Source organism: Lygodium microphyllum, chromosome 8 (genome assembly GCF_053477565.2).
Source record: "Lygodium microphyllum isolate KBCC chromosome 8, Lygodium_microphyllum_v1.1.10, whole genome shotgun sequence".
NCBI lineage: Eukaryota > Viridiplantae > Streptophyta > Polypodiopsida > Schizaeales > Lygodiaceae > Lygodium > Lygodium microphyllum.
Window position 1 is genome coordinate 161,385,366 of NC_141142.1, and position 72,089 is coordinate 161,457,454.

Sequence of the window (72,089 nt, forward strand, 5' to 3'; positions counted from 1 at the left end):
GTTTGGGAGTTGACCATGCAATGGATGTTTGCTCCTTCAGTAGATCCGTCAGAGGTGCTACAATCAAAGCATAATTTTTTATGAAGACCCTATACCATCCTGTCAATCCAAGAAAACTGTGTATTTCTTTGACAGTTGTTGGTATTGGCCATTCTAGCACATCTTTGACTTTGGTTGGGTCCACTGAGATTCCTTCCGCTGATACGATGAATCCCAGATATTCAATCTGACATTTAAAGAATCCACATTTCTTCATCTTAGCATACAGCTTGTGTGACCTCATTGTCTCAAGGACAATCCAAAGTTGGGGTTCATGATCTTCCTCCTGTTTGGAATAGACTAAAGTGTCGTCGAAGAAGACAAGTACGAAGTCGTCAAGATATGGCCTAAAGATATCCTACATTAACCTGTTGAAGATGGCAGGCACATTCATAAGCCCGAATGATATAACTAGGAACTCAAAGTGTCCATATCTTGTGTTGAAGGCTGTCTTTGGGATATCTTCTTCCTTGATTCTTATCTAATAGTAACCAGACCTGAGATCAATCTTGGAAAAGATCTTCGCACCCTGAACATAATCAAAAAGTTCATCTATTCTAGGAATAGGGTACTTGTTCTTGACATTTGATTGATTCAACCCTTTGTAATCAATACACAGTCAAAGCGTTCCATCTTTCTGTTTCTGGAACAGTACTGGAGCTCCCCATGGTGAACTGCTAGGACGGATATAGCCCTGATCTAGCAGTTGCTTGAGTTGTTCCTTTAGCTCAATTGCTTCCGGTATGGACATTCTATAGGGTCTCTTTGCAATTGGCGCAGCTCTTGGCACTAGCTTGATCTCATGATTCACTTCTCTTTGAGGTGGGAGTTCTGTTAACTCTTCAGAAAATACGTCCATGTATTTCTTTAGCCATGAAGGTCCTTCAGTAGACTCCTGCTTCTGATCTAGCTTATTGAGCTTAATTAAGTAGACAGGTAGTTCCTTTCTGACTCCCTTTATAATCCGAGATGCTTTGGCCAATTTAATTTTTGGCACTCCAGCCTCACCTTGAGTTGTGACTAGATCCCCTTCAGAGTTCCAAAAGGAAATTTGGCCCTTTCCACAATGAATGTGGGCGCCATTAGGCTTAAGCCAATCCATTCCGAGTAGACACTCATGGATACCTAAGTTCATGACTCTGAATTTGATCGAAGTCGTCTTTCCTCCCAGAAAGAATTCCACCTTAGTAGTTTGCCTGGTACAAGTGACCTCACGACCATTTGCCAATTCCACAAGCAAGATAGGTGCTTCTATTGTGGCTATTCCTAATCTTCTTGCACAAGCTGGTAAGATAAAGGAATGTGTACTACCACAATCAATCAAGGTCTTGAAACCTTTACCTTGATAGTCCAACAGTTTCTGAATCACCGAGAACTGGCGATTCGGGCCTTTCATGTGTAGAGCGGCATGGATTGTTGCCCTTTCAAACTCTGCTTCCATGGTCGGATCTTCTTCTTCTTCGCACATTTCCCTATTGGCAACGCAGGCGGTTCTTCCTCTACCTCGGGTAGCGGCTCCCTGGCCACGGCCCGTTCCTTGGAAAGGTGCTTGGCGATGTCCCCCTCTAAGCTTGGGACATTGCCTCTTGAAATGTCCTGGCTCGTTGCAGTGGAAAAAACGGAAGTTCCGGCCATTGCTTTGGGTAGGGACAAAGCTGTTGGCATTATTAGTCCTTGCTTTCTTTCTTTGTCCCCAATTCTGGCCTTGAACTCTCTTCATTTGAGGCCTATATGCTCCTTTGTTCGTGTCATTATAAGACCAAGTTTTGTTACCTCTTGGCCTAACCTGCACCTCTTGAATTATAGGCGCAGCTCGAATCAATGCGTCCTGTAGATCTGATGGGCGTATAGATTCGAGACGGGTATTCACTAGTGGATTTAAACCAGTATAAAATTTTGACACCTGCTGTGTCATGTCCATTTGTGCTGCATACTTGAGACGAATTTAGAGTAGTATGCGTCAAGAGTGAGTCCCAGTTGTTTCAGCTCGTAAAACTCGTTCATTTTTTGCGTGCGATACGCAAGTAGTAAGTATCTTCCTTGCACGACTTTCTTCAGTTTTTCCCAGGTAACGGATCCTTCTGCGGTCTCTTGATCTCTGCATCATTGCTTCCACCAAAGCCTGGCTTCGCCGATGAGCTTCAACTTGGCGAGTATAGCCTGGTTGGCGGGTGCAGTACCGACTGCTTCAAAGTAATCCTCCACGGCTTCAATCCAAATTTCAGCATCCGCTTGGACGGATCTGCCTTTCCTGTCAAATTCAGGCGGCTTAATCTGCTTGAGAAGAAACTTCTTCTCCTGGATTACAACAGTACTTGATGTAGGAGGTGAACTGGGAATCTGTACAACCTAGGGTTGTACCTGGATAAAGGTTCTTAACGTTATTACTCGTTTATCGTTATGATTTATATTTCATCTCCATTTCAGCTATCAATCAAGCAATCTAGCCACTTAACTTTTTATCACTTCTCATAGACAAACAGACATTGATAAAAAGAAGTCTCATTCCATTTATATGGGTCTAGCCCTTTCGGAGTACAACATCTCTTGGTATGGCAAAGCAGCTGTTACATTTAGTTCGGGGAGAATAGTGTTGTATTACATTTATCCACGGGAACTGGATAATAGTATGGTTTCGGGTCATGGATCTTTAGGAATCGGTAAATCATTGGAAGATTAGGGTATCCTTTCCTTTGGAACCCATTCTTCTCATAGCGCCCCAACACCTTGATCTTGTTGGCGAGGATTACACGGGTCACTTCCTCATATACATATGAGTTCAGCTCAACCCTCCGACCTCGAATATGTAAAGTTGAGTTTACGTGAGCCTCCACAAAAATGAACAGCTTCATGATCTTCAGGTCTTCCAACCACTTGATCCTCTTTAGGTTGGTTTGAAGATATGCAAACCGGTGGGCAGCTATATAGTAGATTCCTGAGGCACCCGTCCATCTTCGTTCCACGTACAAAGGCAATGGATTATAGATATGATCTAGGATATTCATCATCTCAACCCTTTGTCGATAATCTGGGAAATGCATCGCAGTCATAAACATGACTCGGAACACTAAGAACCTGTTCCATGCTTCGTAATTCTGCAAGACAGCATCGAAAGTAAAGAAATGTTCGGAACAGCAACATTTTCTTTACTTCATCTTATTAAGGTTTTTTTTAAAAACAAATCCTTTGTTGGTTCGCTCTGATACCAACTGAAACCTGTCCACTTGTTTCCTTTAAGACACGTCTTAGCAATCCATCTGAAAGCAGATCTAGAAATCTCCGCCTGGCACTCCCATGGAATGTTATGGGGTTTGCAGTCTAGGACTTCCCATGTCTGCCACCTAGCGGAAGTATTCTGGCCGTTCCCACTTAGGACCGACCTGAATCAGGGTTTTCCCTAATGTTCATTTTCTAAATGGCAACTAGCGTCGAACCCCAAGCGAACTACTTTACGCAGAAATGCCAGGGCCGAAGCGGATTTACGATGCACTTGGTTCAAGGACAATGGGAAATGAGAGGGATGCAAGCTCGAGAGGGAAGCTCGACCTCTCTTCCATAAGGCATAGTCCCATTCTGTTCCCCTAAAACAGCATCAATCGAAATTACTATAACCTAGACTCGTGGTCAGTGCCCTTGTTGTTCGTGTCTTCTCAAACGATCTTCTTGCTGTACTTCATGATTTGGAAAAGTTCCCGGCCAACCAGGACTACTCATCCGTAGGACGGACCCATGGCCACATCCTCCACACTTTCCTCAGGTTGTTTTAGTTGTCTAATTACCTACCACATTTAGTTGGACATGCATCAATCAGCTTCCTTAATTAGCCGGTTAGGCACCGGTTCCTTCACGTAATCATAGCACTTGACATAGAAAAGCAATGTCAAACAAGTTCCTTTTCAACAAGGTATCATATTTATTTTTGAAATACATAAAGTCCAGCCTATAGGCTTATCCATAATCCGCCCGAAGGCTATCCAGCAATCCACAGGGATTACTAATCCAAGATTCCGCCCGTAGACTAGTATATGGGCCTCGAGATCCAATCTCGAGTCACGTTGGTCTCTTGTGCAGGGCCCGGATGGCAAGGGATTTACGGCCAGAGCCCCCGTGGCACCCAAGTGTCCTCTTGCTCCAAGTAGCGCTCAACGGAGAGACCTCTTGCAGCGGGTTCGGTCCACCTTCCCGGCGCGGTTAACAACCCCCTTGGTTAGAGTCAGGCAGGCAGTCGGGGGTAATTGAGGCTGCATCTCCCTTCAGGCCTTCAACCTGAAGCATTAGATATCTTTTCATCCTTTAATTCCTTGAGCAAACAAATAAAACAGTACTCTATACATCTGTTACAAGCACAATCATTTCCATTGGTCGTTATTTTTGGCCAATTACTAAGGAGTGAATCCTTCTTTTTGAATGCATTCAGCATTCAATCCGGGTTCAATTGCGACTTGCCAAGATTCCCAAGTGTTTGTGTGTTAACCGTTATATCCTTGGGTTAGGACCATACCCTATTCACCCAACTTAACCAATACCTTTAAGTTCTATTAGTAGTAAATATGTTATTCCAATTTACTAATTGATCTTTTTCTTCCAAGCAAATATCTAATCCCCGTATCTCGGTCACTTTACCCAAGAAAGGTACTATATCAGGACGATTTTTCATCCTCATGCAAGATAAACTTGCGTAAGAATCTGCCAATCTCATTCGAGGAATTTGGCCATTCCCTTGTGATCAAATCACAAGATCATGCGACTCTGCAACTTATTGCACGAGTGTCGCATCTAATCCATGGGACTATTTTACCCATCAAACGGCGTATTCTAATCACGGGTCATGATGAGATAAGGAACAGGGTTAGGGTGTCTTCATAACAATCCACTCCTGATTGCACTAGGCCGACATTGTCAGTCCTAAGGTTCCAAATCCAAATATTTTGTCCTTTTAGCAAGCGATCCCTAGGGTAAAAACCCTAGATCGTCTCTTGCAAGTACGTCCTATTGTCCCTACATTCTGTGGATGTGGGTAAGTCTTTAGGTATAAGAGTTTCAGCTTTGGCAATAAGAGTGATTAGATCACGTCCTCAAAGTGCTAAATCCCAGTTAGCACTTGGGATATGTTGCATCGCTTTAACCATTCTTGAACGAGTCCCTCGCGGTCTAGGTGTTTAGGTTAAACCAATTTACTTGTCTATTCTTGAAGATATTTACGATACCATTTTCGTAACCACATGATTCATTGCCTATGTATGAGTAGATTTACAAACCCTACTTTTCTGGTTAAAATCAAAGCATATGCTAAGCTACGGCATAACTTCTATTGATTCTTCTAGAACATGCATTCAAGATTCATGCTACTAAGCGTTAGGGTTTTATGTGAACCATGCAACCTTCTTCTAACTTCTTTTCTAAATGAGATAGTCGTACGCTGAATGAGTATTACACAACCTTTCGTAACTTTTTACGTAGTTTGATTGAGATTTAAGCCAATTGACTAGAGTTTAATCTACTTCACGCAGCTTAAGAACCATTTCCATGCCTTGCAAATTCCTACAGATGTTTAGCAACTTCTTATAATGAATCATTTCGAAGGAAAGATGCCTAATAATGCAATATGCAATTTATTCTTTCCATGCCTAATTGAAGTGTACCATAATAATTTCGACTTTATAAAGAAGATCTTTAGTTGATCTAAATTCGTTACTTTGTGATGCATAAAAACCACTTGCTAGGAATGCATAGAGATCTTATGCTCTTTTTTTAATTCATTTATTTGAAAAATATAAATGACCAATTCTTTGATCGTAAGCTATTTAGCCAAAGTATTTCAATCGAAAAAGTGCATCCTAATTTCATAAATGATCCATGCACAATTTTAAAATATTACGATGTAAATCAAAATTAGGAAGAAAACCTGGACTTGTGGTGAAATGTCCACATGGATGTTAGGAGATGATCCTCCTGCGGTTGCGCCTTGTGCTTTTTTAGGAGCCATCGCATATTCAACCTTCCCGCCTTGGCCGCAGACTTATGTTCTTGGGCCGTCTCCTTTCCACGTGAAACTCACTTTGTGATTCGACTTCCTTGATCGATTCCACTGTCTTTCAAAATTGAGCTTTAGAAGGCCTTAAAACTGCCTCCTCGAAGTAGGGAATGGATTTAAAAGACTTGAAATGGAAAGCTTTTAAAAGGAAACCGGTGTTGTAAAAAGGATTTGTGAAATTGCTAGGGAAAGGCCTTTAAAACCCAGCCTAGTGGGCTCAAGGGAAAAAATTTTAATTCTCGAGGATGCAAGGGAAAGGCCTTAATTCCGAGGGTGAAAAGACCGCTTTGTAGGGCCAATGAAAAAGGGATTTTAATCTTAGCTATTGCGGATCCACAAGAAGGGGCAAATAGAACCCGGCTATGGTGTTTTTTTGGGGAAACCAAGGGCCGAAAGGGTTTAATTTTCGAGGGATATAAGGGAAGAAAAAGGCCTTAAACTCCAAGGGAAAGGGGGTGTAAAAGATCGCTTTGGAAAGGCAAATAAAAGGGGATTTTAAAAGATCCCAGGGATTAAATGGCAATAGGAAAGGGGGTTAGGTGGGAATTTCAAGGGAATGGATGCTAAAATCCCAGGGGGGAGGGTGGTTGTAGAACCCACTTGGAAGAGCTTATGGAAGCCCACAAGAAGGGGGGCTTCCTAAGGGGGCTTTAGAAGCTTCCCAAGAAGCTTCTAAAGATTCTGGGGGTCGTGATTTTGACAGGTGGAGGAGAGGAGATGCTTTAGTGGCGGCCTTGTTGGCGGACTGATGGTAGCGGCGGCATGCTGGCCCTCTCCACGATCTCCTTCAATATCACGATGGCAACTTCCTCTCGTCCGGCGGCATCGATTCTCATCCCTCTCTCCTTCTCAGTCACAGTGTTACGCTCTCTCTTCCAACTCTCCCTCTCTCATACGGCTGCGTCTGATTATCACAGCCTCTTCCTCCCTTCAGCTCACCCCTCACAAGGTTTTTATAGGCTAGGGAAAGGGACCTCCCTTCCCCCCATGCGGCCTAATGCATGGGTATTCACCCGCCATGGCTTCCAGCTCGTGATGCTTAGTCATAGCGCCTCCCTCCCTCTCCTCCAACACGACTATCGGCTGGGGGAAAGAGGGGATAATTCCAAAAACATTGGCCATAAATCCAAAATTTATCCTCATGACCTCCTCCCAAGAGGAGGTTCATACGAGGGTATGCGGGTTTCTTTAAACCTTTGGTCCCGTTTCTGCCAATGAAGATTTGTACAATTCCACCGTCTGTATATTCAATATCAGCATCATCATTGCATGAGACTCATGCGTGCACGTAATATTCTCCAGCATAAATATTACACCACAAAATATGGTAGATTTACCTGTAAATTGAGCTACAGAATCTCTGCTCTACCTTGTGATAAGTGTTGCAACAACAATTGATCCTTAAGTTAGAACTAGCATCAAACCCTATTGTAAATATAGTAGAAAAGGGATAATGTAGAGAGGAAGAACGAGAGAGTGTGTGAGTATGTGGGAGAGAGAAAGAAATGATCACCTATCCAATCTTGCCCAAATTGATCTCTGCAAAAGACAATAACAAGAGTTAGTATTTACGTGAAGGTATACTAAAAAAACAATAGAAAAGAAGAGACATAGAGAGAGAAATAGAGAGGGGAGAGAGATAAGCACTTATGCAATGTCATCCAAAATGATCTCTGCAATAAAACAACAGCATGGGTTAGAACTGACATCATGTTGTATTGAAAAGATAGCAGTAAAAAAAAACCAAACAGAGAGAGAGAGAGAGAGAGATTAACACCTTTGTCTCTTGCTCCAAATAAACTCTGCAAGAAAACAACAATTAAACCAACATCAAATTCGATCGAAATCACAACATAAAAGAGAAACAACACATAGAGAGAGGGGGGAAAGAAACGAGAGAGAGAGAGAGAGAGAGAGAGAGAGAGAGATGAGCACCTCTGCCTCCTATCCAAAACACCCTCTGCAATAAAATGACAATAACAATAAGAAACGACATCAAATCCTATTGAAATAATAGCAAACAAGAGAAAATACAAAGAGAGATGGGCACCTCTATTTTACCCAAAATCGGAAGCTACACGGAGAAGAAAGTGCAGAGGTAAGCAGAATGCTCAAAACCCTAATTACACTCACCGTGGAGCTTCAATGGAGACGAAAATTTAACAGTATAGAGAAGAGAATAAAAGTGGTATGTTGCTCAACTTTTGGGTCAAACTGATTGCATGAGAGGGAAAAAAACCGAAATTGAAAATTCTCCAAAAAAAGGGGAAAAAGATAAGGTGAGAGAAACTTAAATTTTGTGTACTATTCATTCTTCCTTTTTTAAAATCCCCCACTATCCCTTTTTTTAATAAAAAACCCAAGATTTGGAGAGAGAAGATTCACCCTCCATGGATGTCAACATCTAGCCTTCCTATTGGACAATCCAAAAGGCTCATATCATAAACTATATTATTTTTAAGGGCCCATTTGTGAGTTCATTTTTTTCCTAATGTATGTTAGCAAGCAATGCAAACATGCACGTTTGTGTCAATGGAGTACTCTTGGACCTTTTCCAAGTAAGGAGGGGGGTATGGTAGGGCTAGCCACTATGTCCCTTGTTGTTCACAGCACCCACTAATCCATTAATTTGTCTAAGTGGATGGCCAATGAAGGTCAAATAGAAGGTGTAAAAGAATAAAGGGAGAAAAATTGTGAGGCAAGGATTGGCATATGATCTATTGTTGATGGTTAAAGCTAGGAGGATCAAGTTGAAAATGGTCGTCTATATACTCAAGATTTATGAAATAGCTACACAATTTAAAGTTTACTTGCATAAGTCCTACCAACTAAATGTTATTGAGGAATGCCATAAGGAGCTAGGATGGTTTGAAAGGATGGTCAATATCTAAGGGAATGTGTGTAGATACCTCAAAATTTTTATGGGTGGGATTAAGTTATGCATTGAAGGAAAGCTTAATGATGGACAAAGCTAAGGATGAAGATTATTGTTTGGAAATGTTAGCCACTCCAAGTGAGGTTAAATAACTCAAACTATTTTTCTTTTAATGCTCAATTTTGTCTTTCAATCTTATGATAGAACCAATCTATGCAAAGAGATTGGGACTCCATTTTAGGCAATTTTATTTGGGGCAATCAAGGCACTATCAAGATACATGGGTCCTATTAGCATGGAATGTTTTAAAAAATGATTGGATTTAAGAGTGGATCAAGAAATGGGTGCACTTTACACCAATCTACTTGTAAGATAAGTAGATCAGGAAGTAACTATGTGGAAACTCACCAAGATTTCTAAGCTTTTGTGGAAATAAATGGCTAGCAAACTGGCTTGGTAATCAATGCCATAATATATAGACAGGGTTCTCTAGTTGGCCTTCTCTCCGGCCTTCTCTCCGACTGGGTGAAAGAAGCATGAGACATGACCTTAAAAACCATATGGGAAAGTAGTTACTATGCGTGGAAAGATTAGAGACTAGATTAAAGAATTTGTAAGCACTGAAATAGCTTCCCTTTTAAGACAAGGTATTCATAATGATGGTGTAATGAATAAAGTTGAGAGGAGAGAGGAGAATGAGCTGAAGAGAGAGTAAGAGAGAAGGAAGAAAAGAAAGAAAGATTAGACGTGGAGAGAGAAGGATAGAAAAGAGGGGAGAAGCGAGAAGGAAGCCATGGAAGCTCAAGATGAAGGTGAAGAGCATGTTCTTGATAATAACTTGGTGCACAGATCGGATGTCGTATGTGTGCGTAGTGAGAGTCCGAAAGTCTCTAAGAACAAAAGAACTCTACTTTTGCACAAAAAACAAGGAAGAAAGCTTGCACGACATAAAGCAAGAGACTAATTGGGTACAATTTTCCCCCATGCCTTGTGTGAGCACTCCACAAAGCATGTATTTTATATTTTATTGATCTTCAAGCTTAAAAAATAGCCCAATTTACAATTAGCACACTTTAGCTTTTGTGTTTGCTTTTGTACCACTAAAGAATTAAAGCTATTGGGCGCCCAAGAAGTCAGGTGGTACCCAAATACAATGTCCAATACAAATATTTAAATCGAGTGCCTATGCACATACAAAAGTAATAAATAAATATCAAGCACTTTAATAAATAAGCGCGCCAAAATATTGGCCCCATGCCTAAGATGCGCGCCCATAAAAAATTGATAATAATTTGAATACACGCTATCCTCCAATGCTTCCCAATACCACCGCTGCTTGCTCTACACATCAACTGAAGCATTCATAATTGTTAGAAAAATAATACAATTAAACCGACAAAAGTGAATACCTAGCAATCTTCAGCTACAAAATAAATAAATTGGTTAGAACTCAATTTATTACGAGTGTGCACTCTAAACTCATAAACATTTATTAATTTAAATATGTATTTTGCAGAATCACCCACTATGGAATCACCCACTTACACATTAAATTAACAAGACGCCCGAAAAGGATAGGCATCCCCATCGACTTTTTGCACAAAGAATCCACCTTCTGTATGAGCCCCTATAATAAAATTTTACGGAATCCACCGCAAAACCTCACGAAATCCACCGTGGAATGCTAGCATCATACCCTTGGGGTGGGATAGCAATTGTCCTCAATTGCTATTAGCTCAATGTGGAGCTAACAGTGTGGGAAAAGCACTTAGGTCTCTACCGTGCATCCATTGGGCCTCTTCAACAGGATGATTTTTAAACTTAACCAAATATCTAGAATATCTACTGTCAGTTTTAGTGGTCATAAAGTCAGTATCTATAATAGTTTCAAGCTCAAGAATTTCAGTTTCTTCGTCTAGCAAAGGAGGGTTTTCATTGACAGGGTGTATAGGTAGTTGTCCTCTAAAAGGTCGTAATAAACTGATATGAAAGGTGTTGTGGATTTTCCAATGTTGTGGTAATTCTAGTTTAAATGCATTGTCATTGATTTTGTGTATGATCTTGAATGGTCCATAAAATCTAGGTGCTAATTTTACAACGGGGTGTTTATCTATACTTTGTAATCTTCGCTTTTCAATTCGTAACCAAACATAATCATCGACTTTAAAACTCATAGCTTTTCTTTTCTTGTTTGCTTGTTTTGTGTATGATTGCTGGCCTTTGGCAATCATATCTTTAACTTCATAAAAATAGTAGCATGCATATTAGCAATATCATACAGCAGTTTGAATTTTGTTTGACAATGATATAACAGGTGTAGGCAATCGATATCCACAAATAATTTCAAATGGTGCTTTCTTTGTAGCTGTATGTGGTGTGTTATTATATGCAAACTGAAGTAAATATAGATATGTATCCCATGTGTGTAGTTTTGAAATTATGTAGACACGCAAAAGATCTAAAATGGTATTGTTAGTAGCTTCTGTTTGATCATTTGTTTCACGATGAAATGCAGAAGAAAAATCAATTTTTATTCCTAAGTTAGCAAACAAAGTAATCCAAAAATTATTGCAGAATCTAGAATCACGATAAAAAATAATAACTTTTGGTAAACCATGGCTAGTGAAAACAGTTTTCAAGAACAATTGAACAGCTTGAGATGCAGTTAAAGTTTTCTTGCATGGAATAAAATATGCTTGTTTGCTAAACCTATCTACAATAGTCCAAATCATATCATGATTAGCTTTAGTATTAGGTAAACCAGTGATAAAATCCATTGAAATCTGTTTCCATTGTCGTGATGGAATGAATAATGGCATTAGTAAACCATATTGTTTACCATGGTGTCTTTTAACTCTTTGACAAATTAGGCATTCAGATACAAAATTAGAGACATCAGTGTCCATGTGTAGCTAATAAAAATCTTCAATCAAAGTACACAAAGTAGATATAATTCCTTTATGATCTTGGTATGGGGGACAATGAATTTCATGCAAAACAAATGACCGAAATGGAATAATCACACATAATCTTTTTTCATAAAACATAAATCCATTAGTGTAAGACAATGAATCAATAGGAATCCAATTATTTGCAACTAGTTTATTCTAATCAGCTTGAAAAGTAGGATCTTGGTGATAAGTATCTTTCATAGGGATAAGGGAATCAAATGATATCACAAAAATATTGTGAATTGTCGGTTGGAGATATTATCATAATCTAGAGGCAAACTTTTAACAAAACACAAATGCATACATCTTCATCAATTCTCCCTGCAAGCTCGATTAAGATATTTTTCATGTAATTCGGATGTTTTGCAAGATATGTGTTAGGTTTCATATCCTGTCTAAGAAATTCCAATAAAATACCATACTTTGAAGACTTTGACTGTGTACCAAATAGAGTATCCAATCTTTTCCAAGTATCATGGGATGTGTCACATGTATCCACATGGTGGATATAGTTGTCATCTAGCTCATGCTTTGTCATGGCTTCATCCTTGTGATCACCATCATGAATTCAGATCCCATTAAATAATGTTTCCATTGATGTAAGGCTTGTACTACGGCTAGCAATTCCTTGTCATAGGTAGAATACTTAAGTTCAGTTGGTTTGAGTTTGCAGCTAGAGTAGGCTATGGGATGAGAATCTTGCATAAGGACTGCTCATATTCCAGATCCACTAGCGTTAGTAACTACTAAGAAAAATGGTCTATTGAATTGTTGTAGAAAGAGAAAACATAGTTTGAGCACTCGTAAGGTTACATTAGAGGCCAGTGTAGAGTAGAAATGCTATCTCTCTTGGGTTTCAACTAGCAAACAATACACAAAATTTCTTAAACCTTGAAAGTATTATTCTTTCTTAATTTTAAATCGTATTCATATGTAAGATAGAGTCTCACATGAGCAATTTCATGTCTATGATCTTAATGATTGGTTTGATTGCTTTTTGCACTACAACTCCAAGATATAGATTGGTTTAATTGGATTTTCCATGCCAAAATTTATCTTCTAATTCTCTTTGCATCCTTACTCATCTACTATGTTTATGTAGCGATATATATATATATATTAGTATATGTATATATACATATACACATAAGGAATAATCACTCACATGTTGTTTATATTGTAATGTCACCTTTGATGAGTGAGCCCTCAAGATTTTTCCGTGCATGAACCCCCCTTAATTTTAGAAGGGGTTAACCCTCAGTGGGGGGGGGGGGGGGAACTCATGAACATATATGTGCATTACATGGATTTATCATAAGGGATTTTTCAAATATCATTTTCATACATTTTTTATACACAAAAGGGAGCAATATAAAGGGATTATTTACAAACTGAATAGAAAAGGGTTATATTTTATTAATGAGAAATTCATAGATTTAAAGGGTATTTATAAAGACCTTGAATGCACATGATATATAGAATTTACATATAGTGTACCCCTTGAGGGTTAAGCTTAGTAATAAGGTTTAAAAAGTAATATAGGAGCCTTGTTAATAGAGTAAAAGTAATCTTGATTCAAACATGAAAAAATTGCGATATACACCCCCAACAAGCCCAAATAATGTGCCATGTTGCTAGTGGACATGTCAATACTAAGATAGAATGCTAGAACTTGGCCTCATATTACAATTTTAACTAAATGATGCTATACACCTTACACATTTGTATTAAGTATTTACAGTTACTTTTGTATGTCTCTAAAATGGAATGCACCCCCTTACTTAACGTGCACACCTTGAAACCTTGTAGCACAACACAACTACCCTCTACAATCAACTCAAAACACAACTCACAATGCACATAGACCCATGTTCCAATCAAGTGAGAGTAGTGCTAGAAGGAGCTTTGGGAGTGTAGTGTGAGACATGGATGATCTTATGACAAGCACAAACTCACTACAATACTCTATCTAGTCAGAACTTTGGAAATGAAGAAAGCCTTGAATTTGAATCTACTCAATTTTCCACAGTCACCAAAAATACCAGATTGTGAATCTTTCATGTTCTCAACACCGAAGGTGATGTGCAGTATGGCATCACTTTATACTTGACACACTACACAACCATCCCAAATCAAATGCCTCCTCAACTCCTCTAAATCACATAAATATTTACCATTCAAGATATTCCCAAGCTGCTTGTTGTTAGATGGCTCTTGTGTGACTATCCATTTATAACAAGCGGGATACATGAGAACAAGGGGTTAGGCACCCAATCACACTGATCGGGGTATATAAGGTGTAAGATTCTTTGTTTATAGCATCCAGTTATGATGCTAGGAGGCATATTCCACCGTGGATTCCGTGAGGTTTTGCGGTGGATTCCGTAAATTTTAATTACCGAGGCTCATACACAAGGTGGATTCTTTGTGTGAAAAGTCGATGGGGATGCCTATCCTTTTCGAGCGTCTTGTTAATTTAATGTGTAAGTGAATACCATTTTGGGGAATATGGAAATTTCCCATAAGTTTGGGACACGTGGTCAAATCTTTGGATTTGTCATAACTTGTACACTATAACTCCAAATTGAGCACTGTATAGCTCAATAGATTCCATTTTTCAAGTGCTTTCCAATGATAGGTCACATCATATGGTTTTGAGAAACTTATCGGCATGTTATCCGGGTGCCACCTTTTTAGTATTCAAAAAATGGGAATTGGGAGATTCCCAAACTCACTAATATTGTGTTAGTGGGTGATTCTGCAAAATACATATTTAAATTAATAAACGTTTATGAGTTTAGAGTGCACACTCGTAATAAATTAAGGTTAGGATTGATTTCTAACCAATTTATTTATTTTGTAGCTGAAGACTGCTAGGTATTCACTTTTTTTGGTTTAATTGTATTATTTTTCTAACAATTGTGAATGCTTCAGTTGATGTGTAGAGCAAGCAGCGGTGGCATTGGGAAGCATTGGAGGATAGCGTGTATTCAAATTATTATCAATTTTTGATGGGCGTGCATCTTAGGCATGGCACCAATATTTTGACGCGCTTATTTATTAAAGCGCTTGATATTTATTTATTACTTTTGTATACGCATGGACGCACGATTTAAATATTTGTATTGGACATTGTATTTGGATACCGCCTGACTCCTTGGGCGCCCAATAGCTTTAATTCTTTAGTGGCACAAAAGTAAACACAAAAGCTCAAGCGTGCTAATTGTAAATTGGGCTATTTTTTGAGCTTGAAGATCAATAAAATATAAAATACATGCTTTGTGGAGTGCTCACACAAGGCATGAGGAAAAATTGTACCCAATTTGTTTCTTGCTTCATGTCGTGCAAGCTTTCTTCCTTGTTTTTTGTGCAAAAATAGAGTTTTTTTGTTCTTGGAAACCTTCCGACGCTCACTACGCACGCATACGGCGTCCGATATGTGCACCAGTGGTATCAGAGTGAAGCTGAGATCGAGAGCTTCCAATCGCTTACCATCTCACGCGAAGGCGGAGCTCTTGGAATGATCGAGCTCTACAATCAGTCTTGTGGCAAACGGTCGATACCAGTGTGTTCCTGGCAGTCAAGAACCCCCTGTTGTACACTCAGATCGTGAGGGACCAGCCTCTGCAGGTGGAGGACCACGTCGTTGGTTTCTTCTCAATAGATAAACAAATTTTCACCATAGCTCTCAAAGCTTCAAAGTTAAGCTTGGAAGGATTAAAGAGAAGCTTTATAAAAGCTTCAAATTTCGTTTTTAATCCGTAGGCGGCGGCAGTATGTACTGCACGTCGCCGAAACGGATGATGACATATTCTTGTCCTCAAAGTCACGATTAGTTTTTTTTTTTTTAAAAAGCTATAAGTTCCAAAGGTTCTAAAGATCCTAAGCTCCAACCTTAATCAACTACCATAGAGGCAGTTCCTATTCGGCAATACATGAATATGCTTACTACTCTCTGGAAGCCACAATACATTGCTTCCCTAGAGATTAAAACCATGGAGAAGCATTAAATTGAACCTTTGAGTTTAGAACTAGAGGCTATGGATGTCACATGTGGATTATAGAGAGAGAGGGAAAGGGAATCAATATTGTGTGTTTCTATGCCTCCCTCAGGGGGGGTCACTCATGAATATATGTATATATAATGTGAGTTCAAAATAAGGGGTTTTTAAGATACTATTTTTATACATTTTTTACATACAGAAGGGTGACACATAAAGGGGTTACTTACAAATTGAATAGAAAAGGGTTGTGTTTTATTTTAAAAAAATTCAGAGATTAGGATATTTATAAATAGGCCATGAACGCACATTATATAGAGAATATATATATAGTGAACCCCCCGAGATGCCTCCATGGCTTCTATGCATTAGTCCAACCCTCATCTACAAGTATTATATTGGATAATTCCTATGTTTAGATTCTCATTTCAATGAGGATGTTGTCTCTCGATGCTCCAAAATAAGAAGAAGTCTTAGAGCTAGTATTGTGGCAAGAAGGGACATGTCCAAAAGGACTGTAGGCTTAAGAGCTTTGTGAGAGAAAAATGACAAAACAAAGATGACAGGTGAAGACACTTGATGAGTCTTTCTCATCTTAAGGCCCCAGTTTAGGATCCACCATACGGCCCTAGTAATGGCTATAAGCCTCACTTCCAACTTGCTAGTACATGTGATGCAATCATCCCCCAAAGCTCTTCAATGCCAAAGAGGGAGTGCAAGAGGGTAGTAAGGTGAGGCAACTAGGCCTCATCCATACTTCTATACATGTGCATAGGATCCATAAAGGGTTTTCTCTAATGCATGAAGTGAAGTGGGACAATTTGAAATCCTAAAGTTGGGATTGACATCTAGGTTCATAATTAGTTGTTTGATAGAGAGTAGGATTGGATCTTAGGTTGAGTTCACATGAGGAGACACTTTGGTAGTTTGGCCAAAGGCAAGGAATCCATGGTCATTTATGCAATGTGGTATTAGCAATAGGATGGTTCATGTGCTTCTTTAGAGGTATTGTTGACAAACATAGAGAGGTGCTTTGATCCTTCTGTATTTTTCGGAGATAGTATGATCTACATTGATATCAAGCTCACTCCAAAGTACCTTGGTGATGGCTTACACACCCATTTCTTGGGTATCCATGGTCCTATTCTAATGGTCATTGTTGTATGTACTGTAGTGAGCCATTATGACTGTATGTTGTGTTGTACAAAATCACCCATGATCTGAGATAGGTTGTTAGCAAAGTTGTCAATTTATGTGTGATTCTATACATGTTCTAGTGGGCTAAACATTTCATGATATGACTTGTTTATGTGGACATGTGATTATTTTGTTTCTTTTTATATGGCCAACTATATCATGACCAATCAACCTATTTATCTATGGACCCCAAATACTAGCCAACCTGATCATGAGTTTGTTGGTCCTTTCCTCCTCTAGTTACTTACTCTACATATACTACTATATCAAATACTTTTAAATTAGTAAATTCACAAGATAATTGAACATTTAAATTAAATCATTTTTGGATTAAGTTTATTTTTAATTCTTACCAATCTTTTGAGTTTTTTAATTTACTATTAAATTTATTTTTAATATTTAAATTGATAAAAACTAATTTACTTATTAAAATTCCATATTATTTACTTTTTTACTAACTATTCATAAATATTTTTTATTCCTTTAAAAGTGATAGCGCTAAATTTTATAATTAAATAGCTCGTACTTTAAAAGAATGAACTATTTTAAATAACTTATTTGGTGGTGTGCCCCATACTATACCTTGTATTTTTGGGGACCATTATATAATAATTTTGTATATTTTGTACTATACAAATCATGGATTTGTATTACTACAAGCTAGGTGGAAACCATTCTTATGCCAATAGCTAAGTTGATGAGGCAAGAGAGAAAAGATAGATTAACAAGAGACTTTATAGCTAATGAGTTGAAGAAAGCTCTGTACAATTTGGGAAAGTAGAAGTCTCCAACTATGATAAGATTACAATCAACATGTTGATGGATGTATGGCCATAGATTAATGGTTGCACAACTGACTTAGTTAATGAGTATTGGTCTACAAGTTTACTTCCCAACTCATGGTCTAAAAGTATCATATCCTTCGTGCCTCAATGGTAGCAATGTACTAAGCAAGGATATCGAGAGCTATTATGGTCATCAAGTAGACAGAGATCTTATGTAAAAAAATAGTATATTTGTAGCTAGATGTTGAAAAAGTTTTTTATAAGCTTAACTAGAAATTTCTAAATGAGGGTACTATTAGCAATGGGTTTTATAAAAAAGATTACAAACGTTCATTTTATCTTAGAAAGCAATGTAGAGGTGCAAGTTTTTGTCCATGGAATGATCATGGGGGATATGTCATGGCTACATACTATGTCCCTTGTTGTTCAAATCAACCACTCAACCATTATTTTTTCTTATCAATAGCATGGCCAATGAAGGACAACTAGAAGGCATAAAGTATAAAGAGAGGCAAATAATGTAGCAAGGATTTGCATATGATTTATTGATGGTTAAAGCTAGGAGGAGTAAGTTGGAAACGGCTATGCATATCCTATGAAAGATCTACAAAAGTCCCACTAACTAAATGTTATTGAGGAATGCCTTTTAAAGGAGCTTGGATGGCTTGGAAGGATAGTCAATAGTAGAGGGAAGGTGTGCAAATACCTTGGATTTTTTATGGGTGTGGTTAAGCAATGCATTGAAGAAAAGCTTGGTGATGGAAAAAGATAAGAAGAAAGATTAGTGTTTGGAAATTTTGGTTGCTCCATGTGAGGTTTAGGTGGGGACTCACGAAGGTGTCTATGCTTGCATGGGAGCATATGGCTACCAAGCTGGCTTAGGTAATCAATGCCATAATATATAAATAGGGTCTTCCAAGGTCCCTTCTCTTTAAGTGGATGGAAGACTATGAGAGACACACTTAAAACTCATTTGGGGAGAAGCTACTATGTGTGAGAAAGGTAGCAACAGAAAGGGTGAATAGAGCTTCAATTATTGAGATATCAAAGGAAAGACCAAAGGCTAGATTAAAGAATTTGTAGGCATTGAAGCCGCTTCTTTTTTAGGGCAAGGTGTTTACAATGACTTATAGTCATGGGAGTCATAATAAGAAGAAAACATGGGAAGAGAGGTATCATGAATAGTGAATGCATATGTAATTCAAAGGAGTTGATAAGGCATTTGTTTTGGGATGGTTGTGTGGCAGCTTGAGTATGAAGGGATGCCCTACCGCACATCAAGTTTGGTGTTTAGAACATTGAAGATTTGCAATCTTGTATTCTTGGTGAGTGTGGATAGTGGAGTAGATTCAAGTACATGGCTTTCTGTATCTCCAAAGTTTTGATTAGGTAGAATATTGTCATGAGCTAGTGCTTATCATAAGAGCATCCATGTCTCGCACTACTCTCACAAGGCTCCTCCTAGCACTACTCTCGCTTGATTGAAACAAGGGTCAATGTGTATTGTGAGTTGATTGTAGAGGGTAGTTGTGTTGTGTTGGGGGTTCAAGGTATCATTATTATAATTTTTGGAGGTCAGGATATGGTCCAGGTTAAATAAGAGGGTGCATTCCATGGTAGAGACATACAAGAGTAAACATAAATACTTAATACAAATGTGTAAGTCGTATATCATCATTTAGTTAAAGTTGTAACATGGGGCAAAGTTCCAACATTCTCTTTTGGTATTGAGATCTCAACTAACAGCTTGGCACATTATCAAGACTCATTGGGGAGTGAACATCGCAACTTGATGATGTCTAAATCAAGTTGGAGCTGTGTGTAATGTCATGACATTTTCAACACTTTTACTCTTTTAACAAAGCCCTTATATTACTTTTTAAACCTTATTACTAAGGTTAACCCCTTATAAATTAAGGTGGCTCATGCACAATATTTGGTTTGAGGAAGAATGTGAAATGTGGTTCATAAATGGGAAATTTTTGAGAGCTCACTCATCAATGGTGACACTACAACATAAATAACATGTGAGTGGTTATTCTGTATGTCTACATGTCTATATACATATATTAACATTGACATACAACACTACATAAACATAGTAGAGGACTAAGGATGGAAAAGGTTTGGAGATGAATTTTGGCATGGCAAATCCAGTTGAACTGGTCTAGAGCTTGGAATTGTAGCGTTAGAAACAATCAAACCAATTGTTAAGATCATAGGCATGAAATTGATCATGTGAGATCGTAATCTCAAGTATCACTATCATTTAAAAATGTGTGTGTGTGTGTGAGAGAGAGAGAGAGAGAGCATTTCTACCATACACTAGTAGTAACTGGCCTCTGATGTAACCTTGCAAGTGCTCAAACTCTTTTTGCTCTTTTTAAAACAAATTTCCTAATTATGATATATTGCTTCTCTAAAGAGTAAAACCATGGTGCAACATTAAATCAAACCTTTGAGTTTAGAACTAGAGGCTATGGACATTAGATGTGGATTATGGAGAGAGAGAGAGAGAGAGAGAGAGAGAGAGAGAGAGGGACGGAGGGACGGAGGGAGAGGGTGAGGGAATCAATACTTTGCATTTCTATGCATCATGGCTATTATGCTTTGGCCCAACCCTCCACTTCATCAAGCATGGAGTCATCATGACCATCACCTAAGCAAGATAGGCCACCAAGTGAATTACAGTGCAAATACCAAGTTGCTTTAATTGCACGAGACAGTTGATCTTTGTTGTACTATTGCTTCTTGACTCTAAATTTAACAAATGTATGATTTTCACGGTAGATATTGGACGGATTCAGACTCACAATGTTGATCTCCCTACCAAGCTTGAACAAGTTGAGGCTTATGGTGTTGTATGCTGAAAATGGTTATAATGATGCAACCAAAACAGAAAGTAAATTCCGTGGAATGATGGCCCATGTGTCTCATGCACCTAAGAATGTCAACTTTGGGAGTCCAGGAATGTGTCCTTTTGTCAATCTCATAACGACTCTAGACTATCATCCTCACATGGATACATAAGAGACTTTGCAAAGGTTGAATTTTATGAATGGTAGTGCTTTTGCAAAGCCAAAAGGAGTTTTATGTTTATTAGCCATTCGCTTGCCTGCTCCCTCCCACCCAAAAAGAAGACCAAAAGAAGTACATATAAGACCAGGTAATACATATTCCGGAAAATCAGATTCCAGAACGTAAAAAGACCACAACTAATAAATACATAAGTACATATATTGTGCAGATTTATCGACGGGCCTGGAGGTGCCACGTAAGATCGGTCGCGCTCCACGTAGATGGCTCTTTCCAGGTGGCCATCTGGAAAGATCGCTTGTATGTAAATTGCCCTCCATCCAGAGTCCAGACTCGTCTTCCTTCTGCAATGAAACGAGCATCACACAGAGAATCGCCCTCTCACGCACACACACACACATCATCATCATCGCCATCACCAGGCAGCGGTGAGCGCTTGCATTCTACATCAGCCACCATCCACCAACGAGACAGATCACGTTCAGAGCATAGCCACCATCCTGCACGTCAGCCTCCTCCTCCCGAGTCCTTGGCAGATTTATCGTATCGCTGTGGTGCATGCATGGCCGACTGTAATACTCTCGAAGATATCGACATCGAGCACATACTGGTGTCGATGGAGCTACCGGCACCCCTGGCGTCGCTTCCACGCTGGGTGGCCGACGTAGCCCGCCAGCATTTCCGCAGCCTGGAGCCGAGCCCGCCCTGCCCACGATGTACTCCTATTACCGCTCATCATCATCATGATGCACCCGCCGGAAACAGCAGCAGCACTAGCAGCGCAACAACAAGAACAACCACAACAAAGTTCCGTTACCTGAACAACCCCTCGGGCAAGTCGCTCCGCCTCCAGCCCCTCTTCTGTTGCGAAGCCTGCTCCAACACCTTCGTCCTCTCCGGCTCTGGTTCTCTTCGCGGAAAGTACCGACCACGCACCAGCAGCTGCACCACCACCATGACCACCCTCAGCAGCAAGAAGAAGAAGATCATCACAGCAGCTAGTAGTGCCACTACTGCTACCACCTCCTCATCAATGAAGCACCGCCCCAACGCCCTGCAGCAAACTAACAATATATTCCCGCCATCTTCATCATCTGAGCATCCTGATGAATATCCTATAAGCAGGACAAAATATGAGCGTGTGCAGGAGCCAGCGCCGCCCACCAGCCCCTGCAAGCGACCTCGGATGCAGCAGCACATGTGCAGGTATGATGTTGACCAGCATCGGCAGCAGCAGAGTACTGCTATAATTGCGCCCCATCATTATTATAGCAGTACCGCTCGTCGCGATCAGCTGGATCAGGCACACCTGCGACAATCATCATCATTATTATTGTCATCAAGTGCCTGGCCGGCAGGCCCCCAATCTCCAGGCGTCGCACGGCCTCAACGCCCCTTGTATTTTTATGAGCTGCAGCAGGGCGATATAATTCAGCAGCAGCAGCAGCAGCAGCGACAACCGCCGCCGCTCTACCACGATCATCAGCTCATACAGGATTCACCTGATGAACCACAGTCAACACCTTTGGAGTACGCCGTCAACAATAGTATCATTAGCCCCATTAATAATTCTGGCTCGTTGAAAAGCCGCAGTACCGCGCCAGCTGCCATTACTCATTCTGGCCATCAGTACCGAGTCCCGCATCAAGACACCAATGCAGATGTACTCCTCATTGATGACCTTCAAAGCGTTACTCTCCGAGGCACTGCGGCCGATGTACTTCCTGGTCACATGACGTCACCTGGCATTGATCATGACGATCAGTACTCCGAACAATGGCCGCAGCTAGGGATTGCTGCCGACAATCTGGCTGACAATGATCCCAACCTTCTTGATGCGGTCGTCGATGGTGATCTCATGCTTGCCAATTTGGCAGACAATGAATATCCATGCGCTGCTGCAGATGCAATTCCTGATAACAGCACAGCAGCTGGCATTCATCACGATGATCAGCACTCCGAACTATGGGCCCTGCTAGATACTGCTGCTGATCCCAACCTCCTGGATGCGGTCAGTGATATTAATTTCCCAGGCGCTGCTGCAGACGTACTTCCTGATCACATGATGTCAGCTGACGATCAGTACTCCGAACAGTGGCCACGGCTAGGGATTGCTGCTGACAACCTGCCTGAGATCGATCCCACCCTCCTTGACACAGTCATTGACGTTTATCCCACACCTGGTAATGTTACAGACGATGAAGGTCCATGCGCTGCTGCAGATACAGTTCTTGACGACAAGATGGCAGCTGGCATTCATCGTGCTGACCAAATTTACTCCGAACTATGGGCCCTACTAGATACTGCTGCTGATCAGCTGCTTCACATTGATCCCAACCTCGATGCGGTCATTACTGTTGCAAATGATGATCGGGGTGCTCCTGCAGATATAACCGATCATGAAACGTCAGCCGGCTTTCGTGATGATCAGTACTCCGAACGATGGCTGCTAGACACTGCTGCTGATCAACTGCCTCCCAACCTCCTTGATGCAGTCACTTATAATAGCGATCTCGTGCCTGTTAATGTCGCAGAAAACGATCATCACAAGTCTGACTCTCAGCCGTCCAAATCATCCTGCTTTGTGCTGTTAGACGGTGCCGATGATGCTCTGGCCGCTGGCCACAACCCCTCCTTCCAGCTCGACCATCACATTCATGCTTCGCCTGTTGCAGATGATCATGATCATGACTCCGGTATTCGCTCCGAATCTACATCGACAAGCTGGTTATTACGGACCGGTCAGGACGATGAGATGCATGTCATTCCCAGCAGTTTCCAGCTCGATGATCTGCCTGCTTCATTCTCACCAACTACAACGTACTCCAGCACTGCGGCAATGAATGTTGCAATGGCCCCAGTCAGCAGCTGCAGGCAGCCCCGAACTGTTACGGCTTCTCACAATGATAATCAGTTCCATGACGGCATTGGTATCTTTGACTTACTCCTACCCCAACATTTGGATGCCAGCCCCTGGGTTCGAGCATTTTAGCATGTTAATGCCTCTAGCCTTTTAAGGAACTGAACTTTGCGGTCCCTTCAACTGTACTGCTTTGACAAAAAAGGACGAAGAGAGCAGCTCTCTTTCAGTGATTGCAGATTGAACTCAAAGGAGCTGCACATTATCAACTGTGTGCCGGGAGCTCAGACACAATCTCATGTTTACAACTATTATTGGCCAAAGCCCAGTACAACCTCAGAAGAGAGCAGCTCTCTTTCAGTGATTGCAGATTGAACTCAAAGGAGCTGCACATTATCAACTGTGTGCTGAGAGCTCAAACACAATCTCATGTTTACAACTATTATTGGCCAAAGCTGCTCTTTCAGTGATTGCAGATTGAACTCAAAGGAGCTGCACATTATCAACTGTGTGCTGAGAGCTCAGACACAATCTCACGATTACAACTATTATTGGCCAAAGCCCGATACAACCTCGGAATAGCAGCGGGCCGATCGATGATAGCCGTCTCATTCCTAATTCCCCTTTACTTGGGATCAGCTAATTCGTTGAGGCATTCAAAAGAGTGCTAAATTAGCTTTTGAAACAATTGGAGGTTGTCCACGCAATTTGCACATTGTCGAATATGATATGTACTCTGTATTCAAATGAATAGCATGTATTTCATTAATTTAACACGTACAATAGAAAAGACTGTCATACTTCCTCACAACTCCAGGACTGAAGGGCATCTTGGTATGTCTTATATGTGAGGATTGGCAAAATTGCAAAATGGTGATGACTTTCAGAAAATGAATATGTCCTATCGGAGCTGGTCGTCTGTGGGCTGAAACTGACCTCTTAATGTTGAAAGAAACTCTGCTAGAAATTAGGGGATTTTCTTGTGTTTTCTCCAACTAAAACCGAAGGCACGGGCTCAGACAAGCCAAGTATTCAGCACGAACATGTTGCACTCACAAATGCCACAAACAAGATTCACCGGAAAGTCCATCATGTTAGATTGAGAGGACTGCTCTCTGAGACTCTCTTTCAAATCTTCTGCAATATCCCCTGTAACTTCATTGATCACAAGTAAAATGGCTCCCCATATCTGCAGATTGGACTCAGTAGAAGGTCAAACAGCTTACAGTTACCTACCAGTACTCTCCCTCTCTTCGACCCTTCCCTTCTGCAGTTGCTGCGATCCCCCTTTCCTGATTGCGGAACATGCGTCCCCCTTTTGATTGTGCCAGGAAGTCCCCCTTCCTCATGCTTTAGCCTCACTAGTGGTGAATAGCTATTTCAAGTGCACAGAATTTGACATTGTGACTGAGCTCCTCTCTGCAATCCCACCCCTTGAATACTTCAGGTTACTCATCTTCTCTTGCTACAGTCCCCTTTCTTGCCGGTGCTTGCTAGTCTTGTGAGTAACATGGCGAAATTTTTGGCAACATATACAGCTGATAGCATTCAGACATGGCATAAATTAACTACACTGGACTAACCACATAACACCGGGGTCCGGCAGACCTGCTAATTTAACCTAGCTATATAATCTGACCTTGCTAGAGCCGATGGGAAGCCAAAAGGAAGGAAGCCTGCGCCGCAAGGGCGATGAACGTCAGACGCTGCAATGCTTCTGCTGCCGTTAAAAGGAGATGGTTCGATCACACATGCTCGGATTGTTGTGAAATGTATGAAGTATTGTAGCCTCGGCGCCTATGAAGCCACGAGCGGAGCAACAACCATCTCTGCTTCTTTCCAGTTCCTGCGCGGGAAGGCTTCTCTCGCTCTCTCTCTCTCTCTCTCTCTCTCTCTCTCTGAAAACGCGCGTACTTCGTTTTCAAAACTCGAGGGAACATGCCCGTTTCCGTGCCAAAGTAAACAAATACTTTTAGCATTCCAAAGTACAGGAATTTGAATTTCCACCACCAATCTTAAGAACCCCTCTTAAGAGCGCCAACCCCTCTTGAGGTTGCAATGTTCTCGACATTACCCAGCACTCCAGAGGACATCCAAAGAGTTGCAATACCTTGAAGAAAGAATTACATGAACACCATGAGATGCCATTGCATTGATGACATCTTGATATGTTCAAGCTGTTGCAATATGGTCAAGAAACAAACTAGACCCTTAGGTGATAACAAGGCATGCTAATGGCCATCATGCATCCTAAGTCGTTCCTTTATTATAATTGTTGTGTGTAAAGGATGAATCAATCAGTGGCAATTCCTTGCGTGAATTCCCTAATTGATTGCACTGCCATAAGGACAAATCTTCCCCCAAGATGCATTGGGATGCAAGCCACTAATAACTTGCAAAGAATCCCATCTTAGCTCCTATCAATATCCTCGTGGAGCCTTTGCTTATTAATGGCTATAGTGCACACCATTTCTCTAAGGGAAGCATATCACCAAGATCGTAAAATGTTGCCCTCACAGTGCATGCACTTTACATGATGGATACTAGTGTCTATTGTACGTTAAGCCACTTTGGTGCAACTTCTCACTATTAGAAGAAGCTATCTCACAAAGCTACATTACGGGGCAAGTGAAGCTTGTTGATCAACTTTGCTTCTATGGTGTGGAACAGTTTATAATAACTCTCTCAGTTCACATTCCAATGTGGAACACACACACACACACACACACACACACACATGCACATGCAAAAGATAGGTTTTCATACAATGATCACCATGTTAATTTTAGGTACCTCTTATGTCACCAAGTTGGCATGCTATAGGGCTTGTCCACTAGTGGGTGGTTTCTTCACAGCATCATTTATATTTGTTAACATAATTCAAGAACCCTCAAAAAGAGTAGCTATCCAAGCAACCGTGAGAGTCCAAAATTGTGAAGGTAGGTAGCTATCAAGGGCATCAAGAATTTACTAGAGGAATCAATTTCACAAGTTGCCATAAATAGTAGCATCCATACATAAAAACTGCTAAAACTTAGCAAGTGATGATTAGCAACAACTAAACTAGCAAGAAGAGACCAAGGTGTGGCCCAAAAAAATAATGGAGTAATTTTTGTTTGGCACCTCTTAAGTTTGTATCTCCACTTTTTTCCACATTTTTTACTAATCCACTATATATCCTATAGTTTCTTGTGTAATACATGTAGCATCTTGCATAACACATGGAAAATAGCTACTTTAGAATCCAAGCATCAGACACACAACCGATCATGGCCCCGATCTTCCCTCTCTCTGCTGATCATATCGCTTGTCTTCACCCGTCCAATGGTGGCCTGAATGAAGAGAGCCAATTCTAGTCTTTCTCTCTCCTCCCTCTCTCTCCCTTAAGGGGCTGTTCTTGTGTGCAAGAGGAAAATGAAGAATGGTGGAGAAAAGCTTGTCCGGTTGAGACTGGATTGCTTCTGGATCGATGCAGACATGAGGATTGCTAATTGTGAAGATGCTGGACATTGAAAAACTTCTATCCTCCATTGCAAGGGATTAAGCTCATATGCGGCCACATAGAGACATTCATTAAACTTCTAGAAAACTTACGAGGACATCTATACTCGAGCTTACCCACACATCAAGAAGCCCATGTCCAAAGTTTTGTGTATTTTGCGAAGGTCAAGTGCAATGTTGATGCTAATGTTGTAATTTGCCACAAAAGAGGTTGGACATTACTTAAGTGGCTTAGGTCCTATTTTAGTATACTTGAGATAATATGTCCATATGATACTAAAATTTGATGGGACTTTACTAATATTGTTAGATAGTAAAGTAAAAGGTTTGGAAAAGTTTCACGTAAAAATTTGTTATTCATAAAAATTGGATTTTCAAAAGTACATGAAATTTGGTCGAAACAGCACAACTCAATAATGCTATTTAGAGATATCGAAAAACTCACTTGTTTGTATTCAATTGCAATTCTCTAAATGGGAATGGATATTGTCACATATATTAAAGTATTTTCCATTAAAGTTTTAACCTAATAAAGTTTTTCTTGAGATGGTTTTCATTAAAAGCACTAAAATTTTTCACATTTTCTATGAAATTTATCTTAAAAGTGGACATAGAAACATACATTCCCTGGCTTGTTATGACTCTTTTTCCTTTTCCAACTATTAGTGTCGTTTTTCTAAAATTATTTCTTCTTAATATTTAATGTTGAGGGGAAATCTTCTTTTTGGTAAAGGGTCCAAATTGCCACAAAAGTAGATTTTTTACTATAAGATGAGTGTTAAACACACTTTTAGCCACAAACTGATTTCATAGCTTGTCTTACATATACAAGATAGGCTCAAAGCTATCAGATATTGGCTTTGATTACAAAGTTTAAGTTTTGCAACCTAAGATAATCTATGTCATCCACTATCCTTTCCAAAACCATTTCATTTAAATGTCCTTGCTTCCAAGTTTCCCTCTTCATTATATTTTGCCTACACAAATGAGATATTTTATGTATCAACAAAAAGATATATATTATAATACTTAAAATTAAAAACATACCATGTCAAATAGTTCACGAGAATTAAGAACCAAGTCATGCTAGAACTATGATTGTTCTTCTATACCTTCAAGTGTTATACAAACTATAGCCAATGCTCTAGCTCTTTGAGAATAATGTCACCTTGTCTAGTAATAAACTCTTCCATGGATTATGCCTTTATAGGAACTAGCCATTAACATGTTCTTATAACTTGATATCAAAGACAGGGAGCAAAGGTTTGAAAATTTACATTATTATTGAAGGTGAGACTTGCCACTAGCATAAGCCCACACAATGATAGACCTCAATAATATAAAGCATGCTTGATCTACCATCACTATATGTAAGCCTTTGAAGATGGCCTAGATTGCCTTTCTAGTATGTTGTCATTGCCAAATTATGGGAGTCCACATTCACGATAGGTGAATCAAGATCAAGAGTCCAAGTATGTCCTAAGCGACCCACATGTTCTTGTATCTTCATGTCCAAGGTGGCAAGGATTTAAGAAAGTATTCTATTATGGAAGAGGCTTGGACAGATTTGCATTTTGTTGACACAAACCCTACTACAATTGCATTTGTTCTCATAGTACATTGCCCTACTAATTTTTACCCTCTAGAGCACACGATGATTGCTACCCATCATCATCCTCACTCAAGTAGTCTTTGAGGATTGTGTTTCTCTCCCTTCATAATGCAAATTCTTAGACCTATTGTCATTTTAGTACTAGTCATGGGAACAAAGTATTTTGTCACAAGGACTTCCTATTGTTGAAGCTGTGATCTGTTACTATATATGATGCAGCCAACAATTCTTAAGGTGCTTCATGTAAACAAATGGGAATGTTGGAATCATCGCAATCTCATCAAATACGAAATAATCATGATTAAGACTTATGTAGTAGATAGCTTAGCAAATGGATGAGATGACTGTAACTACATCTATCCATGTTGGATTAAACCTAGAATCTTGCAATCCAATTCCTTGAGATAAGCATTTAATCTCTTGTCATGGAGAGCATGTATTTAGAGTGGTTAGTTTAAATCAAAACACAAACTCAATATTTTTATGGAAGCATATACAAGGAGATTGCATTTGTTATTCTCTTACTTCAATAAAGACAAGTCATCTAATTTATGAAGCAATTGAGATCTACAAGTTGGAATTGCCTCAAAGTAAGAGAAAATATAATTTTAAAAATAATAATGAGCATACTTTCTATATCCCTATTATAACAATGCTTCAAAATAAGTATTCAATAATAAATTTGCTAAAGATAATCTTAGTTATACTTTGTACTATTGCCTTCAAATCTACATACTCTAAATGCTTGCAATTTTGAGATGTCAAATCACTATCAAATATTATTTTCATGAGTATGACTATTGTTGTAGCAAACACACTTGCTACTTGCACACTATTCTATCTCTATAATTCTTGCCAAGAAATAAAATCTTATTATTATTGTTGCTTCTTGGATTTTCTACTCTAGATATATTACTATTGTTTTAGGCGTGCTTCTTATACTTTCAAAATTACTGTCAATCTTGCTTGTTAGTTGGTTTATAAGATATTGTGCTTTAATGTTGTTTCACCTATTGGGATCTAGTTAGGCCATTGCCTTTCATTGTACTTTACCTATAGACTAGCCAACAACTTTGGACAAATTAGTTTCCATGAAGTAATGTAAAGAAGCTAATTTCCACAGCAAGCTAAAATACTAACATTAAAAGAAATACACTAAAATGACAAGTAAGCCATAGCTAAGGTAGCTAGGTGACCATGAATCATGTTAATACTTGATACAATAGATGAGAATCATTCATGAGAGGCTGCAGCATGATATCCTCCTCATGCTATGGAGGGGCATGGAATCCACCCCCAATGTTATGGTGGCCAAAGAGTATGTAGCCTCAATGGATCGTGGAAGGTGGAAACCTCATACAAGAAATGCTTACAATTGGCAAAAAGATGCTCGATAAGTTACGACTTAGCCTTTTTCTATTTAACCCTAGACCTGAGGTTAGATTTTGGCTAAGGTATTATTTTGCTTTATTACAAGCCATCTTGGCGTAAAAGAGCTTTGTCCTCAAAGTTGGAATTGGGACAATTTACAATGAAGACTACAATGATAGCTCAAATCATATGGACCATGTTGAAATGAAACTTTAAGTTGAAGAATATCATGTAAGTCGATGAAGGAGAAGAGCATTTGTTGAAAAAAGTATCATAGGCTATCCAAAATAAGCCGTAATACAATTTTGGCTATAACTTGAAGTAAAAGTGTCCAATTTCCATGTGCAAATTGTAGAAATGTAGAGGATAATATGTAGTATCTAGCTATGCCATCAAAATCCAATTTTGATCAAGATAAGGTAATTGATTTTTTTACAAAAAATTAACACATCAAGCTATTTAATACTAGTCATTGAGGGAAGTATCCTCTTGAAGAAGCCATGGAAATTATTCCAAATACGAAGCATGTTGCCAAGAAGACTCTTCCATAGGCAAAGCCTTCCACTTAATGAGATACTCCACAAGAATTCTGTTTCTTAGAACCTTCTTCCACTTGCCAACAATCTTTTCGGGTTCGTAAATGATCAAACCATATTTATCAAGGGAAGTAGTTCTTCAAGGACTTGAATTTTAGGGCCAACACACTTCTTAAGTTGAGATACATGAAAGACATTGTGGATACAAGTAGTTGAACAAAGACCAAGTTGATATGCAAGATCACTAACTCGCTTGATTACTTTGTATGGACCATAAAAGCGATGGGCAAGTTTATTATGATCTCCCTTAAGAGAAGCATAATGAGATATTGAAACTTAAAAAAAAACACATTCACCTTTTTCAAATTCCACATGCCTTCGTTTCTCATTTGCATAGGATTTCATTATCTCTTAAGCTTTCTAATATTGTCATGGCATTGCTAGTGAAAATGGAACACACCCACATTCTTGACAAAGCATCTCCTTGAAGAGTAGCCAACCATCTTCATTGCTTGGAAGACAAATTTGGTTGCGAAAGAAAGTGTTTCAGTATATGATGGTTGCTTTTTACTTTGAAATGGCTACCATAGATATAGTGATGCTACTTTTTAATAGCATGTAATATTGATAACATCTCTTGCTTATAAATATATAGTTGGCACTCCTTGTTATCAAGATTTCATCTCTCATAAGCTATGACTCCATGATCTTGATATAAAACAACCCCTACTCCTCTTCCACAAGTATCCGCACATATGATAAAATCCTTAGAGAAGTCAAGGCATGCAATAATAGGTGTTGAAACTAGAAGAGATTTCAAATCATTAAAGATTTTTTCAGCTATGGAATTCCAATTGAAAGCTTCTTCATTAAGCCTAGCCGTCAGTAGAGTCGTCACATGAGCTAATTCTTGATGAACCTTCTCTAAAAAGAAGATAGTTGTAGGAATCTTCTTAAATATGTAAAATTCGTAGAGATAGGCCATTCTTTGACACATTTCTCTTTGTTTAAATCCACTCTAACTCCTTTCTCTCCCATAATATGACCTAAGTATTCCATTTCATCTTCCATAAGAGAATACTTCGTCATCTTGGCAAAGAGTATGTATCTTCTTAGGGTATCAAAGGCCTCCCATATATGCTTTAAATGCTTATCCTTGGATTTACTATATATAATGATATCATCAATGAAATACGTCAAGAACTATTTTGAATAAGAATGGCTACAATATTTTATTCATAAGGGCTTGAAATATAGTGGGTGCATCGGGAAATCCCTAAAGGCATAACCAAGAAGTGACATAATCTCCTTTCAGTTCGAAAGGTTGTTTTGAACTTATCTCCTTTCTTCATTCAAATTTGATGGTAACTGAAATGAAGATCTATTTTGGTGAAGACTTTTGCATCCTTAAGCTCATCCAAAAATCATCAATCTAGGGAATATTATACCTATTCTTAATCGTTGACTTATTCAAATCCTTACAATCAATGCACATGCAAAATGATTCATCCTTCTTTTTTACTAAGAGCACGTTGTCGTGCCACTACGCGCACACTGTGTAAAAAATTCTAGAGTGTGGCTTTCTTATTGATTTAGAGAGCTAATGCCATTTTAGACATTAGTGTTAGTGTCCATGGTTTAAAAATATTAGAATTTTGGACAAATTTAGCCAATTTATGATATTTTAGATATTATCTATTGTAAAATTCCATAAAACTATAAAAAACTTCTAGATTAGAATGACATGTAAAAGAAAACATATAGCTTTCAGCCAATTTGAGAGGATTTTATGTAAAAGAGAGATTGGCGAAATCACGTGATGCGCAATTGCTATTTTTAGGCAATGAACAGCACTCCAAAGTGGGAGATGAAGGAGTGATGTGGCAGAATTCTAGCCACGTGCACTGGTATTTTATCCCAATTTCGGAGCCAATGGAAGCATCTGATTGGCAATCTGAGCAGCATAGAGGAATGTATTATTTTATACACATTTTTGTCTATTAGAGTTATATATTCTCATAATACTAAAAGAAACTGACAAGCTCCATCTCTGTTAGTATTCTTCTACATTTTCTAATTCTTTTTTGGAGTATTCTTCTAAGTCTTTAATTTCTTTGAACCCCTTCTCTTTCATCTACTCCTCTCATTGAATCTACCTTCATCTTGTTGTCTCCTACCCTCATGGTGGACTCTCGACACCAAATGCAACGACACCGTGTTAAGGGAAGTTTATGCTATCATTAGAGGTGAATTCCGGAATATATTTGGGCTAATTTGGGGCTAATATCTTCAACCATATTCATAGAATTAGCTACAACATTGTTCTTTTAATTCATTTCTTTCTCTACAGAAGACATCTTGTCAAAATATACAAGTATTATGTGCCCCTATGGTAGGGCAATGTTTATAAATCATTCATAGGTGCTTTGAGTTGAATTAAGAGGATCTTTTTCTCTTATTGCTTGGCTATGGTAACTTATTCTTATCAGGAACTCGATTCGAACCTCTCTTAAAGTAAGTGTCTTTGTTGTACAAGCCTTGTAATTGACTCATAAGCTTTTGTCCCTAACAGACTACATTGAATGTAATTATGCAAAGTTGATTCATGCTATGGCATCATGTATGAATGATGAGATGCAGAGTTGTTTATGATACATGACAGGATATTGTACTTGATTTTATAATTTTTGATTGCTCTTACAGTCAAGAAAACAAGCTTGATTTGAGATAATCCTCTTGTGATCTTTGCTAAGAACAGGCAGTTGGAAGCTCTATCAACATCTTCAAGAACTTGGCTTGAAACCTTTAACCCTTCTCTTATCTCTACCATCTCTAGAGTCTGAGCTCTTAAACCCCTATGCATTCTTCTCTTGCAAAACCCCTATGGTGATCTTCAACACTACACGTTGCGACATTGGTGAACCCGACGTGAAGGTTGGTGTAAGAGAACTCAAAGATGGGGGATTCTTTAGAAGATACACTACAACAGTTTGTGTACATACTGTAGTAGACTTAGCAACAACAAATCGAAATGTTAGAACAACAAAAACAAAGGCAAAACAAAGAGAAGATTGATGCCACAGCTATCAAGGCCCTGGAGGAAGTTGAGAGATAATTAAAACAATTTAATGGTCAAAATGTCTCTGTTTTCATTCGCTTGTATGTTGAGAAAATGCTCTTCTTTGGTGTACCGCAACATGCATGGAGTCGTTATTTTTCCAGACTAGCCAAGCATTGTCTTCAAGGAAGAATCCATGGTAAGATGCAGATTGGGCTGCATTCAAAAAATCCCTACGCAAAGAATTCTTCTTTGAAGACTCTGGCCTAATGACGAAGAAAAGTTTCATTGATTGGGTCGAGATACCCAACAAAGGTGTAGCTGCAACAACTTTGAAAGTAAATTTGGACAACTTAATGCTGAAGACCAACAAAGTATGGAATGTCAGAAGATTGAATTATTCCTTAAGGCTACAGATCCCATTCTGCAAGAGAAGCTTACTGATCACCTAGAAGATGCTATCTTCGAATCAGGAGTCAAGACTACATGGATAGATGTTACTGATGCAGTTAACATGATTGCTCGAAGAGAGCAGATGCGACTAAGATTGGGCTCAACTTCAACTTCAACAACTCCATTGATGGAGCTTGTTCCACCTTCAAAGTCCCCTATTCCTTTAACTAATCAACCAACTCTTTCTTTTTCTATTCCTTCTAAAAATGATGTCATGGATGAACTCATTAAAATCATGCGTGACCTTCATCTAAATCTTATAGAAATTAGTTCCAAGGTGGAAAAGTGGAAAAGCTAGATGTCAAAGTTGAAGAACGAGGATGATCATCAACTCAAAGACCCATGAGAGAAGGCTTTAAGAGGCGCTGTATTTGGTGTGACAACCAACAACATGACAAGAGGGAGTGTTTTGCCTTTTGTGAGGCTGAAGCACAGAAGCTTGTCTTTTGGAAAGACGAAAAATTTCATGGATCTAAAACTGGTCTTCCACTGGAGCCAAATTTTGGTAATGGTGGAATGAAGAAAAGATTAGAAGATGTAGTTGTAAAGAATGCCTACACAACAATTGATGCAGCTACCTATGGGTTGCGAACTGAACCAACTAAATCAAATTTGAAAGCATGTAAATCTAATGTGCAATCTAAAGTATGGATGCAAACACTAGATCAAATGGAACATGGTAAAGCAGCCAAAGAATATCAATCAGTATATTCGAGGAATAACTGGTTGGAAAGAACCGATTTTTTTTTTCCACATTTGCACATTTGGCTGACGTTAATCATAAAGAAGTCTTGATTGAAGAAAAGAGAAGAAGAGAAGATGAACCAGGGCCTCCCTCTTCTGGCCCTCCGAAATGGGTAAGTAGAAGAACGCCTAAACAACCAAAGTTTGCTGAAAATATAACCCCAGATCAAGAGATGGAAGATACGCCACAAACAAAGAGTACCAAAGGAAAGAAAAAAGGCAAGCAGCCAGGCTACAAATTGCAATCCGACATAGAATCTGCAAACAACAACCGATCTCAAACGAGTCCCAGAAGAATGAATTTTGGGAAGCAAAATTGAATTCACCTTAAGCGAGATTCTTAGAATTGCCAAACGTGAATTCCATGATGTAATTATTAATGTAATCAAAAGAAAAAGACAATATGTTGGTGATGAAGCTGAAGAAACAGTGCATGATTTTTTGCAAGTTTTTTGAGTTTTTGTCCAGGATGAAGAAAAGTTGACTCACAAGGAATTCATCTTGAAGTAGTTAAAGAATTAATTGCAACAATTGAAGTTGAAGATAAAGAAAGCATGAATGCAAAAATTAAAGAAGTGAAAGCTGAAAATGTAATGGTCGGCTGGTCCAAACCAATTGGACAGTCCACCTCTAAAAAAGAAGACCGTTTGCAGCACATGCATGAGGAGGAAGAGGCTCAGTTCATTCCAAGCAGTGAGTACTCTTGTATACATTGGGCAAAAGCAACAATGGAGACATTCGTCAAAATTCGAGAAAAAGAAACACCATGTATTGCACTCTTAGACCATGGCTTAGAGATAAACTCATGGCAAGGAGTCTCTATGAAAGTGGCGGATGGCCCATAGATGTTAATCCACGTTGGCGAATGAGAGCTGCAAACAACTTTTCTAAAGAGTTATATGCTGCATGTCATAATGTGCATGTAACTATTGGAGACATAAAAGACAATTTTCACTTTTTTGTTCAAGACTCTTGTAGTTACCCTATCATTCTTGGGCAACCTTACATTTCTGAAGCTCGCTTGGAAACAAAATCTCTTGATGATGGTTCTTCCTATGCTCGAATCCGAAGCAAGGATAATGAACGAGCTATCCAATTTTTTACTATGTGTGTTAACCATCATCAAAACAGAGATCGATTGTGTGATTATCCTGTGCCTCCTAATGCTTGAGAATTCAAGGGTTTTTGGACTGCACTACTATAAAAGGAGGCTATGGCAGTGCGTCATATAAAAAGATTGAGCCTCCTTATGCTACAGAAACTGTGTCTCTAGCAAATTTGTATGGATGTATAGCCAATAATATGGGATGTTATAAGTCTCTTCCAACCATAACTAAAGTTGAAAGAAAATATTTATGTCACGTAAAAAGGGAGCTAAAAAGTTATGACATGATGGATGAAAATAAAGATATTTCAGACATTTTTTTGGAGTAATTACTACTAATACATTGGCTGAAATATATGCAGCTGCTCATATAGAAAATCAGGTTGAAAATCAGTCCATAGAAGTATGTACATTGGATTTTTATCAAACAATTCAAGAATTTATTGAGCAAGAAGATATTGGTTTACTCAACAAGGCTGAAGCGCAAGTGGAGATAAAATACAAAACAGTGGATAAGAAAGTTAAGCCTGTGGCAGTCTCACTACCTCTTGAAAGTGAAGGGTTGGTTGATAGGGTAGCAAATTAGCCAAGTCTTCGTGATTCTTCCAATATTGGTTACAAGTTCACATCTGAAAGTATAAAAGAGCTCAAAAGAGGTGAAAATTATTTCCTTTCATTGGTTGAAAAACACTCTTTTATGCAAATGCTAATGAAACATTAAAAAGCTTTTGCATTTCAACCAAGTGAAATAGGCTATGTGGATCCAAATATTACGGCTTCTATGGTCATTTGTACAGTCTCACATGTGTCTTGAAACCTCAAGCCCATTTCTGTTCCAAGGGCGCATTTGCCAAATTATTGGAACTTCTAAATGAGAAGATCAAAATGAAGATTTTAAAACCTTCTTTAGCACCTTACTCAAATCGATGGTTTACCATGCCCAAGAAAAATGAATCTTTACGATTCATCCAAGATCTACAACCTATTAATCGTATCACAATCCAAAATGTTGGTTCGGGTCCAATTGTTGACGAGTCTGCTGAAGCTTTTGCATGTAGAGCAATTTATTCTATGGGTGACCTATATTCAAGATATGACCAATTTCAACTTTTATTAGAAAACCAAGACATTACCACAACGAAGACACCTCTTGGATTGGTCTGCATGTGCCCTCTACCACAAGGTACAACAAATTCCGTAGCCCATATAATGAATGCCATGCACAAAGCCTTAAGTGACTTTATTCCACAACTTACTCTTCCATTTCTTAATGATATACCTATCAAGGGATGTGAAGTCAATGAAAAGAGTGAGAAGCTTGATGAATATGGTTATAGGACATTTGTAGTTAACCATAGTAATGATTGTGACATGATTTTTACAAGGCTAGAAGAGGTATGTCTTACCCTTTCTAGAGCTAAGTCAATTTTTGGAGTAGAAGAAGTCCTAGTGGTCAGACATCTGTGTCACCCCTACAGACGTAAACCTTCACCAATCAAGATAGATGCCATCACAGCAGAATGCAAGATAAATGCACAAATATCTCAGAGGTGAGAAGATTTCTTGGCACATGTGTATTCTATCTCATATGGATACCACATTTTGCTCATGTAGCCGAAAATCTCTATCAATTATTAAGAAAAGGGCAAAGATTCTCTTGGGGAAAAGAGCATACTCTCACTATTCGCAAACTAAAGAAGTTAATTTCAACCCCCACTCTCAAAAAGGCTAATTATTTCAAATGGTCAACTCATCATCCTTACTGTGGATACAATTCCCATTGGGATAGGATGGGCTATTCGCCAAGAAGACCTTGAAGGTAATAGATATTATGCAATTCATTTTGGAGCAAAGGTTCTCAATGAACGTCAAAGAAGGTATGCACAAATAAAAAGGGAATTGTGGGGAGTTGTAATAGCATTAAAGTGTGATCATGAATACTTTATAGGTGCTTCTGTAGTGGTAAAAACTAATTGTCTTCCACTTTTGGGCATGATTGCCAACTGCTCTACACTTGACATTGCTATGCTAAGATGGATTATATATATTAAATCTCTCAATCCCGAATTAAATCATATTGTAGGAAAGGCGAATCCAATTGCTGACATGCTATCATGTGCAAGATATAACAATGACATATTTTATATTTTTTACTAATTTTTAACGAATTTCGCTCATTTTGCATGTATTTTTGGAAGAATTTTGAAGTTTTGAATTTTTTGCAATTTATTTTCTTGAATTCCAACTTTAAAAAAAAATTCTAAATGATTTAGCAATGTTAGAAAAGTTTTTAGAAAATTTTTTGTAATTTTTTTGAATTTTAATAGATTTTTGAAGTTTTTTGGTGTTTTATGTGTTTTTATATATTTTTCGGGTGCGGGGTGCGGAAATTAAAAGGCGGTACCCGAGCTACGTGTGAATAGCAGAGGATGACTGCATGTGAACAGCTGACCGCAACACACCATCGTACGAATGAATCGGAAGCGCGTGATCATCCGCTAGCAGCTCACGAACACGTCACAAGCACATGCAGAGATGCGCGCGAAAAGGAACACGGGCCTGTGGGGAGGTGTGGGGAGGGTGTGACACAAGTGTTATCCGGCGGGTGGTGAGGGGGAACAGGGACTATGGAAGATGGGGGTTTGTGGCGGGGGGAGAGGGGTGTGGGTGGGAACAATGGTTAGGGTGGGGGGGTGGTGGGGTTAAGGGTAAACAGGGTGGGGTTAAGGGGGGGGGGGTCAATTTGGTGGGCGAGCCAGAAGTGGAGGGGGGCCGAGAAGTAGAGGGGGGCCGGGCAGGAGGAGGAGGGTGAAGAAGAGGAGGAGGAGGTGGTGAAGAGGTGGTGATGGAGAGGAGGAGGTGGTGGAGAGAGGAGGGCAAGGCGGCATGGAGTTGGAAGGGAGGGAGAGGAGGTGGCATGGAGTGGCGGAAGGGAGGGAGAGGAGGCGACGTGGAGTGGCAAAAGGGAGAGAGAGGAGGCGAGCTGGAAGGGAGGGAGAGGAGGCGGTGTGGAGTTGGAGGAAGCCGACGCGCAGGCGAGGAAGAACATGGGAGAGGGAGAACGTGAGGGGGAAGATCACGGCATGACGCAGAAGACAAGTAAGCAGTTTTTTTTTTCGTTTGATTTTTAATGTGTTTTTTTGTTCTTTTTTGTTTTTTTGTTTTTTTATTTTTTTGGGTGAAAATTTATTATTATGGTTTGTGTTTTGGTTTGTTTTCTTTTGTTTTTTGTTTTTTTGTGTTTTTTTGGTTTTTTTAAAAATAATTTTTTGTTGTGGTTTAAATGTGGGTGTTTTTTGTTTTTTATAAATAAAAGTTAATGTGGGTTGCTTTGTTTGTATGGATGTTTGGTTTTTTTTTTTTGGGTTTTAATTGTATGTGTTGTTTTTAGGGTTTGGTGTGTTTTTTTCTTGGTTTGTTTTTTGTTTTTTTAAATAAATAAAAATAAATTGGGAAGGATTGTGAAAAAGAAACGCATCCCCGTTCCGCGCGCATGTGCGGGGCAGGGATAAAAGTAATTTGCATTGGTGGGATCAGACGGGGTAGGGATGGCGACGCGTGAGCCACAGACGCCACGGGGCCGTCCCGAGGTATGTAAAACCAAAAACAGGTGCGTTCACGCACGATACGAGAAACGCGGCCACACGACAAAAATGAAGAAAAATTAATAAAACCTAACCGCATGGCGGATCGAAAAATTGTAAAAAGAAAAAATATGCCGGGAGACGAGATGAAGATAATAGGAAAATGTGACACTGGTTCTGGGGTAAAATCAGGGTGTTCACATGGAAAAAACGCAAGAAACAAACCCGAAATCACTTACGTGTATTAATACCAGAAAATCCACACGTCGGAATGAAGTGCAAAAAGAAGAAAAAATGTGCAGAATAATGTGTCCAATAACCTACCATGGCAAAACATGGTTCTGAGCAAGGTAGGACGCGTTCACATGGAAAAAACCCAAAAAAAAACTTAAAAATGGACTCAAAAATTAATATAGGAAAAACCATGAACCGGAATAGAGAACACTTAAAAGGAAAAATGTCAGGGAGAAAGGGATTTACAAGGCTCGTTCATCAAAACTCAGTTTGGGGGAAATTGGAACGGGTTCACATGGGAAAAACACAAAAAACACACCCAAAAATACTCGAAAAATTTAATAACTAAAAATCCAGCAGGCAAAAGAGGGGGGAGAAAAAAAGAAAAATTGGAAAAAAGGCTAACAGGACACGACTGTCAAATTAAATTGAAAATTTGGTGAAAATAGGACAGGTTCACATGGAAAAATGTGAAAAATAGGCACAAAAAGGGCTTGAAAACCCTTAAAAATTAATAACGGACAAAATATGCATCAGAATGACACGGATTAAAAAGAAAAAATGTCAAGGGGAATGGGTAGGACAGGGCTGGCACATCATAGTAGTGTTCCGAAGCAATAAATACGCGTTCACATGGAAAACCGTTCAATTTACGAGAATTACTTCAAAAATTAATAGCTCAAGAACCATTTGTTGGAACAGGGATTGGTAAAAAGGAAAAATGGGTAGTTCGAAGGGATGAACACGGCTATAAGGTTGGAGGTGAAGCTTAGTGAACGTAGGGTGTGTTCACATGGAAAAAGCACAAAACAAAGGATAAAGGAAAACGGTCAAAGAACAGCTCCGAGAACAGGGTGAAATAGAATGGAAGAGGGGGAAGGGACCCTATCGGGGTAAAATGAAGTCATGGTGTAGATGCATGATCATAGTAGGGTATATGCATGTGGATATGCAATATAGACACGTAAGGACGCGTCCCTATACTTAAAACTTTAGCAGGAAGGGTAAACCGAACATCCTAGTATCACACATTAGACCAACCACGAATGTCCCCACACTTAAGACATGACTATCACTGAGAAATAGAAGGTATAGGGTTAGAAAAACTTGGCCCAGATTGCTGAGGAGGAATGTTGATGATCGAGGTTGCGTCTTGTGTTGTTATCAGTTTTAGGAGGTACCATGGTGTCTTCATAGCACACGTCCAATGTCCTTTGTGGCAGGGACCATGCGGCAGCACCCGGGGAGGTAGCTGGTTGAAAGAATCACAGGAAATTCGTCGATGATGAGGGATATTGCACTAAACTCACGATCACTCAAATGGAACAAAAGAATAGTCACTCGCTCCATTACTAACATCACTCAAGGAAATAATGATAAAAACCTAGATCTCACACCCGGTTTAGGAATCGACAAGGGAATGATGCATAGGGAGTATACCAGGGTGCACAATTGATGGTGCATTAGTGCGTCCAACCTCGTCTGGCATAGGTGTAAGCAAGAAGGCCAGGGAGCCTTATAGTGCAGTATACAGAACAGAGTGACGTGTCCTGTTCTGATGGCAGAGACCCAGCCCGTGGGTGCAGAGGGAAACCTGACTCCAATGGTCGTAACGTCCCTCAACTCTCACCTCTCAATAATTGATTGAAGAAACGCCAGTCACACTCAGCGCACCCTCTATCTCACGCTCTGTTGAAAGATACAGAGGGCAGCCCATTCCTGAAACCCATTGATGTAATCCTCACTGTCACTTGTGTAGAGGTTGTATGCCTTGTGCGCTTTTGATGGTGCAACAGTGCATTCCATCCTGTGCCGACATACAGTGCAAGAAGAAAGGCCACGGAGCCTTATGGTGCAGTGTACAGGAACAGATCATGCATTGTGCATTGAGAGGCCCATCCCATGCGTACAACACTCCGTTCACACACCTCACCTCTCATTTAATTTGAAGGAAAGACTAGTCACTTACCCCACCCTTTGTCTCATACTGTGTTGAAAGATACAGAGGGCATCCCATTTTCACGTCCCCATCCTATTAGGATGAAAGCTCACATCACTCAAGGGGTTGGTGATGAAGATCAGGTTGACTGTTGTCATCAGGATCTTGAAGACGAGCTGTACCCAGGGAGTCAGCCTACAAATCTCATACTTCAATGATTGGTAAGAAAGATCGTCTATTAAGAAGAAGGGCAGACGGATTGATATTGTAGAGACAAACGCACCAAGGGAGGTGGCTTCAAATTACTTGCTAGAAAGATTCTACTGGTGAGTCAGCTATCATGAACTGTGGGGTGTTACCACCTTTTCCACAGTTAGCTTCTCGCCCAAGGGTGTTTCTACATTTTCTTGGAACGAGACCTGTTATGACAGGGAATTTCTTCATTTTCTCCCATAACATATTTTTTCTTTTCTTTTTCTTTTTTTTAATTTTTCTTTTTTTTTTCTTTTCGTTAAGAAAGAAAATGGTAGAAATACCATGTGTCAGGACCAACCTCGCCACTGTCGTTGGATGAGACGAGAAGAGAACAAGGTCGGGTTGAGAGGTATTTGTGAGGGGCTAGCAAAACGAGACCGTCTCATGAGGAAAATCATAAAGGCTGTCAGAAGCACAACGAGAAGAACAATGCGACACCCAAAAGGGAAAGGGTAGGTCGACTGTGATTGTCAAGTCCCCAGGGAGGGAAGTACATCTTCAGGCGATAGCCATTGATCAAGAAGCTCGGGGGGTCACTTGTGAATATATGAATATATAACGTGAGTTCAAAATAAGGGGTTTTTAAAACACCATTTTTATACATTTTTTACATACAGAAGGCTGTCATATAAAGGGGTTACTTATAGAATGAATAGAAAAGGGTTGTGTTTTATTCAAGAAAAATTCATAGATTAGGATATTTATAAATAGGCCATGAACGCATGTTATATAGAGGATATATATATAGTGAACCCCCCGAGTCAGGAAGGGATCATTAGAGGTATCAACGGTCTGCACTTGAACAGAGCCATTAGGATTGACAGCAAGTACCTTGTACGGGCCCATCCACCGTTGTTGAAGCTTGCCAGAAAACTTGCTAAATCTCGAATTATAGGCCAGAACAAGATCACCTTCTTTGAACTCCTTGTGCTTGATGAAACTGTCATGATAGGCTTTGCGTCGCGCTTGAGTAATTTCCATGCATTGTAGGGCCATCCGCCGTATCTCATTCAAACATTCCAAGTGCAGGAGATGGCATTGCAGTGACTTATCATCTCCCAAGCGTTCTTTAACTGCCACTCGCAAAGAGGGCAATTCCAGTCCAATAGGGAAGACGACGTATGTACCATACACTAGCTCAAAAGGGGTCTATCTTGTAGCTGCCTTATGGAAAGTTCTGTATGCCCAGAGGGCCTCTGTAAGTCGATTGTCTCAGTCACAACGATGCACGGCAATCATTCTTGTCAGAATCGAGCAAAGGATGCGATTGGTGACTTCCACTTGGCCGTTGGCTCTGGGATAATAGGGAGTGGACTTACGATGGCAGATCTTATACAGCTCCGTCAGCTCCTCCATGATTTTGTTAAGGAAATGAGTACCTCTGTCACTTACCAGCTCAAAGGGACTGCCAAAAGATAATATTCTTGTACGTGAACAGGGCTACGCTGTTACCATCGTCCCGTTTGAGAGCTTTAGCTTCACACCACTTTGTGACATAATCTGTACATACTAAGATGTATCTGTTCTACTTCCGTCTAGTAGGTGGATCAATGGGACCCACAAAATCAATCCCCCACTTTTCGAACGGCTTTAGGGAAAGAATGGGTTGCAGTGGCATGGCACTTGTTTTGGTGGGTTTCCCCATTCGTTGACAAGTATCATATCTCTTGTAGTAATCATATGTATCCTTGTGGAGGGTCGGCCACCAGTATCCTGCTAACAGAACCTTCTTGGCTATCGCTTCTCCTGCGAAGTGTCCACCACATAGTTTGTCATGGCATGCTTTCAATACTATGTTGATTTCATCCCCTGCAACACATCTTCGCAGCACTTCATCTTTGCCTTTCTTGTACAGTGCATCGCCTGGCAAAGTGTAGTTGGCTGATTCTAACAGAAACTTCTTCCTCTCACGGCTTGAGATGCCAGGAGGATACTGTTGAGTTGCTAGGAGGTTGGCTATGTCTGCATGCCAGGGAGTAATTGTTTCAACTAGAAACAGGAAAGCATCAAGAAGGTCAGGATCATCCTATTCCTCTTCTTCTATTTGAGGGATCCATGATAGATGATCAGCTAGGACATGGGAATGGCCAGGCTTAGTGACTACTTTGAAATTAAACTCTTGGAAGAGGAGTAACCATCTCATCAGTCATCCTTTAACATCTGCTTTGTTCATCAGAAAGAACAGGGATTCATGATCCACGTAGAACTTGAAATGCGTTGATAGTAGTAGATAGTGTCGAAACTTCTCTAGTACAAACACCATTGCCAAGCATTCAAACTCCGTGTGGGAGCTTTCACTCAACCACCAAGACCCACGGACCGCTTATTGCTTCAAGCATTTCAAGCAAGCTCTAATGGCTATCTCTCACCTAGCCGACGCGCCGTCGATCTTACAAGTGTAGTGAGCTTACATTGATGCCGATTGAGTAGCCTCCTCCCTCGCACACCTCGGTAGCTCCACGATTCTTGATGCTAGCTAAAGCATCCTCAAGCCTCCTCCATCTCCAAGCTCCATCCTCCATAGCCACGGGCACGAGTGAAGAGAAGAGAAGAGAAGAGAAGAAGAGAAGAGGAGATGGTGAAGAGCTTCACCCTCTTGATCCCTCACTCCCACACACTCACTCCCTCACACTCTCACACTCCCTCTCTCAAGAGCACACATAAGCAAGAAGAAGAGAAGAGGAGAAGAAGAGAAGAAGAAGAAAGCTCTTGTTAGCCACACACCAAAGAATGAGTTTCCATTCACTTTTTAAACTTTATATACAAACCCTAAAATCCCATGGGCACCCATCCCCTTTTTTACATGACCGGCCATTGTGGCAAGGTCCTTTTTCCGTTTCCCTCTTCTATCCTTATGCCTCTAGCCTATGCCCGTCTAATATTTTACAATTGGTACAGGAGGGAGCCTAGTACTCTTTTACAAGAGTTTTCCAAGTTTTTTGAGGTGCCTTTCATTTAAAATTGCGCCTTTGGTCTCAGCTTAGCCTTTAGAGGTCGCCTACATGTCTTTGCTCTTCTTCCATGCTTTTTTCGCTTTTTCTTTCATTTTCTGCCATTTTCCGCCATCTCGACTTGGGGTTAACACTCTGTCACTATATAGTTCCATTCCCTATCAGTGACCTTCCGGCTTGCATAATAAATTGGTTGATCTAATTTAGAGGGGCCCTTTTGACATAGGACAACACCTAGCCCTTCTATTGATGCATTTGTGTGCACATGGAACTTCTTCATCCAGTCAGGAGGTTGCAAGATAGATGCTTGGATAAGGCACTATTTTAGGATATTAAAGGCTTCTTCACAGCCATCAGTCCAAAGTAAATCCACATCTTTCCTTAGGAGCTTGTGCAGAGGGGTTGCCTTGGTTGCAAAATGTGCAATAAATCTTCTGTAATAGCCCACATGGCCAAGAAATCCTCTCAATTGCTTAAGTTTTGTTGGTGCTATTAAAATGGCAATCTTCTCAATCTTTACCGGATCTGTTGCAATCCCTTGAGTAGAGACAATATGACCCAGAAGAACTCCTGATGAGATGCCAAAGAGACATTTGTCGGGGTTGAGAGAAATCCCACACTCGCGGCATCTATCAAAACATTGCTCTAGGTGTTCCCAGTGCTCATGGATCAAACTATAGACACAAAAGTCATCAAGATACACCTCAATGAAATCATGTAGATGATTCTGGAAGGTAGCCATCATTACTCGTTGGAAGGTGGCAGGAGCATTATAGAGCCCAAATGGCATCATTCTATAGGCATAGGTCCCCCATTCTATGGTGAAGGTTGTTTTGGATTGGTCCTCTTCTGCGATTTGGACTTGGTTATATTCGTTGAATCCATCCAAGAGGGAATAGAGTTCATGGCTTGCCACTGTGTCCAATAGTTGGTCTGTAAAAGGGATAGGTAAATGATCATTTTTCGTCTTCGAATTGAGCTTTCGAAAGTCGACACATATTCGAAGTTTCCCATTCTTCTTGGGTACTACCACAATGGGTGAAACCCATTCACTATTAGCCATGGGATAAATGAACTCTGCTTCAAGAAGTCTCAATAATTCAGCCTTCACCAGAGCAGAGTAATTAGGATTCATACGCCTTTGTCTTTGCCTTACAGGTTTGGCATCAGGCTCTAGGTCAATGTGATGTTGACATACTGTGGGATCAATCCCCTTTAGGTTTTTATATGACCAAGCAAACACATCTAAGTTCTCCTTTAATAAGTCTCGCTGGACTACTAGTTCTTCTTCTGGAAGATTGAGGCCCACTTTCAGGTGACGTTCGGTACCATCAGAATCCAAGAATGTCACTTGTCTTTCACCTTCCACTTTACGGATAAATGTCCCACAGATTGCTTCTGGATAAAGGTTCGACTCTTTCAAGAGAGTAGTATCCTCGTCTAATATTCCACTAGAACCAATGTCCTCCTTCTGAACGGATGACTCATTTGTTTGTTGAGGTTGCTGGAAGGGTATCAGAGCTTTGCTTGCTTCTGTGTAAGTGGTAATTTCTTCTGGACTTAGGTATTCATCTTCAGAGGATGCGTCTAGGAATGTCACATAGCACAGACCTTCTAGAGACCGTGGCTCTGAGGGCTTTGACTTCTGTTGACAAGGAGCACCATCATCATCTTTTCTTTGGAATGAACAGTTAGGGCGACAGGAGCCACTGGTGAACTTAATTTTTATGCCTTTAATCCATTGCTTATACATATTGTGCATACTTTGTGGTCCATTGATCAACCTGAATGGAACCATGGTCATTCCATCCAGCACCCTGAGATCTTCGGCCTCTGAGGTCTCTGTAGGGATATCAGCAAGATTATCCTCTATCAGAGGAAATTCTTCATCTGCACTTTCATAACCTGCTTCATTTTCTTCCTCCTCATTCTCATTCTCTTTCTCTGGAGGCTCTGTCTCTGCTTCTATAGAGGCTCTGTAGGAGAAGAACAGATCTTCTGTCTCCGCATTTGCTTCTGCTTCTGTCACTGCCTCTAACTTTGCTTCTGCCTTTGTCTTTGCCTATGTGTCTGTTACTGTCTCTGTGATTGTCTCTGTATCCGCTCTATCTCCGTTCTGCATCTACTCTGTCTCAGTAACTGTTATTGCTCTGTATCTGTTCTATCTCTGCTCTGTCTCTACGACTGTCATGTAATAGGGAGAACAGCATATCCATGCTTCTATTTCATTGTCATAGGTGATTTTAGAAGTTAATTCTAGTTGAGGCAGGAGGTATTCTCCCATGGACAAGGATTTTACTTCCCTTGGTAGTTGGCTTACAGTGCCCATTGTTAGGGACTATGCCTCTGTTTTCTTAGGAAAGATTTGTTTGACAACCTCTTCGTCTCATGATGTACCATCTGTTACCTCATTGGAGGAGTCAGTTATGACTTCAATGGATGTGGATCCATTGCCTTTTTGCAATCATACAACTTCAACACCACTTTGTTGGGTCCTCTGCCTAGGGTTATCTTAGCTCTCGCTTCAAAAGGCCAAGGTCTTCCCAACATCAGAGGGTATGAAGTCCCATAAGAATTTGGTTTGACCACCAAATATGTCAGCCAATAGTCTCTTCCTGCAAGGGTTGTTTTTACATATGGGAGGATGCCCAACGATTTAATTCTGCTTTGATCTGCCAGTCTGATAAGCCACTATGTAGGTTGAATTCCTTACAAACCTAGATCCTTCAATGTCACATCTGTCATTATATTTACTAATGAGCCTCCATCAATCAATGCATCTAAAATAAAGCAAATTTCAATCTATACACTAATCTCTGGGGTTCTAGGATCTAGGAAGGCATTAGCCACATCTACTTCCTTTACAGGCTTTGGGGCCTTATTGATCTTGGTTGATGTTGAAGGAGCGATCCTTAGTCCACGTCTTCTTGTCAAGATGCTTTTGAATTTCTTTCGGCAGCTGGGAGACAACATCAGTAACTGTCGAAATGTTAGGTTTAGTTTAAAAGTGTCTAGGTCTTTGACCAAGTCATAATCTTTGATAGGATCCATAGGCTTCTTCAACCTGCTAGGGAATGGGGCTACACCCATTTTCATCTTTCCTTTTTCTTATACTAATTGCAGCATTGGCACTTCCTTTGTTTCTAAAGGTGCTTCTGTATCACCTATCTCCTGGACTTCTGGTGCTGTCTTTTTAACTCTCTATGGCACTGCAATGCTCTGTACTGCACTATTCTGTTCTGTACTGCTCTGTCCCTCTATTGGCATGTTGAACTTCACAGTCTTGGTAGGAGAGTTGTTCTCATCTTTCCTTTTTCTTATACTAATTGCAGCATTGGCACTTTCTCTATTTCTAGAGGTGCTTATGTATCACCTATCTCCTGGACTTCTGGTCTTGTCTTTCGGACTGTCTTTGTAACTCTCTATGGCACTGCAGTGCTCTGTACTGCACTGTTCTGTTCTGTACTGCTCTATCCCTCTGTTGGCATGTTGAACTTCACAGTCTTGGTAGGAGAGTTGTTCTCTTCTTGCACAACTGGCCCCTTCTTCTTGGCGTGTGTGACAGCGGCAACTTGTAACTCTACCAAATTGGAGGCAGGCTCTTGTACCTTCTGTTGGCTATCAGTGCCATTGGCCTTTACAGGGGCTGGACTTGGATAGTCCTTTGCAGTGTGGCCTTCTCCTTTGCATCGGCTGCATAAGGGCTTGTAATCCACAGATCGTTTAGGATTTGGACAATTTGGGGAGATATGACCCTTTTCTCCACACCTATAATATTCCACCTCCGATCTCTGACTACCGCCAAACTGTTGACCTCTGTAACTTTGAGAGGGAAACCTCCTTGGACCAAAATTAGGACCAAATTCCCTAGGCTTTGGTCCAATATCCTGTGTTGTCATTTTGAATTCTAGCAAGTTGAATCATGCATTTTCATCCTTCTGTCTTCATTCATGCATCTCTTTCAGAGAGCAAATATCCTCTGTATGGTTCTTTCGCAAACAGTAGAAATAGAAGGCTCCAGGAATGGTTGGTTTTCAGGTACATTTAGTGGCTAAATGTCCCACATGATGACACTTTCCACACCATGTATTAGAGCCCATCACATCTCTTCCAGCTCCCTATGAGTGGATATATTGGCAGTATTTACCTTCAACGTCTGTAACTGCTCTGTAATCACATCCATAAGCTCTTTCTTGATACTTGCAACTGAATTGGATAAGTAGTCCTTCAGATTTTCACCTCTTGAAGTACTTGTAGTAGGGTTTTGTGAAGCTTCTGTAATTACTACATACACTGGTTGGGTTGATCCAGAAGGTCTTCTGTTCTGGCTTTGATTCAGAGCTCTTGCTGAGACTTGGGGTTGTTGATTCCAGTTGGTAGAATTCCACTGTTGTTGAGTCGCCATTGGAGGAACTGTTTGAGGCCACTGTTGTTGTGGTTGAACCATCATTTGAGGCACTGTCATTTGTGGTGACCACAATGGATTAGGTGCATTATACTGCGGCACTGTTTGCATCTGGGGATAGGGGTAGGGAACTGTCCCTGGGACTGCATTTGGTGGGTGTACCATTCCAGGAATGGGAGGAGGTAAGACTCCTCTTCTTGGAGTCATTGACAGCCTTGCTTCAACTTCATCATACAATCTTGCACCTTCCACTGCAGCTTGCAAATTGACTGGTCTCCTCAATTCCACAAACTTGCAAACTTCTAGTTGTAGGCCTCTAAGGAACACTCCTTTCTGAATGCCTTCGTCCAAATGATGGTTAGTCCATCTCTTTAGGATGGATTCCATTTGCAAAGCATAAGCTTCTACTCTTTCTTTAGAGGACTGACTTAGGTTCATGAACTCCTCTCCCATCTGCTCTTCAAAACCTTCACACCTAAATTTAGTGAGGAATGCCAACTTCAGGTTGTTCCATGTGCCAAAAGTTCCTGCTTCTTATCTCTCATACCACTGAAACACCGCGCCCTTGAAAGTGGCGAGGAATATTGCTAACCAATGCTCAGGGGTTTGGGCATTGTTAGCCACACATGCTACCATGAATTCTACTACATGAAGATTAGGGTCTTCATTGTTCTCTCCCTTAAAAATTGGCAATGGGACTACATTTGCTCGCCTGTCATCAATATTTCCAGGACGAATCTGACTAGGAAGGGGACCTTGAGTCTCCATGGAAACTTATGTAAAGAGTGCTTTTAGAGCGTCAAAGGAGGCTTCTGCTGCTAGCTCGTTCTCAGCTTTGATTTTTTCCTTCTCTCTCCTCACGTACCTCTGGACTCGTTCTAACGCTTGCCTCTTAATTGTGTCATTCATTAGGGGATTGGCTCCAACCAGTTGGTCTGTACTTAACATGATAGTATCAGAGAAGGCTTCATTCTCCGGGGGATTCTCTGGCCAATATCTCTTCTACTGTCCTCTTTTCAACATCTCTAAATTTGGCTTTCAAACCACTACAAAGGGGGAGATATTCTATTCTGAAAGTATCAAAACTCATTCTTCTTAGGATCGTTGTTGTGCCATTATAATAATGCCAGCTTTTGAGGGTTTCAACGGTGTATGTTGTGAAAAACTCTCTGTCTACCAACTTCCAGTGGGTTGCTAATTGGACAAACAGAAGATTATCAGTGCACCAAGCATCCCACGTATCTTGTTGTTGAGCATCCACGAACAAATTCCAACTCTTTTCCTTCTTGTTTTCATGAACCTCTACAGACCACAACTCCTGAAGATTCTTTACGATCTCTCACTTGATGATGTCTGAAAACTTCTCAATGAATGCCAAATCTTCCATGGGTAGTCATTCTCTCTGTTTCTGCTCTTCAGTTTGTTCCCAAACAGTTTGCCACCAAGATGCAAGTTTCTCATGCTTCAATAAAAAGAGGAAACAATCTACTACATAGAATATGCATCATGATGGTGATATGTTTCCGCCATTGTGGGATGAACTTGTGGAAAGTGGCTTTGATAATGAGAATCTCCAACTCTTCAGTGGAAGAAGGAACTTTGCAAACATCCGTTGGATTCTCCTCTTCTTGGCAATGCCATTTCCTTCATTTTCAGCCTCTTCTGATGCTTGTTGATGGCAAGTTTCCCCGGCTACGCACCAAAAACATGGAGCCCCAAGAGGAATACCAAAGAAAAGGGGATTCTACTACAAGAAAATCTATCTTGTAACATCAACAAGCTTTAATTTCATTCTTTTGATGACCAAAACAAAGAAAACAACAAATCTTCACGTAGCATCATAGTAGATATCTCCCAAAGATTTGATAGAATCAACCATAATCTTCAACATCTTCATAGAATCCATCAATAGAACAATGAACATAAAAAATACTCCATTTTTGAATGGAAATCAATCACATATTATTCATCTTTAATGTCTTCATAGTTTTCTCTCTCAATCTCTCATATATAGTTAATCTAATACAATAGTAGGACACCTTAGCAACAAGGGAATGAAATCAACAAACTCATGGCATCGACATTGCTCTTTTCTTTTCACTCATTGAGACCATAAATTCTACCAATCTAAGGGCTTGACAATAATAGATAAATAGATCCACATCAACTATAATGGTTGGATCTTGAAACTAGATAGGAAACTAGCCAAGATAGTTAAAATATGCTCTAAAGAGAAGGATCTAAGTACAATGCATATCCCAAATCCAAACATTTTGATGTTTGATTTTATCTCATTAACTCTTTCTACTAATCAACCTTGACAAGAACCCTTAAGATAAGCTCTTTTGTGCTAGCAAAAATATCCAACCTTAATTTGACTACAAATAGCAATAGGCCAACCCATTAATATAGCAATAATTCCCCAGATATCAAGTGTCACCCTGCTATGATAGCAAGTAGCACTATAAGGAAATGGAAGCATAGAGATGGTTACTTTTTACGTGATCAGGTGGTATCACCATAGTGATGGACACTTCTAACGCAATTAGGTAGTGTTGCTATATGCATCACTCTTAACATTGCTATATGCATCGCTATTTGCATCCCTAAAACAAATAGCGACGCATATAGCAATAAAAATAGCAATGCTAATAGTGACACATATATTGGTGCTAATAACGATGCATATAGCAATGATAATATCAATGTCATTCTAGGGAAAGAAATCGATGAAACCTGAGCATGGCATTTTATAGGTTTGTAAACAAGCAAGAGCAATAGAGCAAAAGAGAGATTGAAAAAGCTCAAAGAGAGAGAGAGAGAGAGAGAGAGAGAGAGAGAGAGAGAGAGAGAGAGAGAGAGGCCACCATTGCCATCGCCATTCATGAAGAGGGATGAGACAAGTGTAAAGGAGAAAGAGGAAATCCATGAAGGAGAAGGAGAAGGAGGAGGGAAGTGTGAAGGAATTCTTCTTCGAGCTTTGAGATAAGTGCACTCTCTCTTCTCTCTTTGTTTTTATCTTTTCTTCACTTCTCTCTTTTTTTTAAATGAAGAGAAATATAGAGAGAACAAGGGAGGGAGATAAAGGGAGAGAGCTCAAAGCAAGGGAGGTTGAGAGAGAGAGAGAGAGAGAGAGAGAGAGAGAGAGAGAGAGAGAGAGAGAGAGATGGTGTCACCGCTGCTATCGACATCTCCATCCATGGATAGAAGAGACAACTACAAAGGAGAAGAAGGGAACCCATGAAGGAGGAGAAGAAGAAAAAGAGAAAGCATGGAATGATTATTCTTCAAGCTTTCAGGTAAGTGCATTCTCTCTTCTCTCTTTTCTTCACTTCTCTCTTTCTTTTTATATATGAAGAGATGCATATATATATATATATATATATAGAGAGAGAGAGAGAGAGATAGATAGAGAGAGAGAGAGAGAAAGAGAGAGAGAGAGAGAGAGATGGAGAGAGGGAGGGAGGGAGGGAGGGAGGGAGAGAGAGGGAGAGTGAAATAAAGAGAAGGAGGGAGAGAAAATAGAGAGGGAAATACAAAAAGGAAGGAAGAGGGAGAGAGAGAAATATATGAACAGAAAAATAAAGAGAGAAAAGGAAAAAAGAGATACATGAGAGGTAGGGAGAGGAAGAGAGAGAAATAAAGGGAAGGGAAAATAGAGAGAGAATATATATATATATATAGACTAGAGAAAGAGAGAAGGAGGGAGAGATAAAAATAGAGAAATAGAGAGAGAGAGAGAGAGAGAGAGAGAGAGAGAGAGGGAGGGAGGCAGAGAGAGAAATAGATGGAAAGAAAAATAGAGAGAGAACGAAAAAAGAGAAGAGGAGGGAGAGGGAGAGAGGGAGGGGTAGGGGTAGGGGTAGGGAGGGGGAGGTGCCCGAGACCTCGACATGGAGAAACAACAAGAAATTGTACTGAGGTGGAACTGGGAGAGTGTTTCTAGATCTGAAGAAGCCAGAGAGTGGATCGAACCATACTTGAAGAAAATGAGAGCCAAAAGAGTCCAAGAGTTGAAGAGTGGAGTGAAGCTGACCAAAGAAGAATTAAGGAGCCAAGAAAAGAAGAAGCAGGTGACAAAAGAAGAAGAGTTATGATAAGATGAAGATGATGAAGAAGAAAAGGGGGAGGATGAGCTCAGCCCAAAAAAGAGTTCTCATCCCCAACAAGAGAGTTGAATTGCTACTACCCCAACTACTAGTGACCTTGAAGATTAGTACCAAGAAGGGTATAGCAATTCAACAAGAGAGTTGAATTGCTACTACCCCAACTACTAGTGACCTTGAAGACTAGTACCAAGAAGGGTATCTTGAAGACCAATACCTCTACAAAAAATACCCTCTTGAGGGAGATGGATACTACTATCCCAAAGATTTTCCCATCAGCTACCACCTAGAAGGAGAATACCTCTACAGTGTCTACCCCTATATGAAAGAATGCCAACCCAAAAGAGTCCAAGAAGAGAAAGAAATGATGGGGTATTATGTGAAGGGAGAAGAAAGGAGAATGGATGTACGTTCAAAGGTAGCAATTATTATGATGGACTTAGGATACAAGAAAGAAGACAAAGATAGGTGGAGATGTCAGAAGGATGGGTGCTTGATCCTGATCTTGGAATACCTTCACCCATTGAGGTTGAGGGTGAGGCCAGGTTGATACCTAGTGTGAGACAAGGGATGCCTTTGATGAAGAGGATGATGAAGAAGAAGACGAGGGGATAGAAGTAGAAGATGATAATGGAAGGGTGAAAGCAACTTGGATAAGGCATCCATGACATGGATCCAACACTTCTACATTAGATCCAAGTATGATGTCATTATCAAAATCTGCTACCAACGAGTGTGCACTAAAGCTAGAAGAGACAATGAGTACTAAAGCTAGAAGAGACAATGAGTACTTCACCACTGCTCTCACTCTTATGTATGACTACATTGACTTCCTCTATCTTGACATTGCGTTTCTTTGTAGGCTAGCTGTCCTTTTTCTCATCCTTATTATCATCAATCTTCTTACCCTTTCCTTTCTCTTTCTTCCACTTATAGCATCCATGCTTAGAATGACCTTTCTTGCCACAATGATGGAACTCTAAATCTTTTCCACACAAGAAATGTTGCATCCTTTATTTTCAAATTATCTCTTCTATTGAGACTTTCCTCTAGTGTGCAATGCACTAGAAGACTTGTTGGCTACATTGTTCTATCAATTCAGCCCTTCCATAAGCAAAGAGATCTCCACATCGGAGTATAGCAACAATGCATTAAAGTTGCTCATGGTTGTCCTAAATGTATCCCAACTTTCAGACAAAGTGCATAGCAAGAAAGTGGCCTAAAAGTACTCATCATTGATATTAAACTTCAAAGTAACTAGATGACTGAAAATTGAGTTGAATCCATTGAGATATACAAACATGGTTGTACTCTCCCTATTGCAGAGATCCAGCAACTTCTTTAGTTAGTGAACCTCACTAGCAGTATTCTTTTGAGCATACAACTTCTCAAGTCTTATCCACATAGCATAAATAGAATCAAACTTCTCTATGTTGAATAACAAAGAGTCTACACAACTAAAATATCAATCATAGAGCATGCAAGCTCATCCAAATCATTCCAATATTCTCTCTCTATGCCTGCCAGTCGTATCCCCTTAGTCTTAATAGGCTTCACCTATTTTTTCTACACCAAGATGTTTTAGCACTACTTTTGCCATATAGCAAAGTTATGTGCACTCACAACCTTTTTGTTATGTAGAAGGTTGCTCCAAACAGTGCTATTATAACTGCTGCTAGCCATGATTGCAACTCAAAATGATAGGAAATGTCTAAAATCTGTCTTGGAATTTCCAACACTAATACAGGGCACCGTTTGATCCATACATGCCTTGGAATGATGGTTATGACTAGCTAGAATGTTGGGTGAATGTCTGGGCAATACCCATGTACACTTGGGCATGATTAAAAGGATTTAAAATTCAATTTTGGAATGCATTTATAGATCTAAAAATTACATGCTGAAAACTGTCATAAAACTCTGGATAGCAAACATAGTCTTTGCATGAAGCACTACATGACATTGATTGGTCCTTATCAAATGTATGGTTTGGGATATGTCTGGGAATGTTTGAAGCATTAGGACAAGCATTGAATGCTACCAAAAAATAAATTTTGGAGCTGAAAAAAAATGCATTTAAAGTGTCTTGGCTGATTACAAGCAGGGAATGCGGTCCATGCCATTGCTTCTTGAAGATAGAGTGTTTATGGTTGTATGTATGGTCATGCATTGACCCCAACACACTGAAACAAATATATGATCTGATTTGAAGAAATTTTGGAGCTGGATAAACCTTTCTTTGCTCAATATTTGTTGACTACAATCTATGGATAGGAGTTTTGAAAGACAAGTATAAAGTATCACACAATTGACCAAGAAGAGATGCAAAATCCAATCAGCAAGATATTTCCAAATTCTCATGTTTAGTACTGATTATTGATTCCATCATAGCCAAGGCATTTTAGATAAGTAGCATATATGAATGCATCACCAAATAGCATATGACAACTCTAAGTATAGATTATCTGCAAATGGTATATGTTATTCATAGTGTACAACATCAACAAATGTTTGAATAAACCAATATAGTTCAACCTAGATATGAGGTAGAAAGCATGTGCAATCATTGCTCAAGAAAGTGCTATTATGTTAGTACCAAATCAGTACTAGAGAGCTTCATCGAAAGTATAAAACTCAACAACCCAAATCCCTTACAAGTATGATACCTATACCCTACAATTTTTTACAGCCAAAGACAATGTTGGAAAACTCTAAACCAAGCTTATAACATCCCCAAAGTCATCTTTAGATGTTTAACATTCATGATATAAATGAATACATCATCAATAGTACCCAAGAGATAGCCCAAATGCATTAGGCATAGTAAAAACCTTTGTTAAGTGTATCCAAATCTATGTATTAAATCACATATATCTCTACCAAAACTTAAAAATTGAAGTGCTTGAATTAGCCTAGAGACATCTCACAACATGGGCATAACATCCCCAAAGTATCCAACACCAATTGTATCGATTCAAACACCAAATGAGTATAACCAAGGAACATGAGCTAGATTAGAAGTGGGAGAGGACTCAACTGTCAGAGAAAAGATTTGGATAGGCGGTGTGAATTTTTGCTTGTTGTTCTTGGAGTTTGGGAAACAATAAGTAATGCTTTGTAAGCCTCAATTAAGGCTACAGGAAGGCTAGGATAAGCCTCAAGCACGCCTTGTAAGTCTTCATGTGCAAATTGAGGTGGAACTAACCTATGAATTGAGCTAAAAACTCATTGTCATGAGCTCATTGCAAGCTCAATAAGTCACGTAAAAGCACCCATAAAGCTGAGAAAAAACAGAACTCCTAGTCCAGCTCTAATACCATTTTGAAGTGCATAGATCCATCGGAGCTTCAATGGAGTTGTCAAAGTCAATGGAGATGCAGATTGAGTATGAGAGAGAAGTAGACATGATATGTGGGTACAATGATAGTACCAGTTAGGTTTTTTCATATAGATATGTGAATATGGTACAACCTAAAGGGTACATTCATACCTAGTGTGGGTGAGGGCATGGTGGCCCTTTAACTTGGGAAAGTTACTCATGAATATATGTGTGCATCACATGAGTTCAAAATAATGTATTTTTAAAATACCATTTTTATGCTTTTTTTACCTAGAGAATGGTATAAAACAAAGGGGCTATTTACAAATTGAATAGAAAAGGGTTATGTTTTATTCAGGAAAAATTCGTAGGATATACATATGGTAACTTCCTCAAGCCCTTTATTCCCAAGTTTACATTGATAAATGAATTATACAAGAATATTCAATGTATATAGTTAGAAGGGTGGCTGGGCTGCATGCCTTGCCACCTTTTTTTCCCCCTTTGTAACTTTTGCTATTTGCATTGGGAAAAGTTACTCTATAATCATCACTATTAGTGTCCTATGGGAAAAGTTACTCTATAATCATCACTATTAGTGTCCTATAAGCATTGTTGATGACAATGAGCAATGCAAATAGTGACATATAGTGATGCATATAGCAATACAAATAGCAATGCATGCGAGGCATATATTGACGGATATATCATGTCACTAATAGTGATAGAAATAGCAATGACAAGGGCCATTTTTTCCATGAATAATTCGGTTGCTTTAAATGTCAATATTCCTTCAAGTAATACAGTTCACTTTCTACCTTGCCTATATGTTGTAGTGTAGCAAACTTCACTCAAAATTTCATTGCTAAGACTAACATTATTTGCTTCTTCGAAAGAAGCTTGTAGCTCCCTCTCCTTACAACATGCTTTTCCAAGAATTGAAATCACCTCATAGGATCATGTTAATGAGGACCTTCAATCATCATTGTAGAGAATGGTTCCAACCCCTGACCCCTAAATCAACCTTTTATAGTATTAGTCTTGTATATAAGCCTCCAGCATGTCACAAACCACATTTTTCATAAGTTGACAAATGGGTCTTTCTACAAACTCTAGCCACTTTTAAATATATTTCTATATAATAATTTCCTTCTACTTGATTGTCAATTGCTCCCTTGTTAAGAACTACTGATTCTCCTTGATGATCGACAGACCTATTTTCAAAATTCATGTATTGCATCTTCTACCCTCTAAACACGTTTGCCTTCACACCTAATTTTTTAAGCACAATCACTTTAGAACTCACTGATCATGATACTAATAATTTCAAGAAGAGTAAGAAAATGGACAAAACAATGGCTTTTCAACTTGCAACTCAATTCACATGAGTTTACAGACCTTATCTTTATTATCATTACTACAATTAGGTATGACAAACTCTAAAGAAAATGCTATTGCTGATAAAGCATGATGCTTCTCCTTGCATTGCACATGAAGGCCCTTCCATGATTTGACTATTACTCCTCTATAGCTCCTCTAAGATTTTTCTTTGGTAGACAACAAACCCTCTCTTAATCTGGTTGTCCTTCCTTTTGAGAATGATAACAAGTTATTGCGTGTAAATCAGGCCATAGTTGCTCTCTTTTGGATTCCCCTCCCATTAAGATAATGTATCATTGAGCAAGAGCCCCCTTCTCTTGTCTACTAGCTACAAAGCTCTCCAAGTCAATGAAATTCCACTACCATGCAAGAGAAAGAACGTTGCTATCAATACAAAGAGTTGGCACTACCCTTGTCCAGTTATTGCCAACAATAGGATAATACCCATCCGGAAATATAGAGAGGTTGAATAAAATTAGCCAAGCAATTCCCTCCTTGATTTGTAAGTATAAAGCCCAAGTTCTTCCTATTGTTGTATTCAACTCTTGTGTTTGACACCATGCTTAGAAATCTTATCTTGTTAATTGGGTTTTAATCAAACTATAATAATCTTAAGTAAAATCATGCCTTAATTTTACTTGATATGAAATTGTAATAAAAACTATTCTAAAATATTGAAATTCTTGGGATACATTAATTGACTAGAGTATTAGAAAGCTGGAGAAAAATGGGAGAAAAGCCACTTAGATCCTTAACTAAACACATAGACTCATAAAACTCATTAAGTAACACCAACCTCTCAAGCTAGAGACTATCTCAAATTGTTGAAGGAAATCAAAAGACTACAGTGTTCGAGACCCATCTATCCTATAAGGCATGAATCCTAATGGCCCCACTTGAACATACTTACCACAAGGAGAGAGAAACATTTTATTCTTCAATCTTCTTAGACATGCTTTTGTAAGACCATGCAACAAGGAGGCACAACAGAAAATGACATGGAGAGAGAGAGAGAGAGAGAGAGAGAGAGAGAGAGAGAGAGAGAGAGAGAGAGAGAGAGAGAGAGAGAGAGAGAGAGAGAGAGAGAGAGAGAGAGTAGTGTAATACTACATATGTGCAATACATGTGTATAGGTTTAACTATCCATTTTATGAAATGCCTATCAATACTTTGTACATACAAGTGTAACTATGTCCTACATAGAAAATAGAGTTTTCATCATTACACTTGACTTTCACACCTTGCGACATGTTACGTGAAGGTGTACATGATTTAACTAGTATAGTTTTAAACTTTGTACTTACAATGCACTATTCCTCCTAATATATGGGTTTGGAAGCTTTCATAAAGGTTATAAGATAAATCAAGTTTGGATTGGCATTATTACATTAATATTCACCTCCACAATGAGCTATATTTGATCAAACAATCATGGCCTAAAAATTTAACCTCTTCTACCTTGCATTAAGAACTCCAAATAAATGTATGCTATCAATCACATATTAATGCACATAACATAATGATGTATGAAAGGTTGAATGGTTGCCATAGTAACCACAAGGTGTATTTAAGCAAAATGTTTGGATGAAGAGAGCATGACTTTATATGTTGCCTTTGTATGGTCATCATCATGGTTGCTGGACTCATAGAAGGCATGTAGGAATAATGGATCGGAAGGGTTGGGAAAAGGAAGAGGACAAAAGGAGGAAGGGTTGGCCAATCCCCCTTGCTCATTTTTACAATTGGAGAGGGAAATTAATGGGCCCTACTCGTAATATATATGCTTATGCACCTTTTTCGTTACACTCACATGATTTCGTAAGTTACCCAAGGATGAACCTCCAAGGGCAATAAACATGATCTAAAGTATCATTGGTCCTCTCTCACTAGATTGTGCAAATATTTGATGACCATCAATCCAAATGAATAGGTTCAAATTTTGGCATCATATGTGAAATGTGAAAAACAAATGTCTACAAATGGCGATGTATTCAAATGGAAATCTGTAAAAACAGAATGTCTTCTCCCTTGTCACTTAAGAAAAGTATCCATACACATATAATCCCATATTAATCTCACTCATTCCTGCACATACTTGGTTATTCTCAAAGACTAATATATAGTAATAACTCATCCTATGAAATATATAAACTTTTATCACCTTAAGGGAAACAAATTCACCTTAGGTTACCTTCTACCTTGAGTATCTTGAGCTTGGAGCCAAGTTTCATATGCTGTTGTGAATGAAAAATAAAAAATGGTAAACATTTCTCATTTCCACATGTTGGGTCGCCTGATCTATGTAGACATTTTCTATGTATTAGTGATATCTTGTCATGATTGTACCAATCGCTTAATAAAATGGTAGCGAGATTAAGAGATGAAAGAAGAAGAAATAAATAAATTTGAGAATTTAGATTATTTAAGAGAGACAAATAGATACGAAACCCAACAATTTCATTTCATATCGCTTAGTAGAGCAAGCAATTCGCAATACATTTGATACATCTAATAGGTATGCCTAAGATAAAGGCACATGCACACATTAGGATGATAGTCCAATAGAAATTGAGACTATGGCTCAGTATACACATTGATACATGAATAATCCCTATTGAACATAATCCAAAAGTTTTATATAATACCTCAAAATCTGATGCATACATTTTTTTTGTATTGATGGTACATGACAGATAGCATCTAGCATAGACAAGACACATGGATAGGATTTTATAAATCCTTACCAATCTCCTATACAAGCCTTTAGAAGCACTTCAGCCCTATAATTTACATTTTTATTACAACAACAGAACATAGCATTGATGCTGCCATAAATCTTAGAAAGATCCAATCTTTATTGTCTAGACTATGTCTATCAATTTTAAAGAGCATAATTTAATCGGTAGACCACCAAAGAGTCCATATTGGAGAATCAAAACTCTAATTATAGCATGTAGGCCTATTCTTAACTATTATTCAAGGCCCAAAACAATCCACATTAAGAGCATAAACCCTTCAAAACTCCTCTTTGATGATCAAGAAAGGTTTCTCTAAATTTTGGGATCGAGAGTCAAGTGAAGGATCACATCCAAGACCTTATAAGAGGTGAAGAAGTTAAGGGACAGCTTGCTGCCCTATTTCTCACTCCTATACACAATAAAAAACAACCCATATGTAGCTCTGATCTAGATAAAACACTTCTTTGATGTTCAATGAATGTTATCTTGATGATAGAGACTAAGAATGAACTGATAAATCAAGAGAAAAGCTCAATAGAAGATGATGTTTAGCAAGTATAGCTTGTTGCCCTCTTTTCCTCTATTCTTCCCTACTCAAAATAGTCCCAATACCCTCCTCTCTCCTTTCCAATGAATGAGCAACAAGATTTCTTACTTTCTTTGGCTCTTCCCCCCACCTTTTCCTTATGCTCTCTCTCACTTATTAGCATACCATCTCTTTCATCATTGTGATCACATTGGATTGCAGCAGCCTAGCCGAGATATACATCACCTACCATCATGGCTACACCTTATATAATTTCACTCCTGTGACACTAGGGTTTTCTTAGCCATCTGTGAATGCTACTCCAAGACATGACACTCATATAGGTACATTAGATGTACCAACGTCTCCTAGTTAAGCTAAGGAGTGTGGTCATAGATGGGAGAGGACATACATTAGAACCACCCCACTAGGTTATGGGCACTTGGTGGAGTAGAGCACTAGTACCATGTATATGAATAATGAGAAAAGAGACTGATTATGCATATATACAAGTTGTGCTACTAGTTCTTTAGGCATAATATATTGGATCATTGGAAGAATGCACTAGAGCGTAGCAAGCACTACATCATACTATCTATCATGAATCTCATGGTGGGGGGACTTGCTTGAGCTGTTGTGCCAAACAAAGACCATACACACAAGAGGAAGCTCACTCAAGAGCACAAGAAGAGAGGTGGAGGCCAAATTGTTTTCTTATTGGTTTCTTCTTTGTGTTTCACACATAATACAATGCATACAAAGTATAGATAAGATACAACATATAGGAAAGTGCCCTATTAAGTCAAATAGTGCATAATTGTCTATACTAATTGATTGATGCTATAACTATACAGTTGTAGATAGGTGCAACAAACTAAATATAATAATTGATCAGTCAATGGTGGCCATGTGAGAATCAAATGACCACTGATGTACTAAGTGTGGACGCGCAAACCCATCTAACTAGGTGATCCATCATTAATGTCCACATGTGTTGAGCTTGCCATCTCAACACTCAACAGTAACTTTGCATGATGAGTTTCCAGTACCTACAATGGCTTATCATTGCTCCATAGGATGGTTGATGGAGAGTCAATGCACACCTACCCCCACAAATAGTTGAATGTGTGGAGGGTAGTGAAGAGTGGTGCAAGAAAGCCCAAATTGCTAGACTACGAGGACTAGAAGAGGCTCTAAGAGGACATTGCAAACTCTTTAGGGAGATGGTAGTAGCAACACAAGGTGGTGAATGCACAATTGGAGGTTTGAATCATGTACCACCTTGGGAGTGGTGGCCGCAAGACCTACCTGGAGACTTCATACGTTATCTATTAGGTTATGCTCACTTTCTTATTTTATGACTTGCTCATAGGAATAACCTAATTCTAATAATGCTACTTTATTTTTTTTGCTATAGTACTCCATTACAAATTGCGATCCTACATGATTGGAAACATTATATGCAGAAATACATAGTCTATTTGCACTTATCGATGACGACAAGCTATATGCATATGCTAGTTTGGTAAATTGTGCCTCTTTAGTGTTTGCAATTTTCAGCTCAGATTGGCTATTGAGTGGTGAACAAATGTAGCCGGAGCTTGGATTCATGAATCACCCCTCTCTTTTTTGGCCTTATGCTCCATACATACTTTTTCCTCTTGTTTGTATCTAGCTTTCTTTATACGCATTTTTTCTTTGTTGTATGCAATTCTCTTTGAGTGACTTTTATAGACAAATTTTTCGTATTTTGTTCCTCTTTCCTATCATTAGATGTAGTACTATGGAATATGATATTATCATTGGACTTATTCATACATCAATGGATTTCTTATTTTTGGTGAATTATGATGTACCAATTTTCTTTTATTTGTAATTGTTGAGATTTGCATTAGAAATTTGCTGTCAACCATTGCTATTTGTATAAAAAATTTATTGCGACCATCGTTATTTGTGTGAACACAAATACAAATAGTTTTCTAGCAATGCTAATAGTGATGACGAGGGTACTTTTTCCCATGAATAACCTATCACTTTGAATATCTATATTGTGTCTACATATTGAATTGTTGATTTCAATTTCTTCTCATAGTAGGTTGTCCTCCGAATGGTAGTGAAATGATGCTCTTCAAGCAGGCCATTATAATTTCTTTAAATGCAAGTATGGAGAGGATATTTTTAGATAAGTCAAGGTATAGAAGTCTTCATATCACGAAGTGAATCCTCTTCTCAAAAGATAAAATATATGCTTAACTTTCAATGTTTTAATAATTGAGAGTTTGTATAATTTGGTATTCTTTGTTAAGAATTTTTGATTTAGACTTATGATTTATGTTTTTATTTGTTGCTATATATGGTTTTCTACATTTGTTTTCCACTTGTCTATTTGTTGGATGATGAAACTTTAATTTTTTTATTTTCATGAGTTAACTTTAAATGTTTTTAAAGGATTATGTTATGCAAGGTATAAATTTTAGATATTTATGGAGCACTCTTTTCTAAAATTTATGGAGCACACATTGATGCAATCTCCATCCCATTATCTTTCGTTTCTAGCCATGTACTTGGACTCTTGATCATGATTCACATATAGTATACATGAACTTCAACAATTTGGTCATGACAATATATTGGAAAGATAATTTTGTCCATCTTCAAATGCTTGTGAATAGTGATGGTGGATCTAGTATGCTTTATTTTACCAAGTTCATTGGGTTGATTTAAGCCAGTGGGGCAAGTCTCACTTTCCATAATAGAATACTTTGTTAAATCCTTGCCCCCTTGGACATCACGATATAAGAACATGTGGGTCACTTAGGACATACTTGGACTCTTGATCTTGATTCACATATAATGAATGTGGACTCCCATAATTGGGCCATGATAACATATTGGAAAGGCAATCCAAGCCATCTTCAAATGCTTGAATATAGCGATGGTTGATCAAGCATGTTTTATTTTATTGAGGTCTACCATTGGGTTGGCTTATGCTAGTAGCAAGTCTCACCTTCAATATTAATGTAAATTGTCAAACCCTTGATCCTTTCCTTTGATATCAAGTTATAAGAACATGTTAATGGCTGGTTCCTACAAAGGCTCAATCCAAGGAAGAGTTTATTACTAGACATGGCAACATTATTCTCAAAGAGCTAAAGCATTGGCTATAGTTTGTATAGCACTTGAAGGTCTAGAAGAACAATCATATTTCTAGCATAATTTGGTTCTTAATTCTAGTGTTGAAATATTTGACATGGGTTGTTTTTAATTTCAAGTATTATAATATATTTATTTGTGTTGATACATAAAATATATAATTTGTGTAGGCAAAATAAAATGAAGAGGAAAACTTGTAAGCAAGAACATTTAAATGAAATGATTTTGGCCAGGATTGTGGATCAGTGTTCAGGAAAAAGAAATTTGTGAACCGGACATAGATCCTTCTTGTCTTAGCGAGGCTAAAGGGGTTTCGTAAAATTTGAACCATCCAAAACTTTTATGTTCCAACTCAAACCGGTCCAAATCCCTTTATCTTACAAATTGAACCGGTCTAATTCCCTTTTAAATATTTAATGAAAGGATAATCATATTTTTTCTATTATTTGAAAGTATCCTTATTTCGAAGTCTTCCTTGGAAAATTGTTAATTACTTATCTCTTATACCTTAGAAATGAAAACTCTTATAATCATTAAGAAACTTAATCTACATTACTTATCTAAAATTTCAATAGTAAAAAACAAATGTATAGAGGTGGTTTCTATGTCTCTTAATGGGTCTATGACCTCAGAGAGGTATATTCATCATAAGCACAAAGATAAAAGAAATTATAAAACAAAAACCCAAAAGAAAAGAAGTTAAATCTTAGAAGAAACAAGAAGAAGAAAAAAAACATGAAAGAGAACATCATGAAATACAAGCAAAACCAAAAACAACAAAGATTTAAAAAAACAAGCATATTTTGTTGACATCAACCATGATACTAAAAAGAGAAAAAAAAACTAACATGAAAGAGAACATAATAACGTACAACTATAATTGAGCAAGCATGATTTAAAAACAAATATGAAAGCTTTCTGCTCAAAAGATAAAAGTAACCAAGGAAAAATTAGTTTAACATAGAAAAAGGACTAAATGTAGAGAAAAAAGAAAATTTACATTTTAAAAATACAATAAATACATAGGAGAAAAAAGAAAATGTGCCAATAGAAAAATGTCAAAAATTTAAGACAACAAAAGTACAAATAATGCATAGTGACTTCAATATCATCATAGACCATTCAAAAATCAATTGCTTATTTGAATATGCAAAGCTATTGCAAAATAAATGAGCAAATTCCTTGTGTTGTGTATAAATGTTGATGTGTTTTCTCAGCCCATAAGTCCATTCTCTCAATGAACTCAATATTAGTGAATTTAGAAGGCCCTTCGATAAAGACTTTCATTAATGCATCTAGACTCTTAATCTCCAAATGATTACGTAGCTTACTCTTTATCACAATTTGAGCACTAAAACCTCTCTCACAAATAGCAATGCTCGAACATTTGACTAGAGCTACTTGATAAAGAGTAAGAATATTACAATAAGCATTCCTCCACATACTATTGCATGAAAGTGCTGAAGCTACCTTTGGTATTGTGAATCTTACCCAATCTCTAGAAGCTTGATGCTTAAAATTTCTAAATTCTTTCTTAAACTCATCAACTTCTATCATTGTAGGTAACTCGTCTATTTTCAAATTTTTGAAAAAACCATAAAATGAGGTTACTTTATCTATTTCTTGGATTCCATAGTTTTTTAAGGCCTTCTCATGTATTGGATGTTGTGTACACACAAGTATTTTTAAATAGCTAAGCACGAAATTATCTTCAAATCGAGAATTCAAGTTACTTATCACTGACTTGGCAAAAGCAACTTGAAATTATAAGGCCTTTTTAAAGTCTTCTCCATTAATTTTACTTTTTAAATCATGCTCATAAAACTTACTCCCATGCAAAGCACCTCTTAATATATATAAATATCCTTTTTCAGGCCCATAGTCTAGAAGGATATCATATCCATATACACCGACAATTAATGCATTCCCATCAGGAGGAGGAAAATCAATGTAATATTGTGTTATGGATATAATTTCATTCTTCATAAGACTATCTATAGTTGTGACATCTACCGTAGTCTGTTTGAAACATTTGTCTTAATGTTGTTAAACCTCGTAAAATATCAGCTAAGAAATGTAAGCAATAAACCCACTCAAATTCAACCAATTCTTCATAAATATGCAATGCCTCTTTTTTTGTGATCTCAAGCATGGCATCTAAAGACTTACATACTCTACTAATAGCTATATATCTACTTAATCATCTCACATCAAAAGTATGCTCAAGTCGAAGAATGGGACATGCCAAATCTTCTTGCATAACTTGCAACCCTTCTAATCTCTTCATGCTAACATTGAAATAAGAAATTATGGCATTAATAAGCTTTTCTAGCTTTTTACAATAAGGCATCTCCTTTGCTACACTCAATATTCCAAGGGCACTATGATGTGCAACGCAATGAATTGAAGTTAGAAATGGATTAACATGTCTTTTCAATAAGGCATGAACACCATTATCCTTTCCTACCATTGTGGAACATCCATTGGAGCCAAACGCAACAAATCTAGACAAGTTTAGCTTACATTTCTTTAGCTCACTAATAATAACTTCAAACAAAGATTTTTTGGTATCATCATGCACATGTATAATGCCATTGAAATTTGTCTTGGGAATGCAATCTCCCTCAAACTATGATAAATAAATAACCATATGTCCATGTGAAGAGATATCATTGGACTCATAAAGTAAAACATCAAACCCTAGACTAGCAGAAACCTTCTTTATTGTGGTTTTCATAAGATGTGATGCCATGCAATAGATCATTTCAGTGCATGCCTTATCATCATTATAGAGACTAGTAGTATATGGTGCATGACAATCTTGCAACAAATTTATCATCTCAGAAAAAACTATAAATGGTAAATTTTATTTAGCAATTAAATTTTCGGTTCTAAATAATAAAACTACTGTCTCATCTTTTACTTCCCATATTAACACTCTTTTCAATCCAATCTTTTCCTTCAAGCAAAATGGCTTCCATGGCAAATGTATGACAAGCTCTCCAAACATGGGATTTTAAGTTACTAATTTTAAAATTTATTAATCCCCCTTTTGAATATGCACTATGTGGATGAGGATATTTTAAACAATACTTACAATCTTTTTTTACTTTGTCTCTATCATAAACAAGCCATTTGAATTGGCCAAGCCAATCCTCTTGAAAAAGTAAGTGTCTTTCTTTTTTTCTTTCATGTTTAGCCTTATCTTTAAGTGAAATATTATTGAGTGATTCATTCGAAGGAAATACATCAATTGAAGATGACTCCACAATATTATTAGTGTTTTCTTTTACTTTTTTAGAAGGATGTTTAGCTATATGTTCAATCTCGACCCAAGAGAGAAGATTTCCTTATCTCCTTTCTTTTGATTTAGGTGCCATTTCTCAAAAATAAAAAGAATAGTTTTGGTCTTGCCTTCTTTGCTAATAATACTTGAAATTTACTACCTTTTGTAATGCCTTCAGTCCTTTGAAAACCCAAGCTCCTCGGATATTTAGTCTCTTTTCATCTTCAACCTTCACAAATTTATCAATAAAGACATAACAAAAAGAATTGGTTACTAATCTTTCATTTCTCCAATTATTAATGAAATTTCCATCCAGAGATATGAGGAGAGAGAGGCAGAGATACACACACAAATATTATTTAACTAAAGACTCGAGAAGCCTGATGATGGAATTGTTATTTGCTACCATTAGCCACTAGTAAATAGTTAACTTTTGTTCAAAGTCAAGATGTAATGAGCTATTAAAATAACCAATCTTAAGAGAAAAGAGATTGCATGCTTTCGCTTTATTGAAAGATTTCAATACTTAATTAGAAATTACATTGGTAATAGTAGAACTTAAAAGACTAAACTTTAAACTTTAAAACTTAATGCAAAATGAAAAGTGAACAATAAAGAATCGAGATGGTGCCTACCTGTTTTGCCACTTGCGAATCACAATTTTAGGGAGAATGTTGAGCAATGAGGCATGGAAGTTAGAGGGCTAATTCAGGCCCAAGTAGTGAGGCACCTTTAAGCTTTTAACTCTCTCTCTCTCTCTCTCTCTCTCATGAATGAATGAATGATGACACAAAGGCCCTGGCCCTTGAAGGGGAGCTACAAGCTCTACCCTGAGACCTACGGACCGCTTATTGATCAAGCGTTTCAAGCCGAGCAGCCATGGCTACCTCTCACATAGCTGACGCATCATGCGTACCTTACGAGTGTAGTGAGCTTACCATGATGCTCGATCGAGTACCCTCCTCTCTCTTGCACACCGGTAGCTCCACGATCCTTATGGCAAGCTCAAGTAACCTCAATCCCTCTCCCATGAGCTCCATCCTCCATAGCCATGTGCGAGAGAAGGGAAGAGAAGAGAAGAGAAGAAGATGGAGAGATGATATGGAGAGCTTCTTCTCCACGATCCCTCACTCTCACATACTCACTCCCTCACCCTCTCACACTCCCTCACTCCCTTTCTCAAGCACAAGCAAGAAGGCAAGAAACAAGAGCAGAAGAAGAAGAAGAAGAAGAAGCTTTAGCCACACACAAGAATGAGCTTCTCATTCACTTTTGAACTTTATATGCATGCCCTCCCTTCTTTGGGCGGTCATCCCCTTTTTTACATGGCCGGCCATTGGCCTAAGCCCATTTCTCATTTTCCACCATTCTAATTTATCCTATTCCCAAGTAATGCATACAATTTGCACAGGAGCGAGCCTGGCACTCTTTTACAAGGATTCGGGAGGGATTCCACATTTAATGGTGCGTTTTTTACTCTTTTGCTTTCTCGGGGCGACACTGAGACTTTCTGGGGATCGTGCCCCGGACATTTAACTTTTTCAGGGTCTAGTTACCGATCAAGGCGCCTTTTCCTTCTTTTATCCTGCACCTTTTTTGCTATTTCATTTTTTTCCATTTTCCTGCTCCTCTGCTCCATTTTTCCGCTCCTCTGTGCTGCGGTAAACACGGTAAAAATTACCCCCTCCTAGCCAAGTGCCAGTCCCATGGCACTACGGTGGGAAGTAGTGGGATAGTTGGGTCTGCTGCTAAGCGGAGCTGGTGGGTAGATGACACTAATTCAAAGGTGAGGGTGTGAATGAGAGGTGATGGAGTTTAATGACGATGACCAGGAGAGATTCCGACGTGCTTTAGCCTTCACGAAGATGCTCGGCATTTCTCACACAGTTGTGGCTTCCATTATGCGATAGGGGTTCCAGTTGGCTGGTGAAAAATATGTAGCCGGTCATCCCTTGAGCATCAGAAATGCTTGATCAATAAGCAATCCCTTAGGAGGATGGTGTTGGAGGGATTTATCCTGGAGAAGCCCCCCCAAACTCTGCCTTGACAAAGATATGTTTTGTCTTCACATTGAAGATCTATGTCTTTGATTTGAAGATCTTTATCTATGATTTCAAGATCTTCAGTGCTGCATTGAAGACCTTCAACCTTGCATTGAAAATCTTCAGGCTTGTGGAATCAATAAGTGATCCGTAGATCTTGAGGCATTAGGCATGCATCTTTGGAAGATGAGGTTCCAAAATCTATGCCAATGGCAGATCTATTATTGAGTACTCCTTTTGCTTGATTTGGTTCAGTCATGGTAGCCATCAGTAGGTAGATGGTTGGCAACATGAAGCATGTTGGTCCGTTCAATCCAATGTAGAAAAGCTCCTGAAATAGCAGCAAAGCTGTCATGTTCAACACATGGAAAAAGTTTTGGTCATTAAAGGATGCCATGGATGATCTTCTTTAGCTGAGTAGCCAGTTCTTGAAACACGAACATAACTTGCAAGAAAAATTGTGCACTCCCTAAGGGGTGTGTCTGCCTCACCGTGTAGTGCATGGTGCCCGTGGCAGTGGAACTGGGAGATGGGTCTAACCTTGGGCAAGCCCTTGGTAATGTCCCACACTTGAGGACCCAGTTTGTGTGTCGTTGGAGGTGCGGTGTAAATCTTAGGGTGACAGGTCTGAAAGTCCTGCCCTTGATGTGCCCTAAGTGTGAAGTGGGGAAGGGGCTAGGGAGAACCCTAGATGCAGTGACTGTGGTGCACAACAAGGCGAAGGGAAGTTGCAAGCTCATCATGTGAAGTCTTCTCTCTCTTATCTTTGCTTAGTAGTAGCTTCATCCCTTGGCTTTTTTTTTTTTTTGAAGTGGTTATACATAGATGCATGTGATACAAGGGCATGATGGGAGTTTAATCCTCGTCATCCGAATGGCGGGTAGGGGATGGTGGAGGGCGAGGGGCTTTGTTAAGGAATCTGCGGCTCAGCATGTAGCTTTTGAGATTGACGTGGGTCTTGAGAGTGGTGGTGGAAAGGAAAGGGTGGTTGCACTGTGTGAATTTACTATCGCTCATATCCTCAAGCAGTGCAATACAGAAGGATGGCAAAAGAGTAGCATGCATCATGAGGCGAGTCATGGTGCTGCTATCTATGGCATTGGGGTCGGAGTAAAGGGGTGGAAGGTGGCATTCTTGAGGTGCAGGCTCTTGGTAGATTAGGACCCTAATTAGTCTAAGATAATTACAGGTTGTTATGAAGGCGGGGTCAGGATAGGATGTGAACTCACTAAGGAATCTATCTATGGAACTGTACAAATTAGGGAGGGTAAATACAAGGGCATCTTTATAGGAGGTGCTATTGGCGTTATAGATGATAAGGAAGTCAAACCTGCCGTGGATGGACGGATTAAAATCCACGCCTACCCTTCGAGGATACGGCATGAATGTGGGGTCGTTTCTCTCAGAAGGAAGGGTGTTACAAAATGCCATCCAAGCGTCAAGGTTGACATAAAAAATGCATCTTCTCTAGGTGGGTTGGCAATTGTAGCCTTCCACCAATCTAGGCACTTGGAAGACTTTATCATGCCAAAATTCGCGGTCCTCGGTTCCCCAAACAGTTGGGTTGGCCTCTCGCTCCGCTAGCCACTTGTCCTTGAGCCTTGCACCCATAGCGATTACATCGTTTACAACTTCAATGGGCATTACTCTATTTAGTTTAGTGGGAAGCTCGAAGCTCAAGTCGAAGGGGTTGCGGGCACATTCTTGCTGTTCCCAAATGATTAGCTCTGCATGGAATCCAACGGGGAGGTCCTCAAGGCGTGGTGGGAGAGAAGCAGATTGCCTTGGGATAGTTGCCTTGGGACAGGTCTAATGTTCAGCTTCTTTCTTGCCTTCTCCACCATTTCTCTTCTGTGCTTAGCCAGGGCTGTTTTACTCTCAGCGGATGTGTCAGTGGGTTGCACTTCATCTTGTCATGGAGGAGAGGGTAGTGGGACGTAGTCCTCCTCCTGAGGTCCCAGATCAAACTCTAGTCCACCCCCTTCTGCTTGCACTTCTTCTTGCACCTTCTCT

The 72,089-nt window shown here is 39.2% G+C and overlaps 1 protein-coding gene across 2 annotated transcripts; it reads right to left on the reverse strand.

The window, feature by feature from the left end:
* Nucleotides 1–20,846: 20,846 nt before the first annotated feature.
* On the reverse strand, nt 20,847–25,653 carry LOC148033079 (uncharacterized). Of its 2 annotated transcripts, XM_087683813.1 has the most exons (4): nt 25,418–25,653; nt 21,942–25,316; nt 21,736–21,860; nt 20,847–21,623 (listed from the first exon to the last, which is right to left on the reverse strand). In XM_087683813.1, the coding sequence occupies exons 2-4, from the start codon at nt 22,116–22,118 to the stop codon at nt 21,362–21,364; spliced, it is 564 nt and encodes a 187-aa protein (XP_087539939.1). In that variant the 5' UTR covers nt 22,119–25,316; nt 25,418–25,653; the 3' UTR covers nt 20,847–21,361. The 2 variants fall into 2 exon arrangements, with proteins under 2 accessions (XP_087539939.1, XP_087539938.1); XM_087683812.1 differs by having other exon boundaries at nt 21,736–25,316.
* Between the last annotated feature and the right edge of the window lie 46,436 nt (nt 25,654–72,089).

What these genes read in the sequence shown, in the direction of transcription:
- LOC148033079 (XM_087683812.1), bottom strand. Translation starts at nt 22,118, where the DNA reads ATGTGCTGCTGCATCCGAGGTCGCTTGCAGGGGCTGGTGGGCGGCGCT. An exon ending in TTGCCCGAGGGGTTGTTCAG is followed by an intron (nt 21,624 to 21,735) that starts GTAACGGAACTT and finishes CATCGTGGGCAG; the next exon opens with GGCGGGCTCGGCTCCAGGCT.